Source organism: Carassius auratus, unplaced genomic scaffold (genome assembly GCF_003368295.1).
Source record: "Carassius auratus strain Wakin unplaced genomic scaffold, ASM336829v1 scaf_tig00214021, whole genome shotgun sequence".
Lineage (NCBI taxonomy): Eukaryota > Metazoa > Chordata > Actinopteri > Cypriniformes > Cyprinidae > Carassius > Carassius auratus.
This window is the reverse complement of record NW_020527496.1, coordinates 27,186-99,274: the sequence shown is the minus strand read 5'-3', so window position 1 is coordinate 99,274 and position 72,089 is coordinate 27,186. Positions and strand designations below refer to the sequence as shown.

The 72,089-nt window shown below is 36.3% G+C and overlaps 5 protein-coding genes across 5 annotated transcripts; 3 read left to right on the top strand and 2 right to left on the bottom strand.

Annotated features, from left to right (window-relative positions):
• The first annotated feature begins 14,792 nt into the window (after positions 1 to 14,792).
• irx4b (iroquois homeobox 4b) lies at positions 14,793 to 18,880 on the top strand. Its single transcript, XM_026256450.1, has 5 exons — positions 14,793 to 15,427; positions 16,744 to 16,983; positions 17,102 to 17,214; positions 17,337 to 17,656; positions 17,932 to 18,880. The coding sequence occupies exons 1-5, from the start codon at positions 15,383 to 15,385 to the stop codon at positions 18,534 to 18,536; spliced, it is 1,323 nt and encodes a 440-aa protein (XP_026112235.1). The 5' UTR covers positions 14,793 to 15,382; the 3' UTR covers positions 18,537 to 18,880.
• Positions 18,881 to 22,963: 4,083 nt separating this feature from the next.
• LOC113090810 (NADH dehydrogenase [ubiquinone] iron-sulfur protein 6, mitochondrial) lies at positions 22,964 to 26,256 on the bottom strand. Its single transcript, XM_026256415.1, has 4 exons — positions 25,974 to 26,256; positions 25,763 to 25,816; positions 25,523 to 25,645; positions 22,964 to 23,144 (listed from the first exon to the last, which is right to left on the bottom strand). Exons 1-4 carry the CDS (start codon positions 26,115 to 26,117, stop codon positions 23,076 to 23,078), a joined length of 390 nt encoding a protein of 129 aa, XP_026112200.1. The 5' UTR covers positions 26,118 to 26,256; the 3' UTR covers positions 22,964 to 23,075.
• Positions 26,257 to 26,345: 89 nt separating this feature from the next.
• On the top strand, positions 26,346 to 27,845 carry mrpl36 (mitochondrial ribosomal protein L36). The gene is made up of 2 exons (XM_026256416.1): positions 26,346 to 26,487; positions 27,360 to 27,845. The coding sequence occupies exon 2, from the start codon at positions 27,371 to 27,373 to the stop codon at positions 27,728 to 27,730; it is 360 nt and encodes a 119-aa protein (XP_026112201.1). The 5' UTR covers positions 26,346 to 26,487; positions 27,360 to 27,370; the 3' UTR covers positions 27,731 to 27,845.
• Positions 27,846 to 29,221: 1,376 nt separating this feature from the next.
• LOC113090809 (lysophosphatidylcholine acyltransferase 1) lies at positions 29,222 to 52,390 on the top strand. Its single transcript, XM_026256414.1, has 14 exons — positions 29,222 to 29,548; positions 37,734 to 37,873; positions 38,873 to 39,087; positions 39,870 to 39,982; positions 40,146 to 40,206; positions 42,502 to 42,560; positions 43,003 to 43,037; positions 43,269 to 43,323; positions 43,708 to 43,790; positions 43,979 to 44,104; positions 48,004 to 48,157; positions 48,309 to 48,401; positions 48,573 to 48,714; positions 51,889 to 52,390. Exons 1-14 carry the CDS (start codon positions 29,429 to 29,431, stop codon positions 52,083 to 52,085), a joined length of 1,593 nt encoding a protein of 530 aa, XP_026112199.1. The 5' UTR covers positions 29,222 to 29,428; the 3' UTR covers positions 52,086 to 52,390.
• A 6,560-nt stretch (positions 52,391 to 58,950) lies between these two features.
• LOC113090803 (neurensin-1-like) lies at positions 58,951 to 62,384 on the bottom strand. Its single transcript, XM_026256407.1, has 3 exons — positions 62,314 to 62,384; positions 60,313 to 60,501; positions 58,951 to 59,787 (listed from the first exon to the last, which is right to left on the bottom strand). Exons 2-3 carry the CDS (start codon positions 60,490 to 60,492, stop codon positions 59,404 to 59,406), a joined length of 564 nt encoding a protein of 187 aa, XP_026112192.1. The 5' UTR covers positions 60,493 to 60,501; positions 62,314 to 62,384; the 3' UTR covers positions 58,951 to 59,403.
• Positions 62,385 to 72,089: the final 9,705 nt, after the last annotated feature.

Genomic DNA, 72,089 nt, shown 5'->3' with positions numbered 1-72,089 from the left:
GAGGGGGAGGTCAATTGAGTAAACCTCTTCATTTTAATGAGCACTGAGTTCCAGAGGTCTTTCCCGTTCACCAGCGTGAAGATCACACACACACATACACATATTATCTTCTGCTTATTGTGTTCCAGCCTGTGTCTTGAGATTAGGATTTAGTGATACCAGATCTCACCCTTTGAAAGTGTGTGAAAAGCAGCCTAAACATCCAATCTACATGCATTCATCCCCATGACTAATCTGCAGGCCTCTAATACTGTATGTCTGCCCTGGAAACAGAGGTGCACCGAGGACAAACATCTACTGCTGCTCCCAAAGCCCAAATGAAAGCAGATTAGCAGGGGCTTTATCTGAGATGGGGCTCTCCTGTTGCTCTTTTCTGTGCCAGATCCCTTCCTTCACATGCACATAAAGAGGAGATTCCGGGCTTTCGGCTGCGACTGTTTTTAAGGAAGTTTTGCTGGTCGAGACATCCAGAGCTTTTCAGCACTTGTGCCGAACAATGGGTACGGCCTCCATCCCCCAACTTAACTGAGCCACGACCGATGGAGAGTCGCCCCTGCTCGTATGAATGGGTTTGGTAAAGGCCCCTGCTGGATGGGAGAGGGCAAGGCCTGACAGCCTGGTCCTCGTGTTCCACGATAGCCCAATTGGAGGTGCCCAATGGGGGGCCCACCTCCCCCCGGCCTCCGTCATGCTGAGATAATCAGGTTTGTGTGAGGAGTATGTGCTCTTTTGACAGTCATCATCCCCTCATTGATCCATTACACCCAAGCCTCTATTGTTCCCCAAAGTGTTTGAAATGCCTATTGGAGGAGAGGGGAGAAGACGGCTTTTCTCAGTCCTGTCAATCAAGACGGACATTTTTCTCACTGTTGCCATAGCCTGGGGTGAGAGGTCAGGAAAACACTGAATGTGAGTTGACGAAGCGATAATAATAGCGTATTTGGGACGTCCTTTTCAACTGGGAATTCTGTGAACACACTAACACACAGTGAGTAAATGAAGACATGTTTGGATACCACAGCCCCGCTGTGAGACTGAGGGGGAGACAGCGGTGTTTGAAAACTAAATAGGCTTAGGAGATTTTTACCCATGAGTCTTACGGAGAAGCCCCCTTTGAATCTGTGACCCTGTGGAGGCTCTTTATTTCTGCTCTCCTGAGCTCTGCCGAGGAGCTGCAAGTGATCGACTGAATTGACTCCGGCCGAGAGCTTGTTGTCTTAGCTGTGATTCAACTCAGCGACTGCATTGCCTAGTCGAGAAAGGTTAAGGGGATTTTAATATAAAAGGCAACTTTTTGCAAAACTTGTGTGTATAAAAAAATAAAATAAAAATGAAACTAACTGATGTTGTCCACACAAGAATAGATATTTTTAGCTTTCTGTATCGGAGAGCACTATATATTATAGTATTTTGTCACAAAATCAAACTTAATAGCACCATTTATATATTTAAAATTAGTCATTTAATTAATTAATTTGTATTATCTATTTCTTATATTTTTTATGTATTTTTTAATTGCAGGCCTATAATACCATTAAAATTAAATTAATAGTTAAATATTTATTTATTTATCATCTATCTACATGTCTGTCTGTTTATTCAAAATAACATTTTATTGCTGAAATTAATCAATAAGCATTAATAGTTTTTTTTTTTTTTTTTTTGCTTGTTTGTTTGTAGGTCTATAACATGTTTTACATATTTTTTTTAATGAATGAATTGCCATTAATTAACACAGTATTTATTTATTTAAAGGCCTATTTTTTAAGTGATATTTTTTTGGGGGGGGGTTATGCCTTTATTGTTGATAGGACAGTGTAGATACAACAGGAAAGCAGTGGAGAGAGGGGACTGGGATCAGCAAAGGACCACGAGTCGGGAATTGAACTACATACACACTAACCACAAGGCTATCAACACCAATACATAACATTTTATTTTTAAAATGATTAAGCATTAATAGTAAGTATGGATGGATAGATGGATTTGATTTCATTTGATTTGATTTTGTAGTTCTATGACATTTTATTGCTAAAGTACACTTATTACAATAACTAGAATAATTTAGCAGTAAATAAAATGCCAGACTCCAAGGCTGAAGGATGCTTTATGGTCCCAACAGCCCAAATTTAGCCATTCTTTTACATTTCACCATTGCACAAACCAAGACAACACAATGTCCCCATTGAAGATAATGAATGTGTTGCCTTGTTTAGAGTACACAGGACCCCCTTGATAACCATGTCAAAAAGAGGCCGGTGGTTGATTTATGACCCCAAAACATGGCCCTTGCCTCACAGAAGGATGATACAATTACCCCAAAATGAGTCTTGTTACTTTCAGCCAAGTGTCATGTTTGAGACGGAGGCTCTGTGGAGTCTGTTGTCTGACTGGGCTGTTTAAACCAGCGTTTATTACTCCTCCCCTTATAAATCAGTGTAGACAGTCCTGCTGAGGCCGGAGAGAGCTCGACTCGGTCCCACCGAGCACTTTGATATGGCTTCAGTTCTTGGTTTGTTTGCGTGACCCATCCATCTTTGCCGTGACACGCGGTCCAACCAAGCTGCAACTAGGTGGCAAAGAAAGTCCAAATAAAACAAACAAAAGATTTACATTCAGTGCTAACAAGGCTGGTGAGATCCTAATCCTCGTCCCCTGTGCTTGCAGCATGTGGGTGAGTTTCTGCCGTCCTTCTAGGTTTCCTTCTTTTAATGATGCTGCTGTAGATCTGAAGCTGAGCTTATGCCACGAGACGAGTTTTAATAGTTTTACTATACACTATAAACTGTTACTGGGGTACTTAAAGTAATAATATGTACAATTTAGGGGTAAATTAGGTCAAAAGATATACATTGTAGTTTTTGCACCTTAGGATACAGCCCCAGTGACAGCTTTGTATATTTTTACTGAGTGTGTAGGAACATAACCTGCTCTAACTATTTGGCAGACATTGATGCCCGAAAGTATTATCTCTATAATTTGAATATTTCTTCAAGTCTTTCCATTCTTATTGAATAAGTCATGTTTCACTATGTTGTAAAAGGCAGAGAATCACACACCTTTAAAGGTAATCCATATTAATGTGTCAAATTGTTATATTGGTTAGCTAGCAATTATAAATAGCCTATGGGGCTATGTAAACTATATGTATGCTATAAATTATATTAATTTAATTAATGGAAAAATATATTATCTTTTCAAAACTTCTTTGAAAATGTTGAAAACATGATGATTCTCTTTCTGAAATGTAAAAGTAATAGTATATTTTTAATGTGCAGAGAACCCTTTATAGTTGAGAAAAAGTGCGAAGATATTTAAAATAAAACTGACAGATATTTATTAAAAAAATTGGCATTTTTATAACAAATACCACCCTTTGTTTATTTATTTATATTTATTTATTATTGTTTTTTAACCTGTTCTAAAAAATGTAAACTACATTGTTTAAACCTTGTTTTTTAAATTATAATAATAAAAATAAATTATATATATATCAAATCAGATGGGAAATTGGGAAAAAAAAGTGGGAAATTGTTGACTTTGTATTATTTTACTAACTATAGTCCCTTACGAAAATTAACCATGGTTTTACTACAAATAAAACCAAAAAACCATGGTTACTGTAGTTAAACCATGGTAACCACAAATTAACCATTGTTTTGCTATATTAACCATAGTTTTACCATGGTATTTGTAGTAAATCTGTGGTTTTACAAATGGCAGTCAATACGCCAAAAAACCATGGGTTACTACAGTTTTACTATAATAAAACCATGGTTATTTTTCGTAAGGGGTAATATATGACAATATATATGTAGTGAGGAACATTTTGAATGTTTAAAGTTTTAACTTTGATAGTGCTATAAAATACATTCAGTAAAATGTATTCCCATATTTTCTTGGGGCCCCAGCGGTCCCCTGACCCCAGTTTGAAATCCCTCGAGTCACTATGCAGCAACTGGAACAATTTGTATTGCAGTGCTTATCATGTAGATGTTTTAAGTCATTAATGTGGGAATTAAGTGGAAAAATAAATGTCTGTTGGACATAAAGTGTTAAAGATTAATGCACCTCCAGTTTGATGCTTCTGAAATAGAGTATGGATTTTTCCCTCAGGCTGCAGAAACTCCTCACCGTGCGGTAATTGCAATCGCACAAAACAAGGTTGGTAGTGACAAGTCAGTGCTAGAGAGGACTTGGATGAATTCATTAGTGTGTGTGTGTGTGTGTGTGTGTTTGGGAGTAAGTGTTTGCATATGCATGTTTCATGCTTCAGGAGGCAAAAAGAAAATTAACCAGCAATTTACCTTCTGTGTTTTCCACTGTATAGATGGAGACTTGGCTTTAGCAGAATTACTAGGCTTTTACCTATGTAACTGTGTGTGTGTGTGTGTGTGTGTGTGGGACTATATATTTAAATGTATGTTTTGGTGTGAGTTTAAAGTGTGGGAGGTGTCTGTGTGTGTATGTTATCATGTTGGCCAATAATACACCTCATTACCAGCTTGACTGCAAAATGATTACACTTGATAATGGGATACACACACACACACACACATTATATTTTTCTCTCTCCGTCTCTCTCGCACACACACAGTCTGGCGGGGGTCTCGGTAATGGAGTCATTATAGGCTTCAGTGGTTTGAGGACTTATCACAGGATACAGGAAGTCTGCTGGGAGAAAAAAAAATCTAATGAGTTCAGCCAAGCGCACAAAAGACCATTTCATTAAGCTCTGCCCCTATCAGCAGAAGATGGGCGCACCCTCGCCGGCCCCCGACGCCGTACAGGAATAGGTCATTTATTAAAGGGAGACTAATGGGATTGTGCTTTAATGTAAATGGCTCTCATCTGTTTGGGCTCTGTGTTTAAACCAGCCATTATTCTGCTCTTTACAAAGAGAGGGTGGGAATTATCTGACGGCTGTCAGTATGTCCATCTGTACGCAAGCTGTCACAGAGCTCACTGACCACAAAGACTATGATTATTCTTATATAGGTGTCAGCATATGTTGTATTCGTCATCCTTATTAATCAAATGACTTCCACTGAAGATATTATTCATGGGAATTTGTCTTTTATGAGATACATTTATATGGATGTGATCATATAGATTAATAGGTAACACATTAATAGGTGCTTATTAGCATGCATATTACTAGATTTTTAGCCATGTTTTAGTGCTAATTAAGAACATATTAATGCCTTATTCTACTTGACCTTATTCTACATCCCTAATCTTACCCAATACCTAAACCTAACAACTACCTTTCTAACTATTAATACGCAGCAAATTAAGAATTTATCGAGAAAAATGTCATAGTTAATAGTTAAAAAGGGTTACCTATTCTAAAGTTTTACCCTGATATCTATATGACAGCAAAATTATAATATATCAAAGACTCAAACTGTACTTGCAGATAAAATGATAATAAAATAAAAGGTCAGTGAAATGTACTCAGTCTATGTTATGTATTTAATATTTTATTAAAATAATGATTTTTCTTAACTCACTTAAGTACACTTTTAAAAACTTTAAAAAGTAATAATGTAAAATTAGTCTTACTTTAAAGTACATATTTAAGTATTTTTTTATCTATTGTTGTACTTTAAAATATACTTATTTTTATTTATTTTGACTAACAAACTAAAGCACATGTACTTGATTATAATTTTAGCTAACTTGAACTTATTTAGATATTATCACATTTAAAGTGAACATATTTTATATGTAAATTGCAAATGTGTCAAATATATTTAAATACATAACATACAAGTTTGAATAGAAATGACATTAAATTATGTTTTAGTTTACAATTAATTCTTGTCAGTCCATTTGGTTGTACGCTTAATTATGAAAATACATATAAAGGTGTACTTAAGTGGGTCAAGTTCAGCAAGTTGCATTTAATATAACATTTAAGTTAAGTATGTTAAATATTATTTCCATAATACGTACTCTTTTTCTCTTTAAAAATGTCAGGTAACCTGTTTAGGCAGCTAGAACTGTAAATGTTTTCTCAGAATAACCATTAGAATAATATTAATGTGTTTGTTTTAGTTTTTCGTCACTGTTTCATATATTTGCTATATTTTGTGTTTTATATATAGGAATTTCTTTAAGTATTTGGAACAGTCTACATAAACAGCATCTCCATTTCTCATACAAACAGCACAGGATAACTTGTGTATATCTAAAAAAACAATTGTGTTGCTGAATTTCAAATAAATTATGGATTTTAATTTTGCACTTTGAATGTTTTTTTTTGTTCTTCTTTCTTTTTTCCTTTTTTTTTTTAGCTGTGTTTGCATTGTGGTATTGCTTTTGGAGCTGATTCTGTATCGTGAATGTATATGTGATGCCTTAAAATGCTGCTACCTCTAGGTTTCGGAGTGAAAGAGTGTCATTTGATCATGCTTTCATCTCTTCCCCAGTCAGTGCTTTATGTAATTGAGTCATATTAACCCCGGCCAGCTTGAGACTGGCCCAGCCACTGGTCACATAAACAGTTGGCGGGTGTCTTGTTTCTCTTTGGCAGATTCTCCATGCGCTCTAGGGGTGCGATATGGATAAGGAATACTAGATATCAGCTCATTCTCAGAGGAACGCTACTCTCGAATCATAGTGACCCTCCTGGGAATAGAGGGAAGTCGAGTGGTATTGACTGCTGTCTGTCTCTGAGGGAGGTCAATAGACAAACACCAGGTAATTTATCCACCCATCAGTGACTCAGTACTGCATAAAAAAAAAGAAAGAAAGAAAAGAAAAGCACCACAGAACGCATCGCTGCTGCAAGGTTACGGGACAGTTTCTTATCACAGGCTAACAGATGTATAACTGGGCGGTCTAAAAGCGATGCTGGGATCAAATGGTGTGCTGACAAGCTGTCCGCTAGTTGTCCGAATAATTTGAGAATCATTACTGTCATGGGATACCCCGTGAGTGAGGAGAAGGATGACCAAACTGAGGTTGAAGCATTGAGAGTGTGTGGGACGGGTGTCTAGACTTTGGTGGTCTGTGGGGTTTTTATGTCAGGCTTCTTCTCTTCAGTACCTTTAGTAAATGTGCTCAGGAAGCTGCATCACTATTGACAGGGACAGAACTGAAGCAGAACTGGGTCAAAATGTCAAAGAGTGATCGTTTAATTTGTGGAGGCTCAGTGGTGCGTTCTTCTGGTAGATTTACCTGTTGTGTAACATTTAATATTTAGGCCTGTCTATACATAGTTATGGTTATAGCAGCAGTCTAACATCTGTATTAACTGTTGTTTAAATATGTAGGTAATACGAAATGGGTTTTGCTAAAAAAAAAAAAAAAAAAAAAAAAAAAGCTGTTCGAAACACACAACTGCAATATAATAAATGAAATGAAATAAAATATGATCTAGAAGAGTGATTATTGCTTTGATATCTTTTCGGGTACTGTTGTATTTGAGGTTGATTTTATATTTTGTTACGATTTCAATTAAAGAGCATTTAATTGATGATTTAAATGATGGATGGTTGATTAAGTTAAACTGTTGGCATACATGGATGGCGCATCGTGCCTTTAAAAACACTTATGTCCTCATAAAGATATAAAAGGGCCTTTAAAATAATTTCCTGGGTAAAATATAAAGTTAATTCATGGCGTTTTATTTTGTTTGTTTTGGCTTTGTTCGATTTTTGCATTTTTATGCCTAATTTTACAAACATACTTTTAATGACTGTGGTACACAAGGTGCACATCAGCGACAACACTACAGAATTCAGACTTTGACATCTCTCTCAAAATAACACTGAGAATAACACTGCCATGACACTGAGTTTATGTGTATGTGTACGTGCTGGAGAGAGGGAAAGAGGGAATGTGTGATTCAAATGCTGATTACATTAGTGTAGATGTAACCTATTAAACAGTGATATTGATCATATTGATCATATGTCACATGCCACATGAACTCACACAGGTTCTTCAGTACACTTCTCTTCTTCCGAAGGAAGTTTGTGGTGTTACTCTGCCTGATTGAAGATCTCATTACACATTTCCTCTCCATTACAGGCTTTATAGCTTATAATGAACTGTACAACCTGTTTAACCTATAATCACATTGCACAGTTAATGGCAGGATGGTCGATTATCATCTCCAGTATTATGATCTCGAGCATTACTCAAACTGGCCAGAAGGTGGCGCTTGAATTCAGCATGTGATATTTGACTCTTTCCATCTCTTCACCTCCACTACTCAAGAAAACACATTCAGTTTTCTGGTTAATGTATTTTTATCAGTAAACTACCAGCAGCAGTACTGCAAACGAGGTTTGTTTTTATATAAAAGTATATTTTAGAGGAGACCGGGGCTGATCTGAAAAGTTTTTGCTCTTTGTTAAATAGCCCTATAGACTAAAGTTCAAAGTTAAATAAAAATGCACATATATGCTGCAAAACAACTCACAGATTGTGTTTATTCATGAGGTTTGTTTTGCTGTTGTGCCAAGCAACTCCAGCATGTGGATGGTTGGCACAAACTAAACATTTTATTTTAAACACTACTCCACTTTTACACAAAACATTTATCTTATATTTATGATCTGATATTTGTGTTGTATGATGAATTTCATATAATTTGACCATCTTTGAAATATTTTACAGTAGCTTTAACACTCTTAACTACTAAACTAGTGGTATACATTATTGTTTATTCTGACAGAAAAATAGTAAAATTATCAATATCAACATGTATTAATGTTATCTTAAAAGAATTAATGAGACCACGTATGAATCACAAGTTAGCCATCTACCAACCAACACTGGTCTCCCCTAATATATCCAAACCATGAACAGAGCATGAATTTATTCCAGTTTTTATCATTTTAAACGGAAAAATAAACTTTTGTTATATGGTTTTTAGGCTGGCCAAAAGATAAAGAAATACGGAAAAAGCGAGAGAGAGAAAGAGAGAGAGAGAGAGAGAGAGAGAGGCAGGGAGCAAGATAGAGCAAGTGAACGCGGGACAGACTTTAGATAGTAAAAGAGGCTAAAACGTTTTTCAGCTAACATCGGTCCCAGTGGAGGATGGATTGACTGTGGGTGAATAATACATGGCTGGTGAGGGAGTAATGAAGTGGAAGTGATGGGGAGGAATACGCTGCTCTCGGTGGGATGGGGAAATGCATACTTTAAAGAGCTCTCGCTCTCTCCGTGGCACTGGCCTGGAAAACAAGCCAAGCAGACGCACATACTCTCCCACAGCCGTTCCTCTGGATCTTCAAGCAGCTGTCCGGATTGTGTTTGTAGCTTCACTCAGACATCCGCTGCTCGTATTGTTTCACCATCAGGCTTGACGCTGCTGTGCTGGCCTTCAGCGTTCAGTGAGCATCGCCTTGACACGGAGTGCATAATGAAACCAAACAACACAGATTAGGCACTGACAAATATATATATGAATGTAGACATGTAGCAGATCTGTTAAGCGTGCTTGAGTGCATTGTCAGTTCAGCTGTTAGAATTCACTTCAGATCAATGCATTTAATGCTTTCTGGCTGTCATTTTGGAGACATTTAACAGCATGGTAATGCCTAAAAAATATGCAATATATATGAGTAGTACTATACCATATACTGAATGATTATGGTATGTATATGGCACTCGAAAGGTACTTCAAAATTACTATAGTAATACCATGAACAACATCCTTTCTAAATGAAATCCACAAGAAATTGGTCTAAGGTCTTTATATAAATGTGGAAATTACAGACATAAAGACTACCTCTAGAGAAGATAAAAAAACTTTTTCCATACATTCACTATTTTGAGCTCCATATTAGACTTCCTGTAGTGGAAACAACATGACTCCATGCTCATTTAGATAAAAATGGTGTATTAATAGTATGAGTCAAGTGTGATCCATAGGTTCCTGATTTGATTTTAGTATGAACATGGAGAAAATATGGCTTGGAATATTTAGATATGAGACTGAAGTAAATTGGACTTGTTGATGATAAATGTATTTAAAACACAAATCTTACCTGATAAATAAATAAATAAATCTTTACGGTTTCATTTATGTATGACTGACAATTCCGCATCACATTGAGTTCATTAGTTTATGTAAAACGGTGTAATCCAAATGGATGAAAATGTATATGCAAATTGAAATACAAACCTGATTCCAAAAAAGTTGGGACACAGAACAAATTGTGAATAAAAACAGAATGATGTGGAAGTTTCAAATGTCAATATTTTATTCAGAATACAACATAGATGACATATCAAATGTTTAAACTGTTTAAAAATAAGTTTATTTTAAATTTCATATCATCAACTCATCTCAAAAAAGTTGGGACAAGGCCATGTTTACCACTGTGTGGCATCCCCTCTTCTTTTTAGAACAGTCTGCAAACGTCTGGGGACTGAGGAGAGAAGCTGCTCAAATTTAGGAACAGTAATGTTGTCCAATTCTTGTCTAATACAGGCTTCTAGTTGCTCAACTGTCTTAGGTCTTTGTCGCATCTTCCTCTTTATGATGCGCCAAATGTTTTCTATGGGTGAAAGATCTGGACTGCAGACTGGCCTTTTCAGTACCCGGAACCTTCTTCTACGCAGCCATGATGTTGTAATTGATGCAGTATGTGATCTGGTATTGTCATGATGGAAAAATACGAGGTCTTCCCTGAAAGAGATGACATCTGGATGGGAGCATATGTTGTTCTAGAACTTGGATATACCTTTCAGCATTGATGATGCCTTTCCAGATGTGTAAGCTGCCCATGTCACACGCACTCATGCAACTCCAGACCATCAGAGATGCATGCTTCTGAACCGAGTGCTGATAACTGTTTGGGTTGTCCTTGTCCTCTTTAGTCCGGATGACATGGCGTCCCAGTTTTCCAAAAGGAACTTCAAATTTTGATTCGTCTGATCACAGAACAGTTTTCCACTTTGCCACAGTCCATTTAAATGAGCCTTACACACAGAGATTGTTTCAGATTCTCTGAATCTTTGGATGATATTATGCACTGTAGATGATGATAACCTCAAACTCTTTGCAATTTTTCTCTGAGAAACTTCTTTTGTTGCAGCACTTACATAAATGTTGATCCTAGTTCTTATGTGGTTGAATCACGTTAAGCCAATGTTAACTTAGAAACCAAGGCCAAAAACAAATAATTTTGTTGTTGAATGATCTTAAGAAGTCCAGTCCTTTTTAAAGAAAAACCCAAAAATGTTTGCTTCATAAAAGTCCAATGATACAATTTACAGTTTAACCAGAGGATAGTTTTCTGGCAAAAAAGTTGATTTTTTTTAGGGTGACAATATCAAACATATAAATGTAAATTTATAATAATTAAAATTTTAAAAAGATGAATTAGACTGTAAGTGTTATATTTTTATTATGTAAGAGACCATTTCGGATGAAACAACTTAGTAGAATGAATCAAACTTATGAGAGAGAGAGCCATTTAGGACGAAACGATTCAATACAATGAACTGAACTTTAAAGTGCTACATAATATAGAGAGCCGTTTATGATGAACGGATTCTCTGAAATTAATTGAACTTTCCAGTGCTATGAAAGAGCCATTTATAGCAAACCGATTCACTTGAATGAATTTTAATTTCCAGTGTTGATAGGAGTGTTTGGGATGATGGAAATCAAAAATACAAAAGTAGTCTCTTATTAGTAGAAAAGCTTTCAGTCAGTTGCTCTAAAACATCACATATTCTGATGTTTTGTTTATGGAACTTAACTAAGAAGTTTAGAAATGCAAGGAAGTCCTCCGCGGATCTCACAAAAGATCTCTTAGATGTTCCAGCTCTTGCAGCTCTCCTCTTCGTGCTGTGTTTCTATACTGAACTGTGCTTAGACTCCAGCAGTAAGTCGAGTTCTTCCCTGCTCGTGTCTGTCAGAGAGGGTTCCTGTGTAGAGAGGGAATGAAGTGTCAGAGATCACTTGACAGTGGCCCCCAAGGTGCAGCTCTTCAGGGCTAAAGTGTTTGAGGAGAGAGTCAACTCCCACTCCATTTCCTGTCCTCCCCCTCCAAACCCTCCATTTTCTGCCTGGATGAACCAATAGTCTGCCTGAGAGCTTGCAGTAGGTCCCACCTGGACCATCCGGAGCAAAAAAAGCACAAAAGAGAGGAGGACAGAGATGGAGAAGGGGAAGAGGAAAGGTTTTGGAAACGGCTAAGTGTTCTTAAACCTGAAAGATGAAGAGCAGAAGGAAGTGGCCGGAGGTTGAAGGTCAATCGTATGGAGATTCATACCTTTCTTGTTTTGAAGGTAAGTCAGTTTTAGACAGCAGAGCCCCACTGTCACCGTCCCTGGAGACTGAAGAAAGAGTGTTCGCTCACATGAATGACATTTAATTTGTTTCATGAAAAGAGTGCTCATATATTGAACAAGCACTGTTGTCTGTGTTTGGAGTTTGGAATGGAAATAAAGCTTTTGCTCATGTGCCGCTTCTCCAGTCCAACAAAAAAAACCTGTCAGTCAAAGGACTGGCAATTTGTGTTTGCCTGTAACAATGAATGATGGTCTCTTCATCTATGTAAACACATCCGTTTCCACACATTCATCTTCCACTGCTTCAATCACCGAGACAAACATTTCAGTAGATTATGATGTAACTCTATCAAGCAGCTGTCCATCCAGGAGCTCCATTTAAACGCCAGCAGTGGTGGGACGTCCCACAGTCTGTCGGTTTCAATCTGATCTGCAGGGACATGAGAGAGATCCAAACATGTTTTATCCATTCACTCTCCTTATTGTGTGTTGCCTGCTTTTTCTTTCTTTCTTTCTTTCTTTCTTTCTTTCTTTCTTTCTTTCTAGAGTCAGAACATAAAATAAATGAAAGTTGAGTCACAGTAAAAACATACAATAAACTGGTTCACTGGATGCAGGAACAAATAAGTAGTCATGACTTTTTTTTCCACAGATGCTGCACCTATCAACATCGTAATCAATCGTGTTACATAAAAATGAATTAGGTGGGTACAGTGCTTTCAAACCGGGGATGTCTATCAGCATTTCAGTCTCTAATGAAAAGACTTCTGGACAGCAGTAACAAAGTGTTAAGCAAATGCACTGTAGTGCCTTCATGCATTATACATATAAAATGAATTCTAGCAGGCCAAACCTCTCGGCCACAATAAAGAGGGAGTCCAGAGATGGCACTCTGAGAGACACATTTAAAGTAATGAATGTGATAAAGGATTGATTGATGTCCGAACATATCTATAAAGGACCAAAATATTACTCTTACTCACTTTTTGATTTCACCAAGCTGTCCAGTAAGGGACTATATGAACTCACTCTTATATATTTATTTATTTTATATTTTATATTTTCTGATTGATTCAGTCAGAATTAATATTTTTAAAGTAACCTGACAACACATATTACATGTTGTTTGGTGACACTTCATTTTTCAGTGTCGTTGTTATAGAAGTTACATGTACTCACTGTAGTAATAACAAAAAATTAAGTGTAATTATAACCCTAAACCAAATCCAAACCTAAGTACATGTTGATAATTAATATTTCTCAGTACCTAAATGTACAATTGCACTGTAACAAGGAAGCTATAAAATAGATTTTAACGTAATATGTATTTATATATTTCTATGGAACTCATTTCTAACTAAATAACACATAAGGTTATTTTAAGCTGCACTGCTTTGAAATATAAAGGTTTGAAATATAAAGTGAAATATAAAACTCTTTTTTTCACTTTATTTTTTAATGGGGTTTCTTTTTTTCAGATAGTTTTTTACATCTGTGGAAACAAAGATGAGATAACTTTATTTAAAGATGTCTCATGAATCTCTTTACTATTGAAAGTAAACATTTTCATGCCTCACTGCCTAATAAAGTCTTTAATATTTTCTCATATTTTCACTAGGCTATAATTCACATACACACACACACACACACACACACATACACAGAACAATGTTATATATATATATATATATATATAGCTATATATATATATAATAATAAAGCAGTTAAAATACATTTTGATCTGTGATTTAAAGAAATTGGATTTATTTTTCTAAATTGGTATTGATATAATATTTTAATGTTTTCTGAGTGGTGTTGTTGGTTAGTTTTGGAGGTTAATGCTAATATTTGTTGTTGCTGGCATGATGTTGATGATGAGGGAATAAAGTTTAATTTATGTTTGTAGAATAAAGTAGCACTTTTTTTAACTGAACCTCCTCAATATTTAGTTGAGCACCTGCTTTTCAATTATATATATATAAGGTTGTATGGCTACACACACACGTTTGTTTTTGTGAAAAGTGGGGACATCCAATAGGCGTCATGGTTTTTATACTGTCCAAACTGTATATTCTATGGCCCTACACCAACTCTACACCTAACCCTAACCCTCACAGGAAACTTTGTGCATTTTTACTTTCTCAAAAACCTCATTCTGTATGATTTATACGCATTTTGAAAAATTGGGACATGGGTTATGTCCTCATAAGTCACCCTCTCCTTGTAATACCTGTGTCATACCCATGTCATTATACAGAGTTGTGTCCTAATATGTCACAAAAACAAGAGCGCACACACACACACACACACACACACACACAAACAATAGGCCTACATTTTTATGCAGGTACATCCACAACATAAGTTACTGTAATTACCAAGTCTGTTATTATTGATGTAAGGCGTATTTTACACAGCACTGGACAATTTTTATTTTATTTTATTTTATTTTATTTTTTTTATAGATAGATATCGATCTGAGAATGTATGAATTTTATGTAGGTTTTATCCCCCCCCCCCCCCCCCCAACCAATTCAGTGTTATTTAATGGTGCAAAAGTGTTTGATAACTACATAGAAAGGCAATTATGGTAATGGTTTCTGGGCGGTCATCAATCATGTGCGATCGAGCTGTCTGTGCTGGAGTCAGATCTGTGATTGGCTGCTGGCGGGCAGGAAACTGAACACATCCTCATTAATGTGAGAGACCCCCGCGGGCTCTTCACGAGGACACGGGCGCATCGTCTGACTCTGAACTTATACAGCGGCTATATAAAGTGTCCCGCTATGTGAACAACAACTTTTGGCGTGATTCGCGACAATTCGCGTTTGTTATCTGGAGCTTTAAATCTGACGCTGTGACGTCAGAGTCTTCGGCATTTAAAACAACGTGCAGCTGAGCCAACATTTGTTATGGGTTATTTTTTTCAGCTTCAAGTACAGCGCTGCACCACGCTGAATCTGTGTCATACTGCACTTTTTTGCCATTTGTATTGTGGGCTGTACAAGAGACGAACAGAAAGAAGAACGGGACGTTTAGCTCCAGTTGATGGCAGATTTTGCTGATGAACTGATGACCCGCAGCGGGACCACAGCCTCCTCTGTGCTGGACTCTCATCATGTCATTTACTCAGTTTGGCTATTCATATCCTGCAGCACCACAGGTAACTTTATTGAACACTTTAAAACTTCGCTCTGCACTGCCAGATGTTAATATGATTAATTGTGAATACTCTAGCTATATTAATTAAATATAATTCAGCGATTCTTCAATTAGGAGAAGTGTTCTGACTTCTAAATTTATTTTAAAGAAATTTATTTAATCATATGTTTTGTTAAGTATAGATTAGAAAAGCTTTAAACTTTTATATTGTTATCCATTTATATTTCTAATTACTTAAAAACAAAAAAATATATATTTTTTTTTTTAACTTGATTTTAGTGTTGAAAGGATAAAATTGCCAGATTTTCTATATTCTGGACTTGACAACTTAATAATAATAATAATAATAATAACAACAACAATAAATTATTATTAAGTAAGATCTATTAACTTTCCCTTAATGCTTAATTTATATTAAAAAAAGTGTTAAAATCATGGAAATTCTAAGAGATTTAACTTTTCACTTGTGAGCTATGTATAATTTTATAGATTATTAAAAAAAGTTGTTCTTATTTTTATATATATTTATGATGAAACTGAGAAGTGACAGGGTGGCATATTTTTTGCCAGAACAGCAGAATGACAGATCTGAAGATTATAAATGTAATTCATTTAGGGATTGCACGATCAAAATTCTTAACATGAGTTTAGTAAATTAAATTTAAATTAAATTATATTAAATTAATGCATTTAGAAGAGGCTTTTATCCAAAGTGACTTTCAGTGCATTCAGGCTAACTATTTTTACCTATAATTTAGTAGACATCCTTTCCAAAACGATCAGTGATGTATTTGACATCTTAATTTATAAACAATCAATTTTGTGTTATTTCTTTAAATCATTTTAAACATAATAATTTTACTGCTAGCTAACATATTAAATCAGCTGGTGAAATACTAAACGTTTTGTCAAAAAAAAAAAAAAAAAAAAAAACATACATCATTACCCTCATTATTTTTTAAATCTACAACATATCATATTATTCCAAAACCCACATCAAGGCCATGATCAGATCTTTATTCCATGACTTTATTAATTTCAATTATTCAATAGAAGAGTATTTAACAAAATGTCATGTAGTCAGAAGTGTCCCTAATTGAAGAATCACCCAAGTGCATTGAAGCAGTAACTCCGTAACATCAAACCAAATGTTTTTTGTTGTTGTTGTTAACTCTCTAACTACATTGACCGTAAATGGGGATTGCACTGTAGACTAATGTTCTTTTAACTAATTTAAAGTCATTAATAGTCTAAATGCAGAAATAAGTTTTTACTTTTCAAGAACATGCTAAAGCTTCTTTGTCCTTTCTTTGGCAGCTTTTAATGTCTTCTAACACTCTGAGCGCTTGCTATGAGTCTAGTGGTTCCCTGCTGGACTCTGGGATGGCAGCTTCTCCTCAAACCTCGCTTTATTGCCCTGTATATGAAAGTAGGTTTGTGGCCTCCAGCCGTCATGAACTGATCCCTAATGCAGTCTATGGCAACTCCTGTTCAAAGAGTCACGGTTATGATACCTGCAGCACTTATGGTCCAGATTCAGCCTCGTATTATCCACTGGTATGCATTTTATTTGTTTGTTTCAATAAAAAAAAAATATGCTATTTGGGGTGAACATTACCTGCACTGTCCAGCGACGCCACAGAGCGTTATTTCATTTTTCATTTTTTCATATTAGGGTAAACTCAGTGAGAAAGATGGAGTGGCAACAGGACATTCGACAGTCACGCAAAGCCATGCGTACTACCCTTATGACTACCCAGTTGGACAGTACCAGTATGACAGATATGGGTAAGAATGATCCCGTCCTTATTGTTATTCTGGTTGCATCAATGGACTGTTTGCACAAAAGCTGTATTTGAAAATTCTGTATCCAGTTTTTAAACAAATACACTTCTTCTCATGTTCTTTAGATATAGATCTGTAGATGTGGCCACAAGAAGGAAAAATGCTACCAGAGAGACCACCAGCACACTGAAAGCGTGGCTGCAGGAGCATAAAAAGAACCCGTACCCCACCAAGGGCGAGAAGATCATGCTGGCCATCATCACTAAGATGACCCTTACACAGGTGTCCACCTGGTTCGCCAACGCACGGCGAAGACTCAAGAAGGAAAACAAGATGACGTGGTCACCACGCAACAAGACCTCAGATGAGAAAGAGTGTGATGACGATCAAGAAGATATGGACGAATCGCAGGAGGAGCCAATAAAAACCGAACAAGAATTCAATGGTTTGTTGAAAGCTTTTTGATATTACTCTTGGTTTGAAATGCAGATTGTGCATAAAGCCTATAGCGTTATATAAAGAACTTCAGCAAACTGTTGGCCCATTCACATCAAGAATGATAACCTTCGAAAGTTCAGAATGTGACTCGTGAACTTCCCTGTTCTCATAGTATTACAATTATTAAAACTTTGCAGTTATCATTATAGTTACGGTCCTTTGGTGTCATGTTATATATATATGTTTTTATATTCTGTTTAAATATTTGTTTCATAACTCCAGACAACCATGGAAATGAAGATGCAGATCAACTTCACAGCGATCTGGAAGACTTCGATCTAGTGGAATCAGATGGCTCAGAGTGCGAATCGAAACCATCCTTTGTCATGCACGTTCGTTCAGAGACCAGCGAATGTCCAGATAACCATTTTAAAGAGGCTTTTCATGAATCTGTTACTGAGCTCCCGAGAGATGTCCATGAATTTAGTGAAGACCGCTTAAGAATTACCTCTGAAGACAACCAGACAACAAAGTTCTGCCTTCAACAAGGCCAAAAGACCATTGAGACCAAGCCAAAAATCTGGTCGCTTGCACAGACTGCTACGTCCTTAAACCAAGCCGATTACTCATCATGCATGCATAAAAGAACGTCATGCTCTTCTTCAAACTGTGACTCAGACTCAGACATAACAAAGAGGAAACAAGAGTCTCCAGTGGCCACTCTTAGAAACTGGGTTGACGGTGTGTTTCACGATCCTTTATTCGGGCACACCAACTTAAACCAAACTTTCAACAACTCAACAGAGTTATGGACTGAAGCCATGAACTCGCAGAATAACTATCATGAACACTCAGGAACTATTACTTCCTCTAAGCATACTTCATAACTGTGACGCTGTTTTTTTTTTCATACTTTTTTGGTTGCACCAAACTGAATCGTTGAGCCATCACATGCTAAGTTTGGAATTTAATCGTGCAAATGTCTCAATTATTATTTTAATTTTGTAAGCTGTTGTAAGGCCTCCTGAAAGTCTGATGAACTTTATATTTAGAAATTATCAGCACGGCAACGTAGATTTAGTATGATTGGCACCTTTTCACTTAAGAAAAAATCTGGTTCTGTCTGTGTAAAAGAAAGTTATCACTGCTGTATAGTTGCACCTCACACAGAAATCTCAGTTGCTGATGCCACATCCCCAGAAATAAAGAGTCATTTTGTGGAAAAAACAAACAAACATGTTCACTGTCCATGGTGCTGAAATTCTCCCAAGAGTATGTTGGTCACTAGGATTGATTTATTCGGTTGCATTTATTGTTTGAATGTCGTTTTTTCAAGTGGAATCACACAACATGATTTTACATACATCAGTAACTTGAACCCTTCCACACAATGTCCTTTAGACTGGTAGGTTTAGTCTCTCAGTCATGACAAATATAAATACTCAAGGGATCTTCCTGCTAAACTGTTAACTCCTACAAGTCTGAGCCAGTGAAGCATTGTTTTTTTTTTTCATTAAGTGACTGATATGGCAAGTTGTTTTAACATTTATCCCTTAAAACTTAGTACTATCTGTTTTTATTTTATTAATATATTTAGTATTTTTTTATTAGTATTAGTTTTATTAGTATTTTTAATTACCAGTTAGTAATCCAAATAGTGACTAACGACTATTTTAATGTCACTTTATATATATATATATATATATATATATATATATATATATATATATATATATATATATATATATATATATTAGATTCCTATGTATTCCTATCTAATTGTTATAAGCAACATTTCTCATCACATTATTTGAATTTAACTAATTGCTGTTTACTTGTAATGATAAGTCAGAATGGCAAATTCATTTGAACTAAAAATCTTGTCAGTAAGATTTAAATGTCACTAGTACAAATTCAATACACATCTAATAAATAGGTAAGAATGAATATTAAATGAGTACTAAAATAAAATAAAAAAATGTAATAGACACTAGTATCTATTTGCATACTAAAGAAAAAGTATTATGAATAATTACTAGTAAAACTAGAATGGGTATCAGAAACAGCTGGAATAGCAGGAAGTGAATAGTTGAAATCTGATCCACAAGATTCACAATTTCAATTGGAATAAGTGTAATGCTTAATTAATCTTCACTATTTCAAGTGGGAAGGATATAAACATTACTGGATTACTTGCTAGTAATTAAAAAACTACTAAAAGCAGCAAAAACATATAATAGTTAAAATGGCTTGCCATACTGTAAATAAGGGATTGGTGCCATTCAGAGCCACCCGAGACATGAGCAAACTCAGCCTGTCAAACTAGATACTAGCTTTTTTAAAACCAACTAGGAAGAAAGACAAATTGCCTTTGACAGTCTAATCCTAACCCCTGGTGAGAGAAGTGAAGTAACTTATGATTCAACAGATTCTAAATGAAGTAGACAGATTGGTCTCTCACTCTTTTCATCTTTGATCATCATTTGAAATCCCTATGGTCCAGATAAGTGGCGCAGACTGGTGTCTCTCCACCATTAAATGTATCCGGCTTAAGATTTAAAAAAAGATGAAGAATAGAAAAACTAAATTGTCTCAGATATTTAAAATTGTCCATTGGTGGATAGATAGATAGATAGATAGATAGATAGATAGATAGATAGATAGATAGATAGATAGATAGATAGATAGATAGATAGATAGATAGATAGATAGATAGATAGATACGCATAAAAGTTCAGGTGATCAACTTGTGTGTTAATTGCGAGCTTGAAGCTTGCCCTTGATGTATTTATTTTTATTCTTTTTTTCATTCTGTTCATTCTTTCCAGTTTGAAGCTCGGGATGATGATGATAAAGTATTTATTAGAACAGAGCAGAACCTGCCACAACCTTGTATGGGATTAACGATTTTAGGCTGAATTATTCAGGACAAATTCATTCGAGAATTCCTTTCTTTTTCGGCTTTATAAATAACTTACATTTAAGGTAATAAATAATGACATCCAGGCATTCAGTGAAGAATGTTGATGCACACTACAGAAATGGGAAAAACCATTTTCATATTCACAGTTAAAAGAGAAATCAATTCTGATTCTGAGATCTCAATCCAATTAAAGCAGTCTTAAAGAAACAAAATGTTTTTACACTTCTGGGGACAAGTTAAAAATGTAAACTTTCTCAGTCTAAGTTAAACTATTTATTTCAGAGTTAATTGTATAACTTCCACTAGTTTCGAATCACAAAGCATTTTACCATACTAACACAACCCTCCAAGCATCTAATGCAATCAAGAGGTGAAGTAAAACACCTGCATTGCAGATCAAAAGAACAGTTTTTTTGTGATTTGTCTCATTCAGAGCCATTATGTTACAACAACAAAAATAACACGTGCTGAAAAATATTTCTAAATGTTAATAAAACAGTTTTTCTTTCTTTTGGTGGTTCTCAGTCCTAAATCTTAAGTACGCACACACATTAATTCTCTTGAGGCAATCGAAGGATCCAGCTTTGAGAAACATGACACAGTCCCCTTAGTAAAGGTCATGACTCTAGTACACGTGGCAGAAGGGAATTAGTGCAGGCAATTATGTGAAGTTAGTGGTCATATCAAGGAACACTACATTTTCTTTTTGACAGTTTGGAAGAGTAGCCTAATTATAAAGAGAAGCAGCCAGTCCATTCGTGTGGCGAAAGACAGTTCTGTAAATTACATAAAATAATCCTTCAGTATATTCTAAAGGCCCGTTCACACCAAGAACACCAATGGACGAGAACGTTGTGTTTATTAGGAGCTCGCGCTGCAGTTCTGTCCTCAAATGTTCACATGCTTTGAACTTGATTTGGATTCTGATTGGGTGGAGCCTAAATAGAATACAATAATTATTATGCTGGAAAAAATGTTGATCACTTTGAAATGCTAAACAGTGCTGCGGAGCAATTTAAAACTGAAAGAACGTTTTCTGAGAACCTGCAACATCCTTTTGTGTCTCTGCTGGCTCCATTGTAGCTTCATGAATAATAGAGAGCACTTTCCTATGCAGCACAATTCATCTGCTCAGTTTCACCCCAAGATTTTGCTCAGAGCTATGTTTAAACTAGCCAACTACCTGTGATTTAGATGCCTCCTGATAAAGAAAAAATCCACAGCCCTTAACGATGAAGCCTTCCTCTTACCTATCACACATACTGAACAGGACACAGCACAGATGAGGGTTAATTGGCATCACGCTGTCTCTTGCCTTCTGTCACCAGCCCCAATTATAGCAGCATGGCTGCCTTTCTCTCCACCTGAGGGGCCTCCAGCCGGAAAACTCAGTTCCACTGCATGCACCACCAGAGACCGGTCTTCCTCCACACTGCCTCAAGGCCAATTTAGCATGGCCGCGCTGGCAGAGAATACTCTTGATGAAATATATATATGATCTTCCTCAAACATGTATTGTTCCGCACTAGTGTTTCTTATCAGACTAAATCCCCATTGACATTCTCCAAACTTAGCAGGAACGAGACAGGAACGCAGCTCACCGGTGCTTAAAGATGCAGGTGGCTGTGTTCTTTCACCCTTTGCTCTTTTTTCATGTCATCCTGCCCAGAAGTGCTTCAGAGACATCGCTGAAAGTAAAATGAACACCATTTCTATCCTATAGAGTGTCGGTGTAGGGAAATATCAATTTGTGTATGTGAGCATGCAGCTGACCGGTCTTATAAGGTCTTCTTTTAGATGAAGATGACCAGAGATTTTGATTATACATGAGATATGTCGGATCATTTAGGCCACATATGCGTTACATTCTCACAAGGTACTGCATATATGCTCTCACATATAAACTGACTGAACCAAAACTAAAAAGGGCATTTATGGAATTACTATATGTTATAAATATGAATTCTTCATACTAAGAAAAAAAATATTCCTTTAATAACGGTTTACTCAAAGGTTCTTTACCTTCTGAAACAGCCAAAAAAAAAAAAAAAAAACACCCACAACCATTAGTTTCATTAATTGAGTACGTTTTACAAGATAATATGGTTTCAACCTTTCTACTTTTAAATTTGTTATTTAATTCAATGTGTTACTAGCTGTTTTTTTATCATTCGTGTAAAAATTTAGGGTGAAGCAAATCTTAAACAGAACAGATTTTAATGCAAAAGGTAAAATCAAAGTTTTCAAAAGAATATGCTGACACTACTCATACTATTTACATTGTAACTCTTAAGGGTTCATAGCAGACTGAAAAGACCATGTGCGCCCCCTGTCTGTAAATGCTGGAATAAACCGTGAGCACACACACACACGTTTGAAAAACCATAACAATTTAAAGTTAAAGTAATATTTTATTGTACAGAGAATAGAATCAAATATCTTCATAGGTGAATAACGTATAGCCAACACAGAAAAAAAAAGAAGAAAAAAAGACGTCAATTCTTCAGTGATGATGCTTCTGCTTAAACTGCAGCCCACAATATCCACACGTGCCAACTTTTGTTTCCTTGTCCTGTGAAAAGGTTAAATTAATCAATGCATGATGCTATAATATATATATATATATATATATATATATATATATATATATATATATATATATATATATATATATTTGTCAAGTGCAACAAGTATAGACAGACTTGTCACACACACACTTGTGGTCTTTGCACTTGAATACTCATATCACATATTTCCTGTGTTTGGTCCAAGTGTTCAAGTTAGCATGAAGACCACAACTGTGTGTAAAACTTTGGGAGACACTTATAGTGAAGTAAAAATGTAAGAGTTTACAGAGCTTTATTTTTATTTTCAATACTTTGCATTTTAAATGTCTAAATGTTTTAAATGTCTGTTCAATAGTCCCTATAACAGATTTAATTTAATCTACAATTTAATTTTCTGGTGCTTCTAATGAAGTGATACACAGCAGGGCTCTGAACCGGTTCAAGGAACAAAAACGAAAACCAGAAACAAACAAAACTTTGGCAGGAACAGAACCAGAAACAGAAACTATATCACATTTTATAGTTCCGAACAGAATCGAAAATTTGAAATGGTCATTAACCAGTTAATAATGTTATTTGATCATTTAATTTAATATTTGAAATTTGCTGTTCAACCAGTTATAAATTCCAGTAGTATGGCTTATGCAAATGTGACTCTGAAAGCGGATTACATAAAAAGGAATATAGGCATATACATTAATATTTCGCTTAACTCATATTGACAGATTAACGGAATGAAAGAAAAAATTTGCTAAATTACGGTTCATTGTGACACGTTCCAAAGTTTTCGGAAAGGAAAATGAAACGGCAGAGAGTGGGCCCCTAGTTTTCTTTATTTTGCAAAAGCTTTAGTTTTAATTATTTTGTAAAAGCTTGACAGCTTTGAATAATGTCTTGCTTCTTTATAATCAACCAGCTTTGATATGACCATCGCGCCGACCCCTTCTTATACAAGCACACACAACATAATTTAGCTATATTGAAGCCTATTCATTATCAAAATAAAATAGAATTAAATAAACAAATAAAAAAGATGTTGCGTTCAGCGTGACTTACTGTGCTGATAAAGCTGATGTGATGGAGGTTTTATGTCGATGAAAGTACAAACGCTATATAATAAATCATATTTTAGCATCCAGATACGTCGGGAATATGGAAACATTAGGATTTGTGCCGAATGAAAGAGGTAGGCATCATCTTCACCTTAAATTAATTTGTTTTTGGATTGACGTATTTTAAAGCCTAAACTTCAGAAGTTTTGGAGAGAAAATAATAACTGTTTTTATAATGTTTGTAAACAATTCGCTTTAGCCTATACAGGCATTTTAGCTTTCATTATTTCGGAAAGTAATAGTGAAAATAAAATGCGACGTGAGACGCGACTTGTTTTTTTTTTTTACTCTCAAAAACACAATCTTACACAAGTATTGTTTTTTTTGTTTTGTTTTGTTTGTTTGTTTTTTAACAATGCAGCAAATAAAAATAAAAAAAGCTTTATTGAATATCTTAAAATTACTTTAATGTCTTTAAAGTGTTGACAGACTTGTTTGTTTCTTTAGTAGCCTGCATACATTTGGCAAAAAAGAAGTTGGCTGTGACTTAACTCAGCGGGTTATTGGCTAACGTTACCAGATCTCTCTTTTTTCCTTTTCTTTTTGAGTAAAGAAAACGCTTTACTTTATTATTACTATTATTTGGCAAACTATAGGCAAAGAAAAATTGTTTAAAAATAGATAACGTTATTAACTGGTTTTTCTTCCACCCGAACCGGTTTTGCAATGGTAATAATATCAAGAGGAACGCAGGAACAGGAACGTTAAAGTATAGATTCTGCTCCGAGTCAACTTTTTTGTTTTTGTTTTCAAGCACCGCAAAGCAGTTGCGAATGTTTACAAAATAAATATCACCACTAATCACTTGCACCAATAAAACATGCAATTCTTTGTTTTAATACCAAATTATATGTAATATCTAATTACTATTAATATTTTACATACATTGGAAAGGTTTACGTGACTTCTAAAGAGATCTCTGCAAAAAGTCTCACGATTTATTTCCAGAACATGATACATGATGGGAAACACTAAGCCTCGAAAACTGCTCTGGAGCGGTATGTATAATGTAGATTTAGTGTGCATTAAGGGCATTGTGTTTTGGGGACCTGGGACAGTCTTGCACACTTACTTCCTGTCACACACACATACTCTCAAGTGGCTGAGACCACAAGTGTAGGTATTTGGACAGGGCAACTGTTTATCTCCAACCCTAATTAAATTCCTTATTCAATAATATTCCTTATTATGTATATCTACTGCTAAATTATAATCTAACTTTCTCATCTTTTCAATTGCAGAAGCTGTTCTTATAGAAAAGCCTTGTTTACCAAGTTGATGTAAACTTTGGGGTGTCCGAGAGCCCCTCCGCCTCCATCACAGGACACCACTCTGGACTCGACGCATGTCACTGGTTCTTCAGCAACCAAGCTGATGGCAAAGTTCTCATTCACCTGCACAAGATATGAACAGATCCAAGAGTGAGAAAACCACGGCAGTATGTTAGTTTCAGTTATATAATGTTATCTTCTAGTGCACCCAATGTAGTGTTGAAATAGTTTTAGAGAGACCTCTTTTTGCCTGCCGATGAATCTAGCTCTTCTCACGTCATTTTCGTCATAGACCTGCAACACATCAAGCAGCAGCATCCTTCATCGATCAGCTGCCTCTAAATGCACAAACTAACAGTACTGCTATTAATAGGGATTTATTCCACAAGAACTGACCGTCTACTCTCACGACAAACAGGCGTGCTTTAAATGCACTAAAACTGAGCCTCACCTGTCCCGTGTGAGTAATTTTTTCCCCATAAATAGAAACTTCAACACTGTATTGCTGAGCTGGAAATGCAGATAACCTCAAGCCACCGAGCAAAGCCTTCGTAATTTTACCGAAGGACAAGACCCGTGGAAGGGTGGCTGCCATGTTTGCCCGTAATCATTACCCAACAGTCTTTGCGTTGCAAAAACGATAACGTTAGGTCTCTGCTGACCCCTGCTGGTCTCGAAAAACTTAATTCGTCTGTATTTCCTATATTTGTACGTTCAAACATTTTTCTTACGATAAATTATGCAAATTTATTTAAAACACGCACGTGTTGCTTTATGTAACAGGATAGCCATCTATTTGAATCCAGTGATTGTACTGCGCATGCGCGCGTTATGACTTTCATCAAAGTCATTACGTCACCGGAACTCGTGTTTTTTTCCGTCCGACTGAAGCATGTTTCCTTCACATTGATGGTTTGGATTTAAAATTGGCTTATATAGGCGTTTCTAGTGGCATTTTTAGACAGGTATGTGATGCATATTTTTTTCTGTATGTCTGCCTTACTCACTGAATTAAAACGAATACATTCATATGAGAAATGTATCAGATTGGCGAGCTAACTGGCTAGCGTTAAGGTTTTATTATTATTATTATTATTATTTTAATGGAGCTTTTTACATAAACTCTCAGTATTTACATATATGTGGAAATGAGATTAGCATTGTAGCTTGCAGCTCTGAATAGGAACAAAATTAAGAATGAAAATGAATGCCAGTTGTGACCCAGCACATGGGACAAAACATTTACCTGCTGTTAGTTTTTAAATAAATAAATAGATAAATAAACCAGAAATGATCACTAGAATGTTCTTTACCTTTACTTTTCTATTATATCCAAATTATAAAATTTTCTCCAGTTCCCTGCACGAAGTCCTCATATCCAAATGCTGTGTAAAATTTAAAATAAAGAAAATAAATATCTATTTTAAATAAACTATATTCATACTATATTTGTCTGTTCGCCATTAAATATATGAGTCAAGACCTATTTTTGTTAATATTTTTTAATATCAAAGACAGCGTTCATCCAGAAGTTTGTTTTCTGCATCACAACCACAATATTTACAATATGTTATGTATGTTTCCTAATTTAAAGAAGATCGTATTAGCAGCTACCAACACCTGAAAATAATATAGATAGTTTAATTCATATCTGATTGCGTTATATGGTTCTTTTTTCAGTGTCGTAAAACTTCCCGGAAAGAGCTGTAAAGCTGGTTTAAATGATTCTGAATTTTACATTAATTCACATGTTCAGCTACTACAGTAGTAAGTGTGAGAATCTGAATTGGGGGACTACGTTCATACACCTGAATGTTGTGATATTCTGCTTCACTAGGTGTCAACAGCATGGCACCGCTGCTGCTCCCGTGTCTTGTTGGTTCCCTGACACGCCAGTTGTCCCGTGTTGCCAGATGTGCTGCTTTCGGCTCCTTACCTGCAGCAGGTGCACAGAGATGCATCTCCACCATCACAGCTGCAGCGGTGAGATTCAGAGGAGCCATCAACCCAATGTGGGAGCCACCCGGAGCATTCCTCTCACCTCTGCTTGGACAATGCCAGCAGCTCCTGTGTGTACAACCATCTGCTGGCATGAAGACTAAAACTGCCCTCAAAAGACGCTGCAAAGACTGCTTTTTCGTCCGCCGCCGTGGAAGGCTGTTTGTTTTTTGCAAATCCCACCCCAGACACAAGCAGCGGCAGGGGTAAATTAATTGAGACCTTAATGTGAGACTGACTGAGACTTGAGAATCACTTGAATGGTGTACTGAGCATGTAAAGATCAATAGAGTTTCTAATAAATGTTGACATCCTCATCTGAAAAGATGCTTGAAGACTGAGTTATATTTTCAGGAGCACTGCTGTTAACTAAACCTTATTTACAAGTGTAAACCCAATGAATTAAAATTTAATATTTTTTAAAAGGCCATTTTGAATCATCCTTATGCTTTTGTGCAAACTTCCTATGAATCTGTGTAGCATCTCCTTTTGAAGATGAAACTGTGAGTGAATGCAGTTTGCAGTTTGAACTAAAATATAACAATAACCTATAAATAGGTTATCTATAGATAGCTAAAAATGTATAGCCGGAATGCACTGTATGTAGCTTTGGATAAAAGCTTCTGCTAAATGCATAAATTTAATTTAAATTTAATTTCTAAATCACAGGGATGCCACAATTTCTAACGATAGAATTCTTGGTCTTCTTTTTTTTTGGTTTGGTGAGTGCGATGTTCTTAGAACTTTGGCTAATGCCAAAAGTTGAGCAAATGTTGTCCCAGAAACATTAATATAATGTTTATTTGTTTTTCCATAATTATCAGAGGACATTTAAATGTAACTTTGTTTGCAAATTGATCAAATGGAAATAATGGTTAGAAATAATGTTCTCATATATTAATGGACACGTTTTTTTAGCTGGGTACTCATAAAAAAAAAAAAAAAAATACAATTCAGAGTGATTTGCTAATGAATCATGGACACCTGGAAATTGACTTGTTATTGCAAACAAGTTTTAAGGAATATATATATATATATATATATATATGTGTGTGTGTGTGTGTGTGTGTGTGTGTGTGTGTGTGTGTGTGTGTGTGTGTGAGTGTGTGTGTGTGTGTATGTGTGTGTGTGAAATAAGTATTTGACTTTTTTTCTACAACATGAATTATACTAAATAAATACATAAAATAAAATTTAAATGAATTAACCCCTTGCATTTTCTGGTTTTTGATGACTTCGTGCTGTTCGCTGTTTGTACTGAAGGGGGCGATGCTGCACTGCTGAGAGTTCAGGCGTCTTGGCTCAAACAATGCTTTTTAACTTGAAATACTTTTTTTCTTTTGTCTTTTTCTTATTGTGGGTCTATAATGGCTGTTGTAACGTGAACTAATAGTCTCAGAATTTCATATACAATTATTTAAAAAGAGTAACATGAATCCAAACTGGTCTGAAAACGTACATATGAAAGGAAAACAGCCTTTTGTCAAAAACTCCGACAGTTCTCAGTTGTTTTTACATGTTTAAGCTGTTTTGCCAGTCAACAACAGACTAAATATAAAATAGTGAAATACTCACCTTTTTTTCAAATACATAAACAAATCCTTAAAAGTGATCAAACCTTCCAACAGCATTACAAAAATCCAGTGCTTGGTTAGGTTTGACACCTCGATGTGATGTCAGAACCTGTGTTTATCACGCATGCGCACAATTGAAACGCGCATGATGCTGCTCGTGCTGTAATTCACAGGCGCGTACAAAAGCGAAGGCGAACACCGGTGGCTCCAACAAGAAGCGTATGTGAGACCCTGGAAGCTGAAAGATCTTTAGTGTGTAACAGGAGCACCGCGTGGACGCCTTTACCGGTGACTGTAGCGTTTTATTTTGAAGATACATGTTTACTCTTTCAGTATGAGGTTCCCTAACAGAAAACTACGCACGGCGGTGGATGGAGAAGACACGGGCGTTTCTGCGCACTTCAAAAACCCTTTCGTGCACGAGTTGAGATTTACACCTCTGCAGAAACTCAAGGTAAGGGAACTTGAATTTCTATGACTATTTAATTTCTCACTCTTTGCAGAATGCAAACATTTGCATGTCAGAAGGTTTGATTTTAATGTAAGTAGTAGGCTACTAGTTGTTTGTTTGCAGGTTTGTATTGTGGCATCTAGGGTTTGTTAGATTCAAAAGCATTGAGTCGTGTTTTATTGGGCGTGACGCGCAATTCGAAGTGAACTGAAAAGCATCTGAGTGGCCTTTGTTTAAAATACAGGTGTGTAGATTTAAAACTCAGTTTGTCATTATTTCAAAGACCGTTCAAATATATTTGGAGTAGTGTAATAGCCAGTTGTTGTTGATGTTATAATATAAACATTGAGTGGAGGTCATAACTGGCAATGTATAGCTATGACACTCTGGCTATAGTAGGTTTGGGTTTGTTACAAGGTTAGAAATTGACAAGGGATCAGGGCAAACAAACCAAGGAGGCAGTTCCTGGGAACTTAAATGAAAAATAGAAATTAATAAATATAAAACATCTCTTATATTCTAAATTTCATGCAATCTAATTTTTTTTGTTTTATATATATAAATATTATTTATGTGTGTGTGTTTTATAGTTCATAGTAATTTTAAAGTAGAGTGATTTAAGGTTTATATGAAACTTGAAATATATGTGGGCTGCTTGCACTAAAATTTCATCACTTTCCACTTGTAGAGACTTCAGAGGAAACTGAAATGCCACTCACAGGGGTTATATAGTATAAACCCAGTTTCCAAGTCCTGCTCTCCTGTTTAACTGTCATCTCAATCTTCCTAGCCTTTCCTGTTGTTTTTCCAGTAGCTCTCAAGTAGGAAATCCACCAGAGCTACTGATCTGATATTAGTTCCACTCACATTTCAGCAGGTAGAGAGACCCTTCGAGTAGACTGTATGGTCACCCTTCATAAACCGGACAAGGGCAGATTAATTGTTTACCAGGAAATAGTCAAGTGTCTATTCTTCTTTTTCTTTTCTTTTTTTTTTTTTTTGGCTCCATTAGACTACTGTTATTTTCTAATGTAGCCTTCTTACACAACAGCAGTCTGAAAGATCCAGCGTAGGCTGTGATGATTCACCTGATTTCCATATGCATCAGATTCAATGATAAATGGACCTTTGTGGTATTATGCAAAATCTTTTTAATACACTCAGGCCTGTGGGCAACATTCTGAGCACTATATGAAGAAGCACAACATTCTCTTTATATAGCATTTAAACCTACTTGTCGTGTTGGAAATCTTAAGAAGTAGGTGATTCCGTTTCTTTAAGCAATATTTCCATTTCCAAGAGCTGGTTAAAGAGATTTATTTCTTTCACCAAAAAATACATAAAGAAATAAAATAAAATAATGCTGAACATTTTCTCACCTTCAGGCCATCCAAGAAGTAGATGAGTTTGTTTTTTCATGGGAACAGATTTGTAGAAATGTAGCATTACATCACTTGCTCACCAGTGGATCCTCTGAATTGAATGGGTGCCGTCAAAATGAGAGTCCAAAAACATCACAATAATCCACACGACTCCAGTCCATCAATTAACAGCTTCTTAAAGGTCCCCTTCTTCGTGATCCCATGTTTTAAACTTTAGTTAGTGTGTAATGTTGTTGTTAGAGTATAAATAATATCTGTAAAATTCTAAAGTTCAACGCCAAGCGAGATATTTTATTTAACAGAATTCGCCTACATCAAACGACCAGTTTGGACTACATCCCTCTAGTTCCTGCAGTAATGACGTCACTAGACCAGTTTTTTGACTAACCTCCGCCAACAGGAATACACAAAAAAGGGGGTGTGGTCTTGTTGCGCTCGCATGGAGAAGGAGGAAGAGTTGCGTTTGAAGAGTGCGTTTGTCGCCATGTCGTCGAAACACTGTTATTTTCATCTCGGAGTCCAATCATCTTTGTTTGGCCTTCCCAGGGACGCTGTACTTAGAGATTAATGGTTACAATTTATGTTTAACTAATGGCTGTGAAAAAAAAAAAAACTAATGCGAATTTCATGTGCATCTCATCAGTAAAAACGCTCCTGTGATCATAAGTACATCTCCAGCACGTGCGTTCAGATCAGGATTTCCAGGTTTTCAAAACAAATCTTGCCCACTTGCTTCTCAAAACTAGTCCAAAACTAGCCCAATCGCGTTTCCAGGAGGGCAGCGTGCGCTAAGCTGGTGTCGAATCAGAACACAGGAACCGCTGGCCCAATCAGAACTCGTTACGTATTTCTGAAGGAGGGACTTTATAGAGCAAGGAAGTCATCAGCCCGTTTTCATGACAGTGAAAACAGCGGTATACAGATAAGTTAATTGTGTGAAAAAAAAAAAAAAAAACCTTTTTCTTTTTTTTTTACACGCGAAACAAGAACGCATTATATCGCACACTGTATCTTAATGGATTTGTTTCTTACAAAGCTTTTTGCTCTACTAGACATTAATAGATGGACTGGAGTAGTGTGTTTTTCTTGTGGTTTATCATTAAATTGTGTTTTTATCAGCCGTTTTGACCCACCCATTCACTGAAGAGATTCCACTGGTAAACAAGAAACATCCTGCTAAATTTCTCTAGATCTGTTTAGTTGACGAAACCAACTCCTCTGCATCTTCAAAGGCCTGAGGAAGAGTAAATCTTAAGCGCATCTTCATTTTTGGTGAACCGTTCCTTTAAGACTTCCATTCTACAGATCTCTTGGTACAGAACCATCATCAGCCTTGCTCATAGTCAAGTAGCAAGCTGACAAAATCAATGAAGACTGATGGAGAGATCATGAGAAATTTCAGCCACACATTTGCATTCAAGCTTCATCACAGAAAACCGCTCTTGCTCATTCGGGTTTCTTTTGTTTTTCATGACATGCACTTCTTGTACATGTCACAACAAGAATCCCTTTAGTGGTTTTTACTGTTACGTAACCTCTCTTAGAAACTATGGCCGGAGCAAGGAAAATTCCTCAAATTTTCTGTACTGTAAATGCTCTTCAGTTGAGGAGCGGTAACATGAGCGCAGTCACGTCATGCTGTCAGGAGGCACTGACAGTCTTGGTGTGCTCCCTGTAGTGAGAGTAGAGCTTATGTTGTTGGAGATCACGATTGATGGTGATCCGAAGGGAATGTGGAGTGAGCAAGAGCAGGAGGATCTTCTCAACCGTACAAGGCTGTGAAGTGCTCTCAGCGAGAATGGCTCTTAGCTGATGCTCATTTGAATTGTAAACGTGCATGATTTGAGATGACATGACAAACCGTGTGTCTTCTGGATGGCCGAGGCTAATCCAACAGCTTCCTGCTGTCTTCTCTCTGCACGCTCTTAGATTAGTTTATAGTTTACAAAGCAGATTTGGGTTCTGGCTTGGTTAAATGATCATCGGGGAGTCATTGACCTCTGTTTTGAAAGATCACATCCAGGCTTCTTCAATGTTCAGGCCCTACTGATGCTTAAATCCTGTTGTAGACATACATTTTCATATTGTAATTTAAGTAACATAAGTTATATGTACTATAGTGTGGCATGTTGGAATGTGGATAATCAGGTTTGAGCATCTGTATCTTTACCTTGTGACGTCTCAAAACAGTTCATTTGGCTGTGCTTCTCTCAAAATTAAATTTATTTATTCCGCAAGTAAAAGTTAAATCGATCAATTGGTCATTACAAATTGGTTATTGAAAGTGGTCACTAAAATGACAGTAAAAACACGGTTACAAAATATTTCTATTTCAAATAAATGCTGTTCTTTTTTAACTTTTTGTTCATCAAAGAATCCTGAAAAACAAGTGTAATGGTTTCCAGAAAAATATGAAGCAGCACCACTGTTTTCAACATAGATGATAATTAGAAATGTTTCTTGAGCAACAAATCAGCATATAAGAATGATTTCTGTAGGACACTGAAGACTTTGATAATGATGCTGAAAATTCAGCTTTGCATCACAGCGTTATTTTGAGGTTATTTTACATTATCATACCATAGCCCAGTCTTTATTTATGAAAATAATTAAATAATTATTTTGAATTGATTTGTACTGAAAAGCACTTTGGTTCAACTGTTGTTTTTAAATGTGGGGGTTGAGTTGAGCCCTGCTTCTTGGGGAAAAAAATTCAGCTGATTAGCAAAAAAGGGATAATATTACCCAATTTGATACAGATTTTTAGGATGTAAAATAAATTTTACATTACACGCATGGAAGTGCACACACACACACACACACACACACACACACAGAGTATGTATCAGCTTAATTATTATGTATCAAAATAATTATTAAAATAACAAAAACAGGCAAAAGTTGCTAAGAAAAAGAAGTATTCAAAATAATTTAACTTGAGTGTCTTTAGTGTAAATGTATCTGCAAAAGAGTGGCAAAATATGTTCAAATACTCCGTTTAATATTAATAAATAAACATAGACACAAGTTTGTGAACAAGTGTTGTTTTTGTTTAGTTTTTTTGTTACAAAATATATAAAATTCCCTTTTGTTGTTTGGATGTAGTAAAACACCCACGGATGCAGTGGAAAACATCTGGGTCCTGTTTGCATTTTTGTCTGTGAGTAGCCATAGAGCTAACCTTGTAATCGAAATTAGGCCTAAAATATGTTCAGCATCACCCATACACATGGCAATTAACTGAGAATTGAAGAAATTGTAATCTGGCTCAGAGAAAGATGGGAATCATGTCTTTGTGGCAGTTTTCTGGTGACTTCGAGATAATACTAGACTACTTCACCTTACACATGGATGTCGAAAGCAATCATGCTATGAAATACACCATATTTTGACATACTCGAATAAAACTAGTAAGAAACAAGTATTGGATTTCATTCAGCAAATATGATGCAGGCTGGTTTACAATATTAGTGTTTTTACTGTATTCATGAACACATAAATCCAGCCTGGGTGAATACTACAGTATGCTGATTATGAAATTTACATCAAGTGCGCTGTATGCATATCCTAGCATATGCATAAATAACTTTACTTGGGCTTTTAAGGGTAGTTACTAGCAGTAAAAAGAAAACTCCCAGAGCACCCTGGAAAAGCCATAGCTACCTGGAGGTCAGGCTCTTGCGTGGTCTTTGTTGTGACTCTAAGTAGCTCTTAAGAAACCAGCACCATCCTCCTTCTCTTTTACAGCACTACTAAAAGCCTCAGCTGCAGGTTCGGCTAAAGAAGCACATCTTAACCTGCACATCCCCCTCAGGCCCGAGGCAGATGGAGACTAGGTGTGAGGGGGAGGCTGTTAATGAGACCCCATAGGCTGAGATCAAGGCTGTGCCTCTCACTCCTGGGACTGTGTGTGTATATATACAGTGTGTTGAGGTGGGGAAGGTCGAGATCAGGTCATAATTATTGCTCTCCGCAAATGATTTTAGCTCCTTCTCTTTGTTCAGAATGCATAGGGGTGTTTTAAATATTTTTTTTTCTCATATGGAATAAGTGATTTTGTATGTGGTCCTCACTCAATACATTTTACACTAGTGCTCCTCCTCCTCCTTTCCCAAGAGAGCCATCGCCTCAGCCTCTAGATCAGTTTAATCTTTCTGTCAGGGCAGACCGCAGGTGTTGACAGCAGCTCTAGATAAATAAATAAACACTAAACAGGCCACACATCTCCACCCACAGTTCATCTCCTCCTAATGGAGCCGTCGTGTGAACCCATCCACATTTAATCACCGCTGTCAGAGATGCTCCGCTCCAGCACTCATCTTACGAGGACAGCCTTAACTAATGCAGTTATAACAGCTAGTAAATTTTAACAAGAGTGGGTGTAAGTCCAGTCAAATGAGAAACTTGGAGGAATAACCTCATTCTAGGCTCAACAAATGGAGCATTGGTGTCATGAGTCGGAGTCGATTTTTCCTGGAAATCGGAAGCACAGACTCTCAGGCAGATTAAATATTCATTAACCAATCTTGGTCTTAACGTGAGCTCGTTCCCCTCTTCTGCTTTGTCGTTGGGTTCTTGTGACAAACTACCCGGAAATCTCCATTAGCTTTAAGCTGGGATCAACAAAGTTTAACCTTTTATATTGTTTTATGAAAGATTATTTATTTAGTAGGTTCATTTTTGAAGTAAAGCAAACAACATGAGAAAAATACTTTTATCAGAAAACAGTTTAACCTTCTTATTTGGGATTCGAAAGACCTCAAGATCAAGGTCTTGCTGACAAAAAAATAATTAGAAGAATCAGTTTGAAAATTATTTATTTTCTTATTTTTAAACCATTTAAATGGGATTACATAAAACACAACCTGTTCTCTATTAAAAGGTTTCATTATGTATTTTGACCCCGGTTCCAATGGAAAAAAATTCTATACATAGAAACAATTTTCACTCAGAAATTGCTAGTAAATTTTACAAATTACAAATAAATGAACAAGTAACACATTGAACATTTAGATTATTTAGCATATTAAATGTTATTTTAAAGCAAGAAAAAGTAAAGTACTCCAATAATCATGGTTTTATTTACAACTTTGAAAAATAATTATTTAACCATATGTTTAAACAATGCAGGCTCACTCATGTTTTGCCAGTTGCCTAATACGCAATATACTTATGCTTGTGGCAAATGAACTTTTAAACTGAAGTCCCGTTCCTGTGAAGGCCACAGCAACTGTTTTGTGGTTCAATGTGTTAAAACTTCACTTGTATCTGCCTGTTGGGGTTCGATTAGGTCAGAAGAACATAAACAAATTTGAATATAATTCAATATTACTAGGCTATTATGGTTTTTACATAATACAATTTTACAGCATTGCAATCTCTGGGATCCCAAATGTTAGATGAAGCTCAAGAGAACCTGAGGGTTACAGCACAACATTCAGCTCACCAGTGTGTGTTGAGGTTTGTAGATGTAAAGTTTGTAAACCATTGATGGGAAAGTGAGATATTTGTGGTCAAGAGTTCATCAGAGATACACTGATGCAAACCTGATCTTTCCCCTTCGATGATTTGACGCATCAGTAACTGGTGTACAATTGAGACATGTCTGGTATACTGGAGGTCTTTAGATGCAGAATTTGTGGACATTCTGAGTGGAGTTTGAATTACCATATATTTTGCAAGAAAAAACTGTTACAGTAAAAAGCTTTCATGTAAAGTCCATATCATATACCATGAGTGCCTTTCCTTTTGCTTTTAAAAGCCAACTCCAACAGGAGGAATAAGACATGCATCTAACATCAGTTGAATTTTTATTTTATTTGAATTTTATTTCCTGTTCCCTCTTCTTGTCCATCTTATGTGATCTTGTTTTTCCTGTAGAAGCCTATAGGATCTTGACATGTGATGTCCTTGTGCTCAGTCACGAATGGCTCACCATATGTATCTAATTCTGGCAGCGCTAAAGCATAATTGGATTTTCTGTTATTTAGTTGAAACCACAAGCCTCATTTATAGTGTAATATCATCCTAAATGTAAATTGCCAAAATATTTATAAAGCATATGTATAACCAAAAAATATCCTTATTCTCCATGTTTAACAAAAAAAAAAAAAAAAAAACTTTTTAACAATAAGGCCCTATTAAATGTGTTGTAATGTTGATCTATGTTCAGTTCGAACTTCTTCTGGATTGTATGTTGTATAAACAATATTTTGTTACAGATTTAAATTGTTCTTGTGATAATTTCAACAGTTTCACTCAGTATTTGTCATTAGACTTTATTTGCCAAGTCAAATCCATGGAGTTTATGATCTGTTCATACATGCATTTTATAAATGAAGCCCCAGGGTTCTTAATTATTTTATAATCACCTTCAAAGTAAACTTTAGATCATTGACTACAGAGATTTAAATTTCTCTGAGTCATATAACTGAAATCTTGATCATTTTCTTCAAGCATTTCAAACACTAAGTCTTTAATGTAGACATTACATCAGCCGTCTTTATTTTAAACCTCGAGGGTTCTGCTTCGAAGAGCCGAATTTGAGTTTGGATATATTGACCTGTCTAGAAATTCTCTAGGACGGAGTAATCTAAATGTTAATGTTTCTCAGGCCTGTCTCTTTCTTTCTTTGAGTATTGCATGGCGTAGCAAAATGTAATGTGGTTTCTCTGCATATTTCTCTTTCCCTTCTATCTCTTTCTGTATGTGACCCTCATATCTCACATGCTTTCTGTTTATATATAAAAAAACAAAAAACGAGTTTAACCCCTGGTTACATAACACACTCTTTCTCTCTCTCATAGATAGCTGTGATGACGATGACCCTGTTCCCTGTTCGTCTGCTCTTTGCAGCGTTCATGATGTTGCTGGCCTGGCCCTTTGCATTCGTGGCTACTGTCGGCCGTTCTGAGGATGCAGTTGAACCTCTGTCCTGGTGGAGGTGGTGAGTAACACATCAAAATGTCAATCAGATGTGAGAGTTTGGGAACATTACACTGCCACTGCACATCTGCTATTTGCATGAGGTTACGCCGCTAAAATTGACTTACAGAGCCGGACACAAATACTTTAAGTTAGTTTGCTGTGCTTTGGAACAAAGCCATATTCTAAATATTAGAGAGCTCTCTCTTCCTCGCTCTCTTCCCCTGCTAAATTTAAGAGCACGGTATTGTGTGTCTGACGTACTGTATGTGTGGCACACCCATCCACACACACACACACACACACACACACTGAGTCACATCACACTGCTCCATTCACAGCGTCTCCATTCCACTATCACCTGATCGCTTCCAGCAGGGTTTTTCTCTCACTGTGCATTTGGCTCCCCATGTGTGTCTTTCTGTATCCCATTGTGCATGAGTTTGTTCATGTGAGGGTGGAGAGAAGAGGTTTTTGTCTTGTGTAAATTTGAACAGACACGCTCAGTTACCAACACTGGAGAGGCACAGCTCACCAAACTACTTTTTTTTTGCTTCTGTGCATGTTTGAGAGGGTGTTTCAGTGTGTGATCGGGAGCCAGCGGCGTTTAAAAACATATTTTCTAGTGCAGTTAATATTTAGCATGAAGTTCATGTAGAAAGCTAGGGTTTAACTAGTTCAGTGCTTAATTTTAAGCATTCTCTAAAGACATTTCAGCAATTACCTAGTCTCTGGATACAAATGCCATAGATGTCATAGAGATTGAATTTTACATTAGTAAAATAAATGTAATTTTATTAATGTTATATGCTCCGCTTTTATTTTTTGTCGTTTGAACATCCAATTTACGTCAGGCTAGGGAATGAAAATAGTTTGCACTATTCATACTGATTTTAAATGCTGTACGATATGGATCACAGTCAGTTGGACGTGAATGCAATTGAATTGGCACAAAATGTCAGGAAGCAGGTGACATTTTCCTGCTAACTCTGTCTCTGTTTTCCTTGTTCTGTCTCTCCAGGCTGGTAGATCTGGTCCTAAAGGCCATCATGAGAGCCATGTGGTTTTCTGGAGGGTTTCACTGGGTCCGTGTGAAGGGCCGGCCGGCGCTGCCCAGTGAAGCACCCATCCTCACAATGGCCCCTCACTCCTCCTACTTTGACGCCATCCCTGTCACCATGACCATGGCCTCTATAGTGATGAAGGCTGAGAGTAAAGACATTCCAGTCTGGGGCAGTGAGTTTTTCAAAATCTATCTATATACAAACATTTAAATTCTTCAGCTTAGTTCAACTTTGAGCTGTGCTCCGATAGTGATTTTTATTTGTTCATCTGTATGGTAAGAGATTCGCTGCTGTTCAAAAGTTTGGGGTTGGTAAGAATTTTTTTTAATGTTTTTGAAAGAAGTATCTTATGCTCCTCAAAAATCCATTAAAAGCAGGAATGTTGTGAAATATTACAATTTAAAATAACTTAATTTAATCTATTTTAACATGTAATTTATTCCTGTGATCAAAGCTGAATGTTCAGCATGATTACTGCAGTCTTCAGTTTTGCATTTGTTTTTCATAATTTTTTTCTGATATGCTGATTTGCTGCTAAAGAAAAATGTATTATTATAAGAGTTGAAAGCAGCTGGGCTGCTTAATATTTTTGTAGAAACCATAACACAATAAAAGTAAAAAATAACAGTATTTACTGCAAAAAGAAATCTTGCGTAACGTCGGTTTAGTGCATCTTTACTAATACAAATATTAATTTATTAAAAAAAATCATACTGATCCCAAACTTTTGAACTTTTCCAGTAGTAAATAATCTAATTTGTCTTTAAAAGCATGTTCGTTGCTGTGTGGTCATGTATAAATCAGCGTGGCGTACTCGTACATTGGCCCATGATGAATAAAATTCATGATCTGATAATAATCTTTTTAAGAATGATTTTTTTTTTGCACTCTCTCTCTTTCCATCCCTCTCAATCCTCTCTCTTACCTCACCCTTCACTGTTTCTCCATTTATAGCTCTTATCAAATTTATCCGGCCCGTGTTTGTGTCCCGCTCGGATCAGGACTCTCGGAGGAAGACCGTGGAGGAGATCAAACGCAGAGCTTGTTCTGATGGCGAATGGCCTCAGGTATCACACAAACACACACACACTTATTGATATTATATCACTATCTAATGTATTGACGTTCACACAATATAAGTGTGCAAACACATTTAAACTGCTTTACGTCATGATTTGTGTCATGAGTGCAGTGCTGAGGTATTTCCGTCTGACTGTGGCCTGTTTTCAGATCATGATATTCCCGGAGGGCACATGTACCAATAGATCCTGTCTCATCGCATTCAAGCCCGGTATGTGCCCACCTCTGACTAAACACACTTCCCGTGGCCAGGTTTTTTTGAGTAAAGTTCACTAATATTTTGTATGTGTACGCTTTGGTGTTTGCTCTCTCTTTGTGTCCGCTCTAATCTGCGGGCCATCGTGCTTCACAGCGCTGAGAGATCTGGTGATTGGCTTCCTCTTCCTGTGTACGCTGTGGATTCTGATAGTCCTTTCTCCTCAAATCCCCCTCTTCTCTGTCAGTCATTGTATTGGTTCTATTCCTCTAATCCTCCCCATCCTCTCTCTATTGCCGGTGTATTTTCTCTTGTCTGGCTATCTCACTTTTCTCTCTACAACCTTTAATACTGGAGCGCTTACTGTACCAAACAACATCAGCTGTTGTGGTGTGCAGCCAGATCGCTCTCCGAAACAACAACCAGACCAGGGACGGGGTTTGAAATGTGTACGGGCAGTTCTGGTGCTTTTGGAATATATGTTCAGTTATGTTAAATTTCGGGGCCTAAAATTAACACTGAGAAGTGCCAAATGTGAGGTTAATATCAGCATCTGCATGTATATAAAACCATGAGACTAACTTGAAAAAAGACTTTGCTGTATATATATTTTATAAAGATTGGGTTATAAATCTTTTGTCAACAAAAGCGAATAATTTCAAAGGTGAAGTTTCCCTGTGGTTTTCCGCCAAAATATAAGGATGAATAACCATAAATATATAAATATTGTGATTTTTATTTTATTTTTTTTTATATTAAATGTAACTAAAAATAATATTTTTTTTATTAAATACTTTAGTTCAATAGTATTATAGTGAGATTTCTTCATTGATTTGAGTATTATTAATATTAATAATAATAATAAATTGCAATTAGATTTGTCTTCCCAGTTTGTTCTGCTTGTGTTTTATTTGTTTATTTATGAATGAATCAATGAACAAATTAAATTATGTACGGTTTCATGTCGGGAAAAAAATATTTTTTGCCAGTAAATTTTGTGGTCTGTTATAAGCATATGGTATTGTAATTACTTTCCATTAAAAACAATTATGGCTTCCATTTAATATATTAATGACTAGAAAGACATCATAGTCCATAGGAAAATATTCCATAAATATAATGATTTTTAAAGAAACCCATCGATCTTTAGTGGAGCTGTGTATGCAAAAACATGGTGCATTTAGCACAAAATTGCTCTGTTTGAAAGTTGGGTTGAACTTTTCAAAGGTAAGTGAGTTCAGTCTTAGTGGATGGATTGGCCAGTTTCTATTAGCAGCGTGTAATAAGGAGCTGTTTGTAAGCTGAAGGGCATCTTTCATCTCTCTGCACCTTCCCAGAAGTGATGAGATATGACTGGCACAGAGACTGAGGCTCAAAATATAGAGAAAAAGAGACTGCGGTTGTTTTCTTTACTCTGGAGAGATTGTTCAAAACACAAAAATAAAGTTATTTCTACCACTGTTCAAAATGTGTTCACCGAGACTGCAAAAATACCGTAAAACGGCAATAATATTGTAAAAATGGAAAATGATTCTTAAAATGGAAAATTTTATATATGTTGTAATAGAACATATATTATGTATATGTGTTATATATATATATACATACGTACATATACATGTATATGTACGTGTGTGTGTATATATATATATATATATATATATGTATATATGTATGTATATATATGTATGTATATGTATGTATGTTCTATTTGTATCAAAGCTGAATTTTTAAGCATTAATTCAGTCTTCAGTGTCTTATGATCCTTCAGAAATCAATCTAATATGAAACATTGAAAGCAGTTTTATTTTTGTGGAATTCTTTTTATTTTATTATTATTTCAATATAAATGTTTTGTAACATTGTTTATGATAATTTTAACTTCTTTTTCTGAATAGAAGTTTAAGTACTGCATGTACTTTTTTTTTTTTTTTCTAAAATTATAATTGGCGACTAGCCCCAACAAAAGACCATTTCATGTGTAAGAAGTTCTTAAAGAAAATGGTTCAGCTCATCAAAGCTGTGTATTCTAATCCTCTAAATGATGTAGTCTTATTCAGTTTATTATGTATCTTCTTGTAGAGCTTGAGTGCTACGCAAGTTAATTGGTTCGCAGTCGTATCTGAATATTAAAGACAGTGAAGGTTGATGAGTTCAGTGGATTTAGATACTTAAGTTCACAGCCACAGCTCAAGTTTCAGCACAGACCATAATTTAAATGCCACACCTGGGCCTCCGAGTGGAACGAGGTCAAAGCTTAAGTCCTCATTCTCACACGTTTCTCATCCTTTTGTCCCTCCTTTCCTGCAGGTGCGTTCATCCCTGGAGTTCCCGTGCAGCCTGTGCTGTTGCGCTATCCTAATGAGATGGTAAGAATAAGCTCAACGCCCAAACAGGGAGTGCCATTAGTGTCAATGTCGAACCGCTCATACTTTCTGTCTACAGCTGTGCATTATGTGCCTCCATTCATGAAGACGATTAATTATTTTTTTTCACGGTCCAATCAAATGTTTTACTTTTTTATCCATTGTCAAAACATTTTTGTCTGTCTATTATGTCTTTGTTTGCTTATCTCATAAATAATACAAGCCCAGAAATCTATTGGGGCACTTAGAGCCAAGGTTGTGCTTTCAGAGGAGCAAGGTCATGTTCAAGTGGTTAGGTCCCAGTTGGTGGTGTGTGTGTGTGTGTGTGTGTGTGTGTGTGTGAGGGATAGTTAATAGGTTAGGTGGATACTGCCTGTATGACATGTTTTTGTTTGAGATGCCAAGCCTATTCATTGCCTTCTTTCTCTTCCCACTTCTTTGACAGGATACAATCTCATGGACGTGGCAAGGGCCTGGAGCGTGAGTTGCCTTAAAGGGATAGTAACCCAAAAATTTTAATTGTCATTATTTACTCACCTGCATGTTGTTCCAAACCTTTATACATTTCTTTCTTCTGCTGAACTTCAAGATGTTATTCAAACTTCAAATTTTTTTTTGTGTCCATGTTATTTAAGGGGGTGTAGATTAATTCAAGATTTATTTTCTTGTATATATTTGAAAATTAAAATCAAATCCCATTATCTTTTTCAGGTTTAAGATTCTGTGGCTCACATTATGTCAATTACATAACTCCATAGAAATAGAGGTGAGATCACATTTTGGTATAAATATCATGTTATTTCTGTATTTTATATATGCTATTTGTAATAATATTATGTATGTATAAAAAAAAGCTTTTAATTTTTTATTTAGTGTAAGTTTTAATCATTGTTCTTCATTTCTAGTTTTTTTAAATTATTATTTAGCTTTATTATTATTATCATAAATATCGATTTTAATCTTGTTTCTTTTTGTAATTAGTTATTTGCCAATAAAATGTAAAATTTTCAGTTTCTGTTAATTAATTTAAAAACTAAATTAAAAAAATTAACATAGAAATTAAATTAAAGTTTGTAGTTTTAGTTAACCGTAACAACAGTGGTAAATATGCACATCTGATTTGAAGATGATAAATGTTCTGTATGTCCAGTATCTTCCTACGTACAGCCCATCAGAGGAAGAGAAGAAGGATCCAGCCCTGTTCGCCAGCAATGTAAGACGCATCATGGCCAAGTGAGTGGATTTAAAGACTTGTTAAAATCTGTCACAACAAAAACACTTTGTCAACACTTTTTTTATTTCCTACTGATCAAAATAAATTTGTTTCTGTTTGTTTGGCTTTACACTTCTTCCTCTTAAAAGGCCCAAGTGTCCTGTAATCAATAATATAAGCTTTTCGATGTGTGGGTTTTTCTCTGTAGGGCACTTGGGTTGCCCATTATTGATTACTCCTTTGAGGACTGCCGGCTTGCTATGGCCAAAGGGCCTCTGCGTTTACCCAGACACACCTGTTTGCTGGAGTTTGCCAGACTGGTACGGCGTTTGGGGTAAGTAGAGCAGTAGTTTGAAGCATGAGGTCTACGGTGATGTATGCTATTCAAGAGTTTGAATTTTTTTTTTTTTTTTTTTTTTTTTTTTTTTTTAGAAGTTAATGTTTATTCACCAGGGATGGATTAAATTGATTGAAAAGAGTAAAGACATTTATGAGGTTTAAAAAAAATTCTGTTGCAAATAAATGCTGTTCTTTTGAACTTTCTATTAAATAAATATTTTTTTCTATTTATTAAATAATTTGTTTTTGAACACCAAATCAGCATACTAGAATATTTCTGAAGGATCATGTGAAACTGAAGACCTGAGTAATGTTGCTAAAAAATTTGCTTTACCATCACATGCATAAATATGTTTATTATTTAGATAAAAACATTTTAAATGGGAATAATCTCTCTCTATCTATCTATCTATCTATCTATCTATCTATCTATCTATATATACAACTTTTTGCAAAAAAAAAGTATAAGTATATAAAAGTAAAGTATATATACAACTTTTTGCAAATAGACCAGTACACACAACTTTGATAACATACTTTGTATCTGAGTTTTTTTTTTTTTTTCTATGGTTTTTGTTGGCCAGCTGAATTAAGTAGGTTATTACAGTGAAGCACAGTTTAGAAGGTCTCAGGGACACGAGGTGTTGGTTTGGTCACTGGGTGAATCAGTCATCCCACCAATCAATCTGTCAGCACCGCTCGCCTCTACATATCATAGTATTGATCTGTGATACTACAGCAACACCACACCATAAAGAATCATGTTCAGTAGTAAGAGCAGCGCTGTGCTGACTGATGAAAAATCACACGCAGCCCTCAGCCTGCCAGCATAATGAGAGGAAGTTAAACATGGCCTTTATTTGCTTTGGATTAGAAGCTGAGGATTGATTTTACACTGCTGCTGCAGCAGTGAGCTGGTTTGAGCTGATACTCATCTTCTGGCAGTGAACAGGGTGCCCTCTAGTGAATATGAGGAAGAAACACAGGCAGCAAGTGTTCGAAAGACTAGTCAAAATCAGAATGTATACAGTACAGATCAAAAGTTTGACACACCTTCTCATTCAAAGAGTTTTCTTTATTTTCATGACTATGAAAATTGTAGATTCACACTGAAGGCATCAAAACTATGAATTAACACATGCAAAATTATAAATGGAATTATATACATAACAAAAAAATGTGTGGAACAACTGAAAATGTCATATTGTAGGTTCTTCAAAGAAGCCATCTTTTGCTTTGATTACTGCTTTGCACACTCTTGGCATTCTCTTTTTTTATTTTATTTATCCTTTATTTTACCAGGATAGTCCCATTGAGATATAAAATCTCTTCTTCCAGGGAGTCCTGGCCAAGATGGCAGCACAGAAAGTTTCACATGAACAACATACAAACATAAAAAAATTCAGAATCTTTCATTAAAATGTTGTCCATCACTCAAAATAACAACAAAATCTACTTAACAAAACATACACACGTTTCCCTTAAATTGGTCAATAAGAGATTTTTTTTAAACTTTTAAAGAGGGGAGTGCTTCTATCATTATTATACTCTGCAGCTCATTCCATAACCAGGGAGCATAGAAAGAGAAGGCAGTTTTACCAAACTCTGAACATACTCTAGGAACCTTTAAAAGTAATTTAACTCTAGATCTAGTGCTATAAGTACAGGTGTAATACGATAAAAGACGACATATATAAATTGGTAGTTTTCCTAACAATGCGTTAGCAATAAACCGCATGTGTATTTTTCTCCTTTGAAACAAAGAAGTCCAACCCACCAATTCGTACAAGGTACAATGATGAGTGCGTGGAGAGGCACTAGTCACAAAGCGCAAGGCAGCATGGTATACAAAATCTAACTTTTTTTTAGAGAAGATGAACTTGCATGAATATAAATCACATCACCGTAATCTAATACGGAGAGGAAACAACTTTGAATAGTTCTCTTTCTTGCTTCTAAAGGAAAACATTTCTTTAAACGAAAGAGGAAACCCAGTTTTGGTCTAAGCTTTTTCAAGAGATTTTCAATATGTACATTAAAACCAAATTTTTCATCTAGCCATATGCCTAAATATTTATAACAATTTACTCTTTCTATACAGTCCCCTTCTATAGTTAAAATCGGGCAATCTGTTTTAATGGAACCACAGGTGAAAAGCATATAATTTTTTATTTTTTTTGTGTTTAAAACCAGTTTCAAATTTGACAATGACAGTTGCAAAGACCGAAAAGAATCTTGCAGAAACTCCATGGCTTGATTCAAAGAATGTGCTACTGTGTAAATGATTGTGTCATCTGCTTATAGATGAATTCTAGCTGGGGTTATCCCACAACCTATGTCATTGATATAAATAGAAAATAAAATTGGTGCTAAAACTGAACCCTGTGGGACCCCTTTTTTAATTGTTTGTTCTGCAGATATAAAATTTTCAACTGACACATTGAGTTCTTTCAAATAAGTAATTATTGAACCAATTTAGAGCTGTTTCACTAAAACCCACACAACTAAGTCTCTGCAACAGTAGTTTATGATCTACAGAATCAAATGCTTTGGAGAGATCTACAAATAAAGCTGCACAGTGCTGTTTACTATCCAAACATTTAATAATATCATTAGTGACCAGCATGGCTGCAGTTATAGTACTGTGACCTGATCTAAAGCCTGATTGAAATTCTTTTAAAATGTTATTTTCAGTAATAAACTGTTTTACTTGATAATTTATAAAAGATTCAAATACTTTTGCCATCACTGACAACCTTGAAATTGGACGGTAATTATTAATCTCAGATGGATCACCACCTTTTAACAAAGGTAGAATCATAGGTGATTTCCATGCATGAGGAATAACATTTGATTTTAAACTTAAATTAAAAATTGAAGTGATGGGCTCTGTTATAAGATCTGCAGTAATTTTTAAAAAGTAAGGCTCTATTTTATCAAATCCTGCTGATTTTTTACAATCCAAGTTAGATAAGGCTTTATAAACTTGTGTAGCCTAAATAGGAGTAAAAGTGGACAGCTGAGAACAACACGAAGCATTTGCCACATTGCCTTCTACATTATGTTCCTTTAAATTACTAAAGTCTGTAATTAAGTCAGCAGTGATAAAATGGTTGTTAAAAGCTTTTACAATATTTTCTTTGTCCCGTATTACACTCTCATTTATTTTTAAACAGTCTTATGCAAAATTACCATCTCTATTCTCAAACGTGATTTTCTTTAAACTCTTATCACAATGACTTCTCTTCAGACCATATGCATTCGTATGCAGTCAATTTAAGTGTTTAGCTGAAGTTTTGTCATGTATTCTGTAGTGTTTCCCGTGTTATTGGTCTGTAGGATGCTTCTTCAAACTGTTCCCACAGCAGCTAAGCATCTCAAACTTGGATTCATCCATCTATAAAACTCTTTTTGTAGTCTTGTATCATTCAGTCTTTGTGCCCCTTTTTTTTTTTTTTTTTTTTTTGCCAGTGTCAGATGTGATTTTTCTTTTGAAAGTCCTAAAAGCACAGCATCTCCGAGTCGTCTCTGCACTATTGGTGATGAAACCGCTGTTTAGTGTGTACTGTTCAATGCAGCTGCCAGCTGAGCTCAAGTCAGGGGTCTGTTTCTCAAACTACAGACCCTGATGTTCCATTCAGTTTGCTTTCTTCTTTCAAGACAGTGGCTCATTGAACACCCTTCATCTCTCAAAATAACAATTCAATAAGTTTCTAGAGAAATTTCTTTTTTTGAAACCTCTTGAAAGAAATGCAAGTTTACTCCATACTTTCAAAGATTCTACATTTTATTAGAAAACACAAGTGGCAAATTAGTATATTTTAATATTTTCACCAGCCATATGCACATTTGGAAAATAACTAATGTTGGATTTGATTTTGTCTTGTCTGTCAGGCTGAAGATGGGGGTCACTGATGAAGTCCTGCACGAGGAAGCCTCCAGGGCTCGTAAACTGTGTGGAAGCAGACTGGACGCCGAGGGATTTTCTCACTACCTCAATCAACCCTTGACAGAAGCAGTCCAGGACATCTTCTCACTTTTTGAGGAGGTTAAATATTTCTCAACGTATTTTTTTTATTAAAGCATGACGGAACAGAAAACAAATTATCTTTGTCTTTGGAACACATCAGTTGTAATCAGTTACGTGTTTCTGTCATGTCTGTCTGATAGTGATGACATTTTAAATGAATTGTTTCCAGCATGGGAAGATGGATGTGAGAGAGTATGTCATCGCCCTGTCTGTGGTCTGTAGACCTTTCAGATATCTGGAGACCATTAAACTGGCCTTCAGGGTGAGTCGAGTTTCTACAGGTTTATACGAGTCAGAATCTCACACACTTCATTGTATGCTATATTATGATTAATAGATTATAGTTCTTAATCTTTATTTAGACCTAATGATTTTTTTAGGTCTTGATGGGAAGGAAAGATGGATGTATTTTGAAATCTTGTCTTCTGTCCAGATGTTTGAAGCACAGGAGGATGGAGCAGTTGTAGAAGATGAGTTGGCTGTTATTCTGAAAACCGCTCTGGGGATCGGAGATTTTGTAGTTTGCGATCTCTTCAGGGCCATTGATTGTCAAGACAAAGGAAAGATCACATTTGGTAGGTCAATTTACATTGGTTTACATGTTGAATGTCATTTAGCTGTTAGATGTGCTGACATTATGATAAACCACTATGTGACTATGAAATCTCTATAAACCTTGTGCTCTGTTGAGATCACCTTCACTTCCTCATTGTTTGTGGTCACATTAACCAAAATTTAAAAAGTTATTTAAATGAATCATTCTGGTCCTTGATAATTAGCTAAGCCCCATTTGAAATGGTTGTAAAACCCTTGTTTTTGCGCTTAACAACTCTTTAGCGGTTCTAAAACCACTGTAAACCACAGCTTTATTGGGCTTAGTGCTTTAAAATGGAAACAATGTTATACAATAAAAAATAAAATAATAATAACATTGTAAAATAATGTTGTGGAACATTGTTTTTGGACATTTAATGTCATATTAATTGCAATTAAATGAAAATGGATTTAAAGAGCCAGTAAGATGAAAATTCCAAGCTTCCTATCACTGTTTATAAGTCCTGTACATTAGGTTTAAATCCATCCAAGGTTAAAAAAACATTGCCATTTTGTCAAAATATCATTTTAAAATTACCTCAATTCTCAGAGATCCCCAAACGGTTCCCTAGAAGCTGTTCAAAAGATTCAGTTTCCTTAAACCCCACCTTTCGGTAGCATACTGTGTTCTGATTGGTCAACTAACATAGTCAGGTTTGATTGGTTGTTCCGCACACACCTCCACGGTAAACTATGCGTTAGCATCTGTTTGGGGTGAATTATGTCTTATTCCTCTCACCGCGAAGCAAACAGTAAAATAAAAAACTTGAACAGCTTCGCTGCTTTTTCTTCTGTGTGTGCGTATTCAAGCCGCGCGCGTTCAACGCGGGGGCGTGGTCACATTAGAAATAACGAAGGGAGACGTGAAAAACAGACATCACGTTGTTTTCATATGGATTACTTTATCACAGAATATCTGTTTTCGGCAGCACTTGTTTAGTTTTAAAGTAGACATGTCAAGCTTTCTATAGATATCTCTCTCATGTCTCTTCGTTGAGTATTCACTCAATTCACTTCATTTTAATGACATGTTTGTACATGATGATCAGGGCAGACAGGCTGCAGATAGCACACATACTGATAAGACGCTCGGGAGAAAACAGACACATAACTTTATAATCATACTTCGCGTTGTGATTCGGAGATGCTCGTTGTTCTAAATAAAGTTGGTAATGAACCATCTTTTATGGCCAAACGCTTTGAAAATCCCGCTGTACTCACCGAGATTCGAAAAGCAGTCATCAGTGAAATGTTGTGAACACAACAAAAGGGATTTGTTGTACTGCTCTGGTATTGTGGTAAAAATGAATTTTAGCCATTGGTTCTTCTGATCTTCATTATTTGGCAGTGAAAATAAAACAAACTTGCCTTTACAATTAAAAACACACTGTCTCCTCGACATGATGCTATCACACCAACCAGAGCGTCTGTGTGTGGGGGGTGGGGCAGGTCAGAGTTTTGTTTCTCTCAAGACGGTAGGCGGAGATTATTATGCAAAGTGTTCCTAGTGATGTACATAGAGATGGGCAAAAGATTTGAAATCTATAACGACTGGTTTCAGCGATTCAGAGTCAACTCCTTCCTTTAGAAGCCAATAACTTTATAAATCGTGTACTTTTTGGTTTAATTACTTTGCACATTGTTTACACTGATGGACAGCTACATCATACACTGTAATACAGGTAATTTTTGATTTCCCATCTGTGTGGCTCTTTAAGTTTAAATTTATATTAAATGCAGATATCTGAACGTTCACACTGCAGGTATACATGCTAAATTCAGATTTTTCCTCCGATCGTGTTTACAGTAGCTTTTATTGTTTTAAATGTGCCCAATATCTGACCCGCATGCGCAAAAGAACAATACCAACAGGGTTGCCAGGTTTTCACAACAAAATCTGCATAATTGCTGCTCAAAACTAGCCCAATCGCATTCTGGGGGTTATATATTGTGTTTATAACCCACGGAGTTGAAAAACAACCCGTAGCAATCATGAAAGAGTAGCCCAATTCTGTGGGAAATCTGTGGACTTGGCAACACTTGCACAGCGTGCTGCAGTAAACACAGAGGACAAAGTATTTTTTTATAGTGTGATCTTCCGCAGAAGCCAGCTAAATTAAATGCAGCCAATATGAAAATAAAGACAAGGATGTGTCAGAAGAGAGCAGAGTTTTGAAACTTTTATGATACGAGCCCTCATGTTTTGCTTGTGTGTAGACTTACCACTTCACTGTGCTTCCACTGACGACCTTTCACAACCGTATTGATACGTGTGTGTGTGTGTTTGTAAAATCTTTGAAGTGTCTCCCATGAGTGCAGAATCATGACGAATGTCATCTAGAGTGACATAAAAGCCACATTAAATCTGATATGGCTGTTCACACTGCGGTCGCATTGCAAAACATCGGACATGTATCGGATTTTGTAAAAGAAATTTGAATAGAAAAGATCAGATTCCGCGTGGTTTGTGCTGTTCACACTGTCATGAGAAAATCTGATCCAAGTCGAACCTGAGCAAAAAAAAAAAAAAAAATTGGATTTGGGCCACATTTGCATAGTGGTGTGTTGTGTTTTTTTTTTTTTTTTTTTTTTTTTTTTTTAAGTAAATAAGAACAGTTCCTGTTTAACTCTTGTCTTTTGAAATCTGGTTAAAGTATACTGAATGTATACTAGAATGTAATGACAAGCATTAATTTTGGTTTTTAGCATTTTAAATATTTTCATACTTGTAGTAATTAATTTGCAGTTTACTAATTATATTTGAACTGCATTACCTCTGAATGTAATATCGAATAACTAGCTACAGTTGTACAGTTTTAATCGAGTGCTTTACATGTGCATTAGTATTTGAGGCAACACCTCAAAATAAGCATGGCAAAATATTATTTAAAGTAATGATTAAAATAAACTTTTAATTTGATTTTAAAATGTATTTTTAAATGGCTTTTAATTCTGTTAAGAAACCGTCATGAAATTATACCTTTTTAAGTATATTGAAGTTACAACTGCCATTTATTTATTTATATCCTTGGAAAAAAAAATGTAGTTAATAGATACCTGATTACTATGAGTTTGCATCAAGTTGTAGTAATGTTCATTTTCTCTCATATCTTTGGTATTTGTTACTTTGTAAACATGCTGTGTGTTTGTGGCAGATGATTTTTGCCGGTTTTTGGAGAACTGTCCTGATTTGGTGGAGCAGTACCACTGTCTCAGTGAGCCGATCCCTCAGCCCTCCAGAGGATCCTCATCACCCTCAGAGTCTCAGTCTTCAACTAACGGCTTCTGTGCTGACTTCAGCCCTCCAGATCCCAGCACTCGCAGCGCCGCACACAGCAAGAAACAGAACTAGAAGCAGCTCTTACCGTCACGGCCTGTCATCCTCATTGTGTGTGTCCTTCTGTGTGCAGGAGAGGTGATGACAGATGAAATCTTGAAGTTGAATTGTAATTTGCATCTGGGTACATTACCCTCGGGAGTCTTCCAGAGTTCTGTTCAAAATCCTTCAGTTATTTATTTCATGCCCTTTGAAGAACCTGTCTTCCGGGCAGTTAGTAGCTGACGGTTGTTACAAATGGAAAACAATGACAAAATGTTTATCTTTTTTTTGTTGACATTTTAATAGATTTTCTATATAAAGTGTTATTTGCTTTATAACATGAGAGTGTGGTTTTAATATATGCAAAACAACAAAAGTCTTGGCTGATGTTCTTCGGGGTGCAATATTACAGTGATATTTCAACACGTACCACCACATGCTTGACAAAACTATTAGTTTAAAGAAAATGAGTGAACCTGTGAAAGTCTCTGATTGGGTTTTAGATTAAAGCTCTAGACAATTAAAGATCTCTGACACACATATTCACACTATTTGTGATGGATTTGTGTTTAAGAACACAATAATACTGGAAGCCTGTCCTGTTTAAAATCACTAGTGTTATCAGTATAATTCAGTATTTATACAATTTTTATGTTATCAATTAACTCCAATCCTTTCCATGAAAACAAGAACAGTGTTTAAAAATAATTGTAAAAAGTAAATAAATGAGCAAATATTTTCTGATACAAGACAAAAATCTTCGAAAAAAACCCTTTATTATAATAAAAAAGTTTATTTTATTTATGTTTATTTTTCCTACTATGACTCTGTGCCATTTCACTTCTGTATGGGGGAAATAATACCTTTTTCTCTTTATTTATTTGGTTAGTGATTTTATATTAAAATATGAGTATGCAACTTCACACAGTTATCTTTTGACAACTCTCAAAAATAATAACACAAAGAACAGACCACAGTTCTACAGTAAACTCTCCTGTGAATCTCAGAACAGTGTAGTACTCCAACACAAGGGGGCGCACTGCAGCCACGAGAATCATCTTAGGACATTGTGCTGGTTCAGGCAAATGTTTGTGATGGTATTTTAGAGAACGGTTCAGCTTCTGATTTTGTAGGACATTTAAGGATATGGCTTTTGGGAGCTCTTTTTTGAAATGGAGAGTAGTATTAGCCTACAACTGAATATTAAAAAATAAATGATTGGACACGGTACATCTAAATTATTTAAACATGGTATTACCAATCTAACGACGTTAAAAAGTCTTTGGTGTGTTTTGTGAGAGGTATTAGGGGAAATATCGGTGTTGATTTTTAAAACAAAATTCCAGCGCTTTAATCTGACCTGAATTTGTTACTCATTTATTCTCCAAAATGACTTGTGATTTTCACATTCACTCGGACAGTCTCCCAATATCTTATTGTACTTTTTAATGTAATTTAATTTATTTAGCTGCTCTTGCTCCATTTTTTTTTCTTCCCTTACCCACCTTTTCCTTCCACTCCTGTCTGATGTCACCTAAGCCTACAATGTAAACACATGATGTCATTTGTTGGAGAAACTTACATAAAATAGTATCGCTGCACCACAGGGTGGCGCTATAACATTAACAAAATGCCCCGAATCCTCTGGATAAACTGAGGAAAAGCATTACATCACCCCGTAGTAAAAATAAACCAAGGATTGCTTCTTGGGTTCTTGAAAGTGGAGCATTTTGCCACCTGTGTCCAAGCTGTTAATAGATAATGGCATCATCTGAAATGGCTCATGGAAAGCAGGATTTGACACTCGGATGGTCTGAATGGATGAAGTTGCTATGCAACCCGGTCGTCTGAATTAGCCAAAGTGCCCTTGAGATTGTCCTCCAGCGTAGGCTAATTATGTGTTCTTCGCCTTGCTTTTATATGAATGGATAGAGCAGAGTCACATTTGTATGGGCTGAATTGCGCCTATATAGACAGAAATTATGACTTAGTCAAATGGGATTTCTGCAAGGCTTTTTCATATTGTTCATTATGGTAAAGGTAGTTTTTGTACAATCTGTGGATCGAGATGTAGCCTATATGATGACTATTCAGAGCTTTTACACCCAGTTCATGCAAAGTACTTCAGTCTTGTTGAGATCCTAATGAATGATCTTTCAGGGATTGTAAAACAGATTGTGTGGCGTTATTGATTCAATATGTGAATTAGGCAATCTCCAAACTGAAAAAAAAGTCACCCATTATTGGGCTATAAAGGTTATAAAATAACATGACCGTCTCTCAATCGATCTGAATGAATGACCGCTCGTGTCTACATCTGAATCCACACGTCCATCCTTATGGCATGCATTATGATAATGATATGGAATATGGAGAGTGACATTAGGAAAGCATACGTTTCATCTCGTCTGTCTGTCCTTTTCCATGTATAATGACTCTCTGCCTGTGTTTGATGAGCAGGGAGAATTTCATTAAACCGCCGATATGGGCTTGTCTCATTCGCCGTGCCTCAGGCTTCCTCCAAGGATCTGACAACATGTAGGCCTATGTGTGCCGCGATTCATATATGCAAGCATTTCTGTCAAATCTCTCAGCACCTGACAGCAGTGTGAACCTAATAAACCAGAGGCAGATAAGAGCTGGCGTCAGTAGGCAGAACTAATATTATTTGTGCAGTGGAAAGCGTTTATCTGTCACAGACTGAGAATTGATGGTTTTGTGTCACCTTTGTTTAATAATGATGTGGTAATCTCAATATGCCCACTGGCTCGGGCTCTATTAAAGTTCAAAAGATTATCCAAATTAAAATCTCATTTGAAATATTGCTTTTTGCCAATATTTTGACTGGAGGTGGATTCTATTGGATGCGATATTTCTCACTTAACAATCCAATTAACATTATATGTTTGACAAACTGCAACGGTGGCAAATAGGAACAGGGCTGCGAGACTGTGAAATCTTATAACGGGGCTTTCAAAGATACTGAACTTGCTGCAATAAAACTTTTTTTAAATTATTATTATTTCATGACAGGCGAGATTTAAATATGGCCCGCAATGACTCAAATGCGGCTGTCAGAAAACAAAAGCTGAAAACTGTTTCCGTATCTTTGTGGTGACAGTGGATGTCAGGGCTCTTATCGTGGAGTCAGATTTTCATTCATCGAATTAGCTTTAGTGATTGCTTGCCAGAACGTGTCTAGTTAGTGTTTGTCTTTATGGCACATGCTGACAGGTGTGCTCTGTGTGATGTGATCACCCGTGATGTGACATATGATCAATTATTTATAATTATAGCCTATAAAATAAAAATAAATTAGAATTAAACCAAAAGAGACTATTTTGTCCAACACAACAGCAAATGAAAAAAAAAAAAAAAAATTGACACATAGACAAAATAAAGTTGTCAGAAATTGGACAAATTAAAATATGGGAATGTTGTTGTGACCAAAAAAAAAAAAAAACAATAAACAAAGAAATCTATTAATAAAACAGTCTAATAAAAAATCTTTAAAGTTACCAAGCTTTGCTTTTCACAGGATAAATAAAAATACATTGTTTTTATTCAAATTTGAAGTTTTACATTTTAATTTCAGTATGTTTAATTTTAATTTTGTTCTGTGTTTTTGTCATTTATATATATATATGTATCTATTTTTTTTTTTTTTTTTTTTTTTCATTTTAGTTAACTATAAAAACCCTGGTTCACATTCGTTAGCTGTTTTACCTCACTATCTGGTAACCACCAATTAAAATAAATAAATACACATAAATGAATAGTAATAATAATACATTTCTGTTGTGTGCCCGAAAATGGTTATTCTGCAAATTACTGTTTGCACAATTACTAAAGATAGTCACAAATCTGTAGTACAGTAAATAAGGACAAACACCTTTTCACAATTTTCCATACTAAACGTAATAAAAATATAATATAAGAATGAAGTATAACACTGTATCTATTAATATTACACGCTATTGCATCAGTTAATCGTTATACTTACTGGATAATAGGTGTCAGAGACCTCAATTATCTCACATTCTTTAAAAAATAAAGTATCAGTAATGTGGCATTTTAGTCTTTCATGGGTAAACAGCAATAAGCTCTTAATTGTGGTTTGAAACCTTGAGCGTATCAGCATCACTCACCAGTGGCAAGAGCTCAAAGGTTGATTGAATTTCTGCTGTGTGCAGTTTCTCAGAGCAGCGACTCATTTTCCACAGCTCAGTCAATGAAGCGTGTCAGTTTCGTCTCATTTCTCCAAACCCCCACCACACAGCGAACAGACCTCTCTGGTGTCACAGACCCTCCGTGTATCCGTCTGGCTCTCTACTCCATGCGGTCTGAGGTTAGATACTCAAACTCGCACACATTGAGTTGTCGGTCAGTGACATGCAATGAGTGACGGATGTACTGAAAAACTGACCTACCCTCTCAGGATATAAGAGAGAATAAGTTTTATTTAAAAACTTGTTTCTTGTTTACTGAGTCTCATGTCATTCCGAACTTGCATGGTTTTCTTTCCTCTGCAGGACGCACACACACACAAAGAAAGAATAATGTTTCAGCTGTTTTTATCTAAAGTCAACGGGACTCAAAACACAAACATCAACTGAAGTCCAAAGTATGGGTCTGTCCCAATACCTTACACTAACATTTGCGTTCTTGGTCACTTGTAGTGTGTGTGCATGGCAGGAAGTGCACAGGACTGTTCCAGGTCTGAAAATATCATTTCTCATAATTCACATAAAAATTTACATTCTGTCATTATTTGCTTACCCTCAATGTGAGCTCCTTTCTTCTACTGAACACAAAAAGAGATATTTTGAAGAACGTTGGCATCCAAACAGTTGATGGTAGCCATAGCCTTTTTTATACTACAGAAGTCCTTGGTAATCCATGTCACTCCACTCCATCAATTAACATATTTCTGAAATGGAAAGCTGCATGTTTGAAATAAACAAATCCATCCAGATGTTTTTGTCTTCAAATCACTGCTTTCGGCTAAAATACGACTCCGCTAAAAACTCATCTTGTCTGAATCAAGAGAGAAATATGCACAGATCAAGCAGTGTACAAGTCAAAACAGTTCATAATAAATGTTGGTGTCTTTTCACTTAATTTATCTTTTCACTTCACAAGACATTAACCAATGGACTGGAGTCATGTGGATTACTTGTGTATCAATGTGATGTTTTTATCAAATGTTTGGACACTCATTCTGGCGGCGCCCATTCACTGCAGAGGACCCATTGGTGAGCAAGTGATGTAATGCAACATTTCTGAAAGAAACTCATCTACATCTTGGATGGCGTTTTTCCAAGATAGTTCACTTCTTTGGGTGAACAATGTGAAACCACATTGGTTATTGACCACCATATGACCATATGTCAAGATGTTCATGGTTTGCCAAATCTGATGTAGTCTTTATAAAAAAACGAAGCGTATAGGCAGGTCATCCTGAGGGCTAGGGCATATTTTCAGCACACCCAGACACACTTCGACACACTGTAGTGTTCATCTGGTGTGGCTTTTCTAAACAAACATGCCAACACATCACAGGCATCAAGCACAAACAACATTTCCTTTTCTGAATATGTGTGGCCGCAGAGTAGTGAATGATTCTTGATGATGGCTCTACGTGTGGAGCGCTGGTTAATTGATTGTTAACAGCCCACGTACTGTGAGCTATGACTTATCTGAGGGAAGGTGACTCACAGCCAGCCCTCGTGATAGAGCGAAAGAGGGAGAAAGCGGTTTAGTGGCGGCAGGGAACAAGGCTGGGATGAGTCATCGCTGTTTCCTGCATCTATTTACAGTCACTCAGACTGCCTACTGACAGACAATATGAAAAGAGACGGCTGTTTTTACAAGATCACACCCTTCCGAGAATGGTTTTCTTTCATTCACATCATCAATGAATGAAAAGGTGTCAATGAATGTGATCTTTCAGAAATAAATTAATAATAATAATTCACAAAACGTCAAGTGGATTGAGTATGCTGACATTTATTTATTGGGCTTGTTCAGAGAAGAGCATTAATATACATTAACATAATGAGACGATGAGACTAGACAATTATGATGTTGTGTACAGTAAATCCCATTTCCACTTTCACACAAGTGCATTTTGTGAAAGAGTAAAGAGCAAAAATGGTGTGAGAACAAGACTATTACCTGATTTGTAATGCATAAGGGCTGAATATCTGATTAAAAAGACTCCAGGGATCCAGGAATAGAGACAGTGAGAGTAGGTTTGTGCCAGATTGTGTATATTATTATGACTGGCATTTCGAGTGTTTGCAAGGCAGTGCTGTATTATTATTGCTCAAACATTCTCCACAGGGTTTGTTCTAAACTAATAATGCTAACGTTTAAACCTCTTCCTGAATTAAGTCAATCTGAACATCTTAACATCAGACTCCATTCAATCTTTTGTTTAGAACCTTCAGCATTCAGATTCCAACGGCGATGACATTCTGAATTCCAATTGGTTTTATAAATGCATATTTACATCCTGAATTGTAACTGGTCTTCTCTTTCAGAAATCATCTTTACACTTTAAAAGATGCATACCGGGCACAGGAGATGCTTTCAATATTTAGCTATTTATGACTTTTAATATTTTATGTTTTATATGCATACACTACTGTTGGGTAAAAAAAAAAAGTTGGGTAAGATTTTTTTGAAGATTTTTATTGCTTGCAAAGACTGCATTGATTTAATCAAAAATACAGTACAAACTAACACTGTGAAATATTATTACAATTTAAAATAAATGTTAGCTATTTTAAAATATCTTCAAATGCAATATATTCCTGTGATCAAAAGCTGAATTTTCAGCATCATTACTCTAGTCTTCAGTGTCACATAATCCTTCAGAAATTATTTTAACATACTGATTTGCTGTTCAAAAAAACATTTATTATTATCAGCAATGTTGAAAACAGTTGTGCTGCTTCATATTTTCATGGACACTGTGATACACTGATAAATACAAAGTTAAGAATGTAAAAAGTCTTTACCGTCAGATGGAATCAACATTGATAAATAAAAGTATTAATTTCTTAAAAAATAAAATAAAACACTTACTGACCCCAAACTATTCTGAACTTTCTTTTACTGCCCTTTAACCACTCGGTGGCTCTTCATTTGATCAATACTGTAATATACAAAAATACAAAAACTATTTTGACAATAATTATTGTGCTTGACAACAGATGACACAAGTACGTCAATTTAATTAGCTTAGCATATAATTATCAAACACAAATAAGACTCCCAAATCTACACAAGCTTTTTTTTGATCACACTGACAGCACTCTTGAACGGGCATTGTCACACACCTCTTTTACGAGCACTGCTGAACCTTATCGTCCCTAGTGAGAGGAGATACTCCTCCGTCACTAGAGACTGGGCTGGGGTGCTTCATTACAGGGTCTGCTGGGCTCCTGGTTCCCCTCTTCCGTTCTCCTCTTGAGTCTTCCTGCTTTGTGGGAGTTATGGAGAAGTTAGACATCAGGATTCCACCTGCCATCAGAACCCCACCCAGAGTGAGAAGCCCTGTCCCGACCAGCACACATATGTGTAGCGAGCGATTGTGACGTATGGCCTGGTGGTCCACAAACAGCAGTTCGCCCTCGCCAAAAGCCTCAATGCGAGTGGGGATGGAATAGCCCACTGTCATGACCACCAGCCCCAATGACAGGAGCATGACACCAACGGCAAGTGTGACCTAAGAATCAACAAGTTTGATTTAGTTAATGATCCCACTGAGTCAAGACTCTTTCTTCTGCTTGATGTGATTGACAGTTGGTGAATTGAATTGCTTCTGATTATGTATACTCTAGGGAATACACATCTTCAGTGGTATTCATTTTAATAACAGAAGTGTTTTAAAAATGTACCAGATTTCAAAACGTCATAACACCTTCAGAATGGCCAGAGGGGGTAAAGTGGAATCAATTCGAATTTGGTTTTAAACTCAAGCAAACATGCCAATTGTTAAAACAATATATAATTGAGGACTGTGCATCTGTTTTACACTGTCATAACACAACCAAATATGTTCTTAAAAAATAAAGGTTCTTCACTATCCTGCAGAGTTTAGCTCCAACCCTAAACACACTTGAACCAACTAATAAAGGTCTTCAGATTCGCCAGAAACTTTCTAGGCATGTGTTTTGGGGCTGGTTGGAGCTGGTATCGCTGCCAAAACACTCTTTTGGAACCTTTATTTTTAAAGGGTTCTCTCTGATACCTTCCAGAAGCTTGAGCTCCACCGCAGCGGTGATCTCTGGTCCTGAAAGTCCTCCTGCTGCTCCCTCATTGAGGCTGTGCACTCCTCGTAGAAGTGGTGCAAATAAGAACGCACTCCGAAAACATGACAGCCGGAGTTGACCACGTGACTGGACCCACAAAACTCAGAGCAAGAGGCCATCTCTCAGACCTGTGATTACAATCACACATCATTACAGGAAACACACAAAACATCCATCCTACAGTATTAACATCTTAACCTTCTCAGCTTTTAATTGTCATGATTTCGAGTTTTACAACAGTTTACTGCATTTCTTAATGTGACCACAATTCATCAAAACATTTTTTTTTTATAAATTATTTTTTTTCAGCCTTTTCACAGTCTTAAATCAAATATAAGCGACAGTATTGTATTTTTTTTTTTCACAACAGCCTTTATCTATGTTCTCTCTAATCATGTAGCACCAAATTAATTTAATTTTATTGCATAGACTGACAACTTTTATTAAAAATCCATCTTGTCAATGGTGAATTACCCCTTTAACACATCGCTTTGCTTATTAATTTTCACACACAGATTTAATAATTGCATTTTTTTGGAATGTCAGTAGTATCCGTGCCTGCTATAGTTGATGTTTTCTTCGAAGTGATAAACGACCCACTGATGAATCACACTCTCAGAGACATAACACTCCACTACCTGTCATCCACGCTCTCAAGAGCATCATACTATTAGTAATTATATTTACACACACTATAGTTTGCATGCAATATTTCCATAGATTCGCTCAAATACATAATAATACTATTTAACTGTACTTAGTTTTTGATTAAAATGCAGTTTACACAAAATTTGTATTTACTCTATAATTAAGTTTAATCAAGCCCTTCATCTTCTGAATACTCGGGAGGCACTATAAATGCCTCATTAGCTAAAACTGAAGATCAGAATAATGAACACAGAGGCTTAAAAAGAGAATAATGCAAATTAGTTCATTAATCATTTGCAGATTAGTCTTTCAAATGCAAGAGTTTTTGGCAGTGGAAGAAAACAAAAAGCTGCAAAGGTTTTACATATAAACACATATGCTTCAACAGCATTTTCACACGTTTCTGTAACTGAAAAATGTGTTTAATAATATATTGCAAAGAGCTCATATTTGGCGGTAAACTGTCGCTTAGAAATGGAGATGGAATGAGGAGGTAGCCATAGCAACAACAGCAGACCGCAGTCATATCCGACAATCATATCAAATAACATAAAATCAGTCATTACTTATCATAAAGTAAATTCACATATCGAAAACCATTAAAACGTCTAATCTGACGTTGTCTAATCGTGGAAAGGGTGGTAAAACAACTTAAAAATGCCACTGAAATTTACTAATTTCAAAAGTAGACTCCCCTTAAGATTTTACAAAAGTCCATAGGCTATTTCGCAGACTAACTGGTCTAACATATGTCTAACATGCGCTTATTAGAGACACAACCATCTACAGTGTGATAAAGTGTATGAGAATGACAACTCACCACTGCATGATTATACGCAGCGAATATTAATCAAACGACTTAATCTGCTTCCGTGAAATTCAAAACACTTTGGTTATTTTCTTATATATCTACACGATCAGACCCAATGTCTTTTAAGCACGCGTTTATGTAAATAGAGCTGCACAGAATCGTTACATTTGCTGCGATTAAATCAAGCGGGGAGATGCTGAAATGTTGGCGACAGCAATAAATATGTCTATAAACGCAAAGTCAGTAAGGAGGATTTAACGAGTCTGCCTTATTATATAAATCACAATGGCAATGGAACATTAAAGTGCCACAGACAAAGTATATTGCAGATACGTCGCTATTAAAACTCATTTAAATGACTTCCCTCATATTATATTCATTTTCATAGTCGGTTTTGACGGATCCAAGCAAAACGATGTATCTGTGCAAATGTATCTTATTGGTTTAAATAGATAATAGGTCAAATAAATGAGGCTACTACCGAATGTTGAGTAATCTATCCTTGTTGCTTGTTTTCGTGTCTTCATCAGCCAAAGTTTCCATTTGCTGGAGCGCGCACAATACGCATGCGCAGCTAACCTCAACAGCATTTACACACTATTCGCCTTCTACTTTCTAAAAAAAAATAATATTAATGTAATGAAAAATAATGTGTAAATACGTAATCACCTTTTCGACTGCATCTATATATTCTTTTTTTTTATAATATTGATAGGTTATTTTAATGTCCTGCAGATATTCCTTTTTTTCACACCAAAAAATATATAAAAGTGCATATATATATATATATATATATATATATATATATATATATATATATATATATATATATATATATATATATATATATATATATATATATATATATATATATATATATATATACCAAGACTTTTCTTTCTTTTATTTGTTTTATTTTTTACTTTGAACTAGTAACTTTTTGTATTTTTCATATAGTGTGGTGACTGTCTATGCCATTTAATGTTTAATACAGGATGTGCCAATAAAACACATTCACAATTAGGCTACCTAAGTCTAAAGTTGTCAAAACATAATTGGTTTTTGATTCCTGCCTTCAACTTGGAGAACCATGTATACACATATATAGAGAGAGATGTGATTTAAAAAAAGAAAGAAAAACAAAATCCTCAAAGTTGTAAGTGCTCTCAGAGCATTTGTTAGCAGTTTTGCAACACCATAAGCCATGTTCAAGGTTGTGCATCTATTATGAGGCTCTGAATGATGGAAACTGCATTTTTGTAGAAATTCCACAAACTCTTCAAGTAGTTCTATGCCAGCTCATTACGACTAGCCTTGGGATATGTTTTGTGGTCAGGAATGCTTAGAAAATTTCATGTCCTCACATGACAGGCTATGTTCATTTTAATACACACTCTTCCTTCTTCAGTCAATAAGTGTTATTACCATGGCTACACAAGCAGTTACAAAGAGGCATTCAGTACACTCTCAGAAATAAAGGTACAAAAGCTCTCACTGGGGTGGTACCTTTTAAAAATGTACATGAAGGGTCCAATTAACCTAACCTTTAGTATATATTAGTACTTAAAGTGTACATATTAAAACCTAATAGGAACAAAAGTGTACCTTTTGAGGTACCATCCCAGTGACAGCTTTTGTGCCTTTATTTCTGAGAGAGTACTTTAAAAAGCTTACATCTATCATGTATATATATATATATATATAAAACACTGGAGAAAGGCAGAACCATCTGTCAAATTTTATGTTGAAAAGATAATTAGAGCTGTCCATGGTGCTGAAGCTCCAGAATGACAGCTGTCTATACTGTATATTTCCGCTAATGAACAATGGTAAAGCATATTTAAATATTGAAAATTAACACATATTATGAGTTGTTACATGCGCACTGATGAAGAGAAACACTTTCTTCAACAACTGTCTCATATTTCCCCCCTACACATAGGACATGAATATTTAAAGTGCGGGGGCGAGCACGGCAGTCCTAGAGCGCGCAGATAATGTGCTCATTATGTCGGTGAGGCGGCGAAGCATAAACACTATCAATGGCAATGCCACCGTTTCCCTCTCAGCCGTGATATACGATGCGCTTACACGGCTGGCGTCGTGTGGAGAAGCCAACGGAGTTCAAAAAGTCAAGAGACGCGTCGCCTGATGTAGCGGGACCCAGACAGTTTGCCCGCGTGCCAAAATGGAGATGTTACATCATCTTAATGGTCAAACAATGGGGCGTTGCGATGAATAATACATGTCATCTCAACCTAAGCCAAGCCTATTTCACGAGGGCTGAGGTAAACCCCGCGCCTGAGTATGCAATAGTATGCAAAAGCAGTATGTCAAATGGGTGTCACAGAATGCGAAGTGGTCATGATACAGTTAGTGCACAGTCCTGTGTGCAACCAGAGGAAATTTTGCTATTATATGAGGCAATTAGAAGCTGATAAACCATTACATTTGAGAAGTTAAAAAATAAAAATGGTGGAGACAGCTCTTTTTAACTGTAAGAAGTCAGGTGGTTTTAAACTGGGGTCTGGGGGTTGCAAAATATTTTATAAAATGGATTTATTAAGGCTTTCAAAGTATTGACTGAATAGTTCACCCAAAACGTTTCTGAAAATTTACTCTCCCTCAGGCCATCCCAGATGTAGATGAGTTTGTTTCCTTAATCTGAAAGGAGTTGGAGAAATTTAGCATTACATCATTTGCTCACCAATGGATCCTTGGTAGTGAATGGGTACCATCAGAATGAGAGTCCAAACAGCTGATAAAAATATCACAATAATCCACAAGCAATACACTTGACTCCAGTCCATCGACTCTTGTCCTCTCACATCAAAATCCATTAACATATTCATTTAGAATGGTTTTAAACGTTTTGTTGTTGTTGTTGTAAACAGTGCTTGATCTGTTCATATTTCTCTCCTGATCCAGACTAAATGACTTTTTCACTGCATGGAGAAAGCAATATTATGGATCATATTTTAGCCAGAAATACCTGCCTGAAGTTAAAAACTTCTTAATGCTGGATTTGTTTATTGTAAACACACCACTTTTCACTTCACAAGACATTAATTGATGGACTGGAGTAGTGTGGATTACTTGTAGATTATTGGGATGTTTTTATCATCTGTTTGGACTCTCATTCTGACGGCACCCATTCACTGCAGAGGATCCATTGGTGATCTCATCTACGTCTTTGATGACCTGAGGGTGAGTACATTTTCAGCAAATTAATTTCTGGGTGAACTCCCAATATTAATGAAATATGTGTTGTGCGTTTTTTGTTAACACGCTTGCAAACTTGACTTTATTGCAGCTTCATTCTGCTTTCTAAAGGCTGGTTGGAAACCAAGAGATTAATTGTGATTTTAATTCTAATTAATAGTAAAGAGTGAATATGAATCATTTGCACTTGTGTTGTGTATAGAGTTTCACCTTGCAACCATGGCCTTTCTCTTGCTCACTGTGGTGCTTTAGAACAGTATTTATTATGTAAATCGGTATGCAAATAAATGTAAAACATTTTCTTCAGGGTTACATCTAACATTACTGTAATAGTGGACTGAAAAAAAATAATAAAACGGTGTTAACTTAATACAAAGTAATGGTTCAATATTTTTTTTAGGCTTTTGTATAATGACAATACAATTTAACAATATATATATATTAGGGGTGTAACGATACGCGTATTCGTATTGAACCGTTCGGTACGACGCTTTCGGTTCGGTACGCGGTACGCATTATGTATACCGAACGGTTCGTTGGAGTAATTAATTATATTTGAAAAAAAAAAAAAAAAGAGAGAGAGAGAAATATAATGATATGCGTTCAACAAGGTAGCCCAATAACCCAAACAACGTAACAGGCAACGCCCCTGACACTCCCGAAGAAGAAAAAAACACCATCTTATATGTTTATGTTAGGCTACTCAGCAGGCGCTCGCTCACTCAGTACGCGCTGAAGGCTCGTTGCAAAATAGCCAATGCGTTTAACAGACTAGAAATGAGAAGATCCTCCAATAACCAACAGGTCTGGTGTTTGGGTGCACTTTGGATTCCCTTTAAGCTATAATGGTGATGGCAAGAGAGTGGTTTCCTTTCCAAAGCGCTCGGGCAGAAGCGCACATGAGGCGTCTGTCTTTGCTAAGCAACAATGACGTGCTCTCTCCATGAGGCGCGGAAATTTCAGCGAAGGATAAATGGATTTGCAGCTCTAAAAATCGCTTGCAGTAGCTCTGCTACTAAATTTATTTCAAAATTGCAATCCATATACAACTATGATCAGCTGATCCTTCATCTTGGCTGAGCTCTCAACGTTGTTACGGGTAAGGATGAAGCTGATTGGTTAGTTCTTGTCACATGACCCGCGGTGCGCTTGCGGCATTCTGAAAAGTTGAGATGTTTTTACATTTTGCTGTATCTAAAACGTATCGAACCGAACCGAACCGAACCGTGACATCAGTGTATCGTATCGAACCGAACCGTGAATTTTGTGAACCGTTACACCCCTAATATATATATATATATATATATATATATATATATATATATATATATATATATATATATATATATATATATATATTCAGTATATGCAAATATCTTCCTTAAAAAAAGAAAAAAAAGGAAAAAGAACATATGTGTCAAAGGTCAGTGCCAGCATGGTGGGGAATACAGAATGTTTTTCACCAATGGTCAAAAAGCTCTTTAATTCGATATATATATATATATATATATATATATATATATATATATATATATATATATATATATATATATATATATATATTCTGCAATGTTTAAGTGTCTGCTTTGTTCAAACTATGGAAAGTTTGCATTTTTTTACCCATAAATAAACAAGTAGGAAAAAAAACGTATGATTCGGGTTTATTGCCAAGATAATGTTTCTTTCTTTCAGTCTTAAGAGTTTATATTCACTAATCCGTCACCATTTTTGTCATTGCTGGTTACATAAGGATATTGTTTTCTCTCTTTTTCTGTCTCTTTTCCAGACACAGTGGCCTAGATTTCACACATGGTGATTTGTGTCTGAGTGATGCTGCTTGCACAACTTGGGAGGATGGGTTGAGTTAAAGTTTTAAACCACCTGAACGCTAGATGGCGCTATCATCCCAGACTGCTCATGACAGAGCAGCTCTTGTCTTTGTTTTGTCCACGAGACACAGTCATCTAGAAGTGCCTGATGGTACAGTTACATTTTGCAGACAAGTTTCCTCTGGAATGTACAGTATGTGAACAAATGTTGTTTGTCATACTATTTAACAAACATTCCTATTACTTTTACTATTTTAACTCCTAAAAACATTCTTCTTAGACAAGATTTGACTATCAGTTGAATGCTTGAAGTGCCTCATTAACAGTCCAGAGGCGTAAAACCCATCACCAACAAAGTGCACATTTATAGGTTTCAATTCACAGAGGTAAACATGTCATACTTCCCTATGAATCCAGTGTTGGCACGGCGGACTGCTCGCATTCTCTACTCAGCCCTGCCTGCACCCCCTGCCATCTGTCCCAGTGTCCTACACACGCAGCTCGCTCTGCACACAGCCCCAGGGCAGGAGCGGGGGGTACGGCGGCACAGCAGTCCCGACATCTGCTGCTTCTGTGGGCTGCATGGATGCAGAGGCCCCCTGGGTCCCAGAGAACAGCAGCAGAGGCCGGCAGCCACACCGTCCGGCAGGGTACTATTGTCTCTCTGCTACATCATAGTGGTGTCTGAGAGCATGACCCATGTCAGCAATCACCGCTCACGCTCCTCTGGGTGAAGGGTGGAAGGCCGTTTTGTGCCATTTGCCTTGATTGCTAGGCCGTAAGGTCAATTTGACCTGAATGAATATTAAAATTGTATGGAATGTTAAGCGTGACAGTTGGCATACAGATTCATTGTGCGTGTTGGGGTTTAAAAGACATCTGCGGTAATATTGATTTGACTACACTGGTGAAACTTGGACTGAATAACACAATAGTCTTATGTAGAGCTGCTTTAAAGCTGAATCGAAGTTGTGAAGAACTAAATTACAATGAAGTCATTAAGCTGAATTGAACGGTTTACTGAATTGATGAATTTGCATCATTGACACTGCTATTAAACTGAACTGAATCAATACGGAAGTGACTTGAGTTGAATATCTACACTGTTGGCTTCTGTAGAGCTGCTTATAGCTGAATTGAACTTGATTCATAATTGATCATTTTACACAGTTATTGAACTAAACTGAATCAGCACTGACATAAGAACTGAACTGAATCAGCAATGACATAACCGGAGCTTAATAATGATTCTAGTGCTTTTTTTGTAGGGCTGCTTTTCAAATTCATTTCATAATTGATGAAATCTGCAACATAGACATTGCTATTAAACTGAATTGAATCAATACTAAAGTGACTTGAGCTGACTAACAATGTTATTGCCTTCTCTACAGCTGAACTGAACTTGATTCATAATTCATGAACTTTAGAGTTACTGAAATGAACTGAATCAACAGTGAACCGATGTGAGCTGAATAATGACATAACAATGACATTGTGTTATTCATCTTAAGTTTGTGTATTGATTCTGTTTATTACTATGAAGCTGCAATCTTTTTTGTATAAAGCACAAATATGACTTGGCTTGCTGAGGTGCAAAATTTGTAATTTTTCATTATGCCTAAAAATGTCTTGCGGGAATTGCTATTCTTTTGTGGTATGTACAAGAAATGCTTCAAAAGATGCAGCATTGTGAAAAAATACCGTTTTTGATGAGCCTACCTATGAATAATGAATATTAGAAGCACTTTGATACTCTAACACTGTAAAAGGAAAAGAATCAAATTCTCAAGGTCTTGTTTTTCATCCTCGACACAGTGCTGGAAGCCAGGGCATCACTCTCTCGCTTTCCCTCCCTCCCTGTGTCTCCCTTTTTCATTTTCCTCCCTGAGAAGCAGGGTGCACGGCATAGCATCCACTTTTATCTCAGGAGCAATCAATAATGTATGGGACTCCCGGGCTCTCTATGGAGAGGAGCTCCTGCGTTGCTGCCGCTCTGCTGTACCACTCGGCACTGACAGCCCTGCTCAGCACCCGTCTGCCTGCCTCAACTCGGGCCTCCAATTAAACACAGTACTTAGTGAATCCGGCAGCTCGTGTACAAGCAGAGCGCTTTGGAGGAGCCCCCTCCTTCTCTCCCAACAACCTCTGGAGACCCCCTAACCTACTCGCCCACAACGTATTGATCTTCACGCAGATGTAAAAGACTATTGAGGTCATCATTCATTTTTTATAATTCCCAAGAAAAATGTCAAAATGTGTGGCAAACCCCCAAAAAAAACAACAACAACTTTGTGTCAGATGTAATGGACTCGGCTACAAAAGCGTGAGATGCTGGGATGCCAAGGCCTTGTGTAAAACCAGGCGAAAACGTCGAACTTAGCGATTTACCCTGTAAATCTACATTAAGGGTCATTAATCTCAGAAATGCCTTTCTAAAACAGTCTGGCTTACAACAAAGAAGCATTCAAATGAGGTGAACATAGGCCATTCTGCAGATGTGCTATAGATGAGGGCGCTCAAGCAGATGTGGACTCCGGCAGCTCTCCGTTGAGGCCGGGCCATGTTGTTGTCACTGCTGAGAGCCGGTAATAACAAAGACTGATGCTGCTGAATGCATCAGACTGTATAAAACATTCAGAGTGTTCCAATGCACTGCCGGCCCGCTGACCAGGGCTAATTGGACGTGCTTATTCAAGGCACTTTCACACCAATAAATATTTAAATGCGCTTAAACTTCTACCTGATGTAGTCTGCATAGCCATTGCACTGATAAAATCATTTCTTAATCAGTCCTTTTTCCAGTTAAAATATACAAACATCCCTACAGCTGTCAACTGATAAACACAATGAACACGATGATGAAGATAGGCAGTCTTTAATAAATCTACAGAAGATAAATCCAAACAGAGAGAAGGCTTGCTAACATCGACAAGACACGACAAAAAAAGACAGAGTAAGAGAGCAACTTACACAAGCAGACTAGACTTATTAATGACACACACCTGAACAGATACAAACAAACAAACAAACAAACAAACCAAACAAAAAATAGGGTAGATAAGGAAGCGGGAAGATAAATTCTCTAACACACATTTTCTAACACCCCCACCCCCCCCCAAAAAAAACAACAACAACAACAACAACAACAACTAAAATCTCATACTAGGCGTTCAAAAATAGCTAACTAAATAAATAACAATGCAAATGTTTGCTTGCCGATGTGAGTGGACTTTGCTACGACGTCTTAGTTGGTCTCACATTACTGTAATCTTGCGTAACAAGACCTTCAGGCTGAAGGTCTGAATTTAATGGCAGCTTTCATTGGCTAAGGCCCGCCCATGAGGCCATTTGACGGACAACAAACCAACAACCAATCCCAGTTCGTTTCGTTCATCGTCACTTTTCGAGGTGTGGAAATGTCGCCACAGTAAAAGACCGGTGTTTAAAACTCTATATTTAAAATATTCTATGGCGTGAACTTTAAATATTTCACATACTTTTGAAAATCCGGTGTTTAGTTGATCCTGATAAGCGCTCGTCTTCACAGTTGTAAACATGGTGGCTTTCTTCTTTTGTGAGGGGGTTTGGCGCCATGGTGTCTTTGTTTCCAGGCGGACCGTTAACGAATGCGACACACACGTTTTGCAGAAATCCAATCCAATGATGACTTCGATACTCATGAAGTTGTAGGGGAATTTACAGTTAAAACCCAAGGACCAGATATGTCGTAATGAAGACCAGGACTCAGAGATGAGTTCAATTAATAATAATAATTTTACTTGAAGAAAATAGTTTGCAATTTCATCAGCAGAAGTCAGCTTCAACACTCTCGAAGGAGTTCGCAGGCCGCCCCTAGTACAATACAAAATCAACCACAGTTATACCCTGACAGAGGATACTAATTGCGTCAATACATGAGTCAACAAAATTCTGATTGGTTCCAAAACCTAGATAAAACTCTCCAAAGACGTATATCTGATACGCTGGACACTGGCAGTTGATCGTTTGTCCTGGGACTGTCTGAGTTTCTCCCTGTACAGACAGATACTAACACACATACACAGACAACTTATCTAAAATTCAAGGCTTTCTAGCACTGGCAAGTGTCTTATCATTACGGTTGGATACACACACATAACATGTGGACATTAATCTTGAGGAAAAGAAATACAGCACACATAAGGTTTACACAATTCACTCTTGCTATAACTTGATTAATAGTCAAACAAGAAATCATGTAATAATATAAAATAATATCAGTATGAAGGATATGGCAACTCGGCATCCACTCCTTCAAAGTGTTTCCACGTTTGTGTCCCGTATGCATCAGGCATTTAGCCAACGGTCCATGGACATGACCTCTGAGGCTGAGACTAGACTCATATCCCATAATGCATCATTATTATTATATATATAGTTATTTGTCATAAACCCAACATGCATTGTTTTCACAGTAAATTTTCTTTATTTTTGACAATATATAAAAAAGTAGTCAAGATCACATCAGGATCTTTTGTGTGCTCAAGTTTGTTATTTCAAACATAATAGAAGCGACGCAGCCGTTTTTTCTATGCGGGTCTGCGCTGCAGCGAGATGAAAACATCTAAACTTTTCAGAATGCCGCAAGCACACCGTGCGTCATGTGACAAGAGAACCAACCAATTAGCTTCAGCGTTTCAGTAATAACAGCTCAGCCAAGATGGAGGAACAGTTGATCATAGCTGTACATTGATAGACATTTTTAAATGAATCTAGTAGCAGAGCTATTGCAAGAGATTTTCAGTATTGGAAATTCATTTATTCTAAGTTTCCGTGTCATCATGGAGAGCACAGCAAGTTCCCGAGCTTTTCAAAGGATTTTTAGACGCAACATGTGAACTGCCATGTTAAGCATATTTCTAGAAGAATTTCCCCGTTCATTGTTAAATTGTAATTACTCAAATAATTAGCTACTGAGTAATAGCAGAGACAGTTTATAAGAGACATGTCACTTCCTCAATCCTCAATAAAACTATATAAGGAAAACCCGTAACGGCAAAGATGGCGGTTGTGTGCACATGTCCCACCCCCCCGCTGGAAAGCCAATCATCTGCTTCTAACAGTCAAGCCGGGAAACATTTAAGCCTATCGTCTGGCTCCACTGATGTAAGCGCACAGTTGAGGAACCCTTGCGCATGCATAGTAAGGGTATAACCTGTGGGGAAAA

Coding starts and splice junctions, on each gene's coding strand:
- irx4b (XM_026256450.1), top strand. CDS start 15,383: ATGTCATTTACTCAGTTTGGCTATTCATATCCTGCAGCACCACAG. Junction 15,428..16,743: donor CATATCCTGCAGCACCACAG/GTAACTTTATTG, acceptor TTTCTTTGGCAG/CTTTTAATGTCTTCTAACAC. Junction 17,215..17,336: donor TACCAGTATGACAGATATGG/GTAAGAATGATC, acceptor CATGTTCTTTAG/ATATAGATCTGTAGATGTGG.
- LOC113090810 (XM_026256415.1), bottom strand. CDS start 26,117: ATGGCAGCCACCCTTCCACGGGTCTTGTCCTTCGGTAAAATTACGAAG. Junction 25,817..25,973: donor AAATTACTCACACGGGACAG/GTGAGGCTCAGT, acceptor GATGTGTTGCAG/GTCTATGACGAAAATGACGT. Junction 23,145..25,522: donor CCAAAGTTTACATCAACTTG/GTAAACAAGGCT, acceptor ACCTTTTCACAG/GACAAGGAAACAAAAGTTGG.
- mrpl36 (XM_026256416.1), top strand. CDS start 27,371: ATGGCACCGCTGCTGCTCCCGTGTCTTGTTGGTTCCCTGACACGCCAG.
- LOC113090809 (XM_026256414.1), top strand. CDS start 29,429: ATGAGGTTCCCTAACAGAAAACTACGCACGGCGGTGGATGGAGAAGAC. Junction 43,791..43,978: donor GTAAGACGCATCATGGCCAA/GTGAGTGGATTT, acceptor TTTTCTCTGTAG/GGCACTTGGGTTGCCCATTA. Junction 48,402..48,572: donor CCATTAAACTGGCCTTCAGG/GTGAGTCGAGTT, acceptor TCTTCTGTCCAG/ATGTTTGAAGCACAGGAGGA.
- LOC113090803 (XM_026256407.1), bottom strand. CDS start 60,492: ATGGCCTCTTGCTCTGAGTTTTGTGGGTCCAGTCACGTGGTCAACTCC. Junction 59,788..60,312: donor GGAGCTCAAGCTTCTGGAAG/GTATCAGAGAGA, acceptor GTTGATTCTTAG/GTCACACTTGCCGTTGGTGT.